Raw genomic sequence first — 56,034 nt, forward strand, 5'->3', positions numbered from 1 at the left:
TTGAACACCAAAGTGACACTAGGCCCAAAGTACAAGGTACTAATTAGGAACTTTCTTTAAAACAAAAAATGATCAAAATGTTGTATTTCATGCATGGACAAGATGAATTTAAAGTTAATTACGTGAAACTTGAACTTGACAATTTATTAAACATATAACATCCAAATTAACTTTTACACTATCTATATCTATCGATCCATCGAACATATCTATCTATCTATTATCCATATTTGGTCGAATTGTAAATGGACTGAATCTGAACCACACTTGATGGGATGGAATCCGACTTTGGATTTGTCATTTATTAGAAATCCTAAAAAGTCCTCATTCTAATCTCTTTAACATATCAATTGCTTCATAAATCAATTCATTTTTATGTGGTTTATTTCCAAATGTCTAGTAAGTGTTGGGGAAGATGGGGTCAGTGTAACTTTGGAGGAGAAGCTCTGAGGTGCGTCTGAAGACACTGTCTTTAGAACGTTATTTGCCCCCACTCAGTTTTACTGAGTTTGCTGTTGGGTTACAGGCAAATTCGTTCCCAGGATACAACAGTGTTAGACAGTTTTGTATGCCCTTAGCTTCAATCAAAATGATGTACTTTATGAATTTATTGTAAATGAATAAAAGTGCATATTTGATTCATGTTTCCTTGGTATGTTTCTGCGTAATACCCTTAAACTGGACACTTAACGAGACTCGTGTTAGTTTAGAATGTTCACAGCTAGTGGGTCGGTCTGGGGAGACCTATCCTGACAAGGCTGACATTGTGGTGCCACCAAGTCAGTTGGGGTGGCTTGTCTCAGCTACCAGGGTGAGACCCTAGGCACACACAGTGTGGGATTAATTTAATCTTTGAACTGGACCAGATTTCTAGTATTGCCCTGGACCTTGGAGTTTGATGGGCAAAACTGGAAAGTTACACCCGACCCCTAGACTCGATTATGATACTGCACTAGGTGTCGGATTGGGTTGTCTTTGATGTACCAATCAGTGAGATCCTTAACGGGGGTCAAAACCTAGGTATGTTGGGACAATCTGAGAATTCATCTGAGTGGGTGATCATAGTGACAGGATTAGCCCCTTTGTCGGACAAAGGTAATGATCGGGGATGCACTCTCATTGATGGAAACCAAGACTACCGGTAGTCGATTTCAATCGTTGAGATTTGTTTTGCAAAATATATTTTATATGAGATATAAAAGTATATATATTATGGTTTTGAAATATTTGCAAAATGGTTTTAATTCCCGGGATCCATATATGAGAGAGTGCAACACTGTTCCTTGCAGCCGAGGGGGAGGTCCTCTCTTGTCGGGCAGTGTATGATCATTATGGGCTGAGAGGTTAAGTGTAAGGCCATTGAGGATAATACCCGATGGGCTAATCTTGCATCTGCCCACAGTCTCTGGGTGTTACAAGGTAGCTTGGCCCATAGAGCCCATCTGATGGGTTTCAGGGGGTGCACTGTCCATAACAGTGTATTCGGCCAGGCCTTGTAACAAAGGCTGGGCTGAACCCATGTAGCTGATGTGTAGATCAATGTTTGCGTCCCATGCCATACAAGGAACCCCAACTGGGCAGCAGTTTGGAAGGCTTACATAACCCTAAATGGGCCTTAAGCCCATTTCAAACTGGGCTAATTTGATTAGTCTTTAAGGGGCGAATTCTGAGATAAGATCAGCTGATAGGATTGGGCCCACACCCTATCCACTCAGAGAGTCCAAGATCTAAATGAGATTTAGATTTGGAAACTTCCTAATTAGATTAGGAACTGGCTGATTTAATCTGCAGATAAGATAATGATTATCCCTTATCTTAAAGGGACTTCTAATCCAGATATGATTTGGGTTAGCAACTCCTAATGGGATTAGGAGCTGATCCCTTTAAGTCTATAAAAGGAAGAGGGGGTGGCAGCCTTTAGACACAACATCCAACAGACTCAAGTCTTGTCTTCAGAGCTGAGATCACAGACGAGAGAACTTTGCACCCTGCAAATTCTCTCTAGCCGCCTCCTTTCTGCAACCGCCGCCTATAGCAGTTCGATCTCCATTGCTTGGGAGAGATCAAGATTGGATCTTGATTCCAATCTTTTGGAGAAAAGATTGGTAGGAGTTGTATTCACAACCTGTCCAGGTGATTCTTAGGAAGAATCAAGTTCTTAGGAAGGATACTGTTGATTCTGCTCCACCCTGCACTACGCCATCTTCAGTGGGAGCAGTTTTTGGTTTCTACCTTGGGCGTGAACACCTCCATTGAGAGATATTGTTTCTCTGTATCAGGTATTATCTCTCTCTCCTCCTTTTGGTTCAGATCTGGTTCAGTTTATGGTTCAAGAATGATCCTTGAAAATATGATTTTCTAAATAGGGAATTCGATTCTCAATTGAAGGGAGAGAAAAATTTTTGAAATTCGCAATCCTGGGTGTCCATGTGATGGATTTCCTCTCCCTTCAAACAGAGCCTTGGGCGAGAATTACAACCAGCAAAGTTAAAGAGTCTCCAAAGAAACATTCTGTGAGACTGTAGCAGACCGGACTGAGAGAGAGAGAGATAGTGAATTTCGAAATTGTATTTTTGGAGTCTGATTCATGCTCCTTAAATAATTTGTGAAGAGGTATGAGGAAAAGGTAGGTGCTGGTTTAGAGAAGGCACTTTGAACAGTCACAATTTCAACCATTGTGACTGTTTAAAAAGTTGTTAACACTTGGTGACTGTTAACTTTGAATTGTGCCTCTTGATCACACCCGATCGAATCGTGATCGTTGATCTCATCAATGGTGATCAACAGTCATCAACATACCAAAACCAGAGCCGCCCATCAAGTGCGAGCAAAGTGCGCCTCTAAAGCGCCTCATTGCGCCACACACACGTGCGCACAAGCATGCGCACGCGTTGCAAGGTATCGAATCCCCATACTCTCCTCTACTAATTCTAAGGAGTGTAAATCAGCTCCTATTGAAATATTGAAAACAAAACTTATAATTTTCCAATGTGGGACAAGTTCAAAACTGGGTTTTTGTAAGAGAAAAACTTATTTTTTCAAACAAGTGTACATGTGCAATTTCTCATGTAATTGACCAATCAAACCCATAGGATTTAATCTCTTATGAGATTAAAATCCAACAATCCCCCACATTGATTGATCAATTACATAGTTCTCTCTCAATCCAAACTACTATGACACAGTTATGCATACAAAAGGTGTTTATCAACTTAAACATCTTGTTAGTATAGTTATCTTAGAGCCTTGTCAAAGTTATTGGTGGTAAGACATTAAACCAACTACTCTCAAGACTGACCGGAGACACCTATACACATAAAAATGTTCAGTCTCTACAAGAGTTTCAAATTTTGCTCAGCACTGTTATGGTCATGTGCTTCTTTCCTGGTTTCATGAACAATCCCGAGAGCAAACCCAAACCCTCATGAGAAGCGACACCACTTTTATGTTCACATAGGTGAAGTTCCACTATGTGCTCCGTTATTTGACACATTTCAGAACTTCATTAAGAGTTTATCTCAACCTCTCATCATAACGGACATCATTGTTTATGTTGTGATGGGAAATTTCTCAATGTCAGTGCTAACAGTCACATTGTTGTAACTTGTTGTTACCCATTAAACCCAATACTGATGGTTTTTCAGTTCAGGTTGGGTTACCATTACAAGTGACTAAGTGAAGGGTTTTAATCCCATCTCTTTGGTTGTCATTCTTACCAATTCTCTGGCTAAACCCTTGGTAAGAGGATCAGCCAAGTTTTTACTTGACCTCACATAGGTTATAGTGATGACTCCATCTTAAATCAGTTGCCTAACAAATTCATGTCTCAGACTTATATGTTTGGACTTACCATTGTAGGCCCTTGACAGAGTTGCCTCACTATCATAGTAAATGAAAATTAGAGGCATAGGACTAGGCCAAAGTTTTATATCCAATAATAAATTCATAATCCATTTAGCCTCTTTTCTAGCAGCCGCTAAGGCTATGAATTCAGATTCCATGGTTGAGTGAGATATACAAGTTTATCTCTTGGATGCCCAAGAGATTGCACCCCCACCAAGGACAAAAATCCATCCAGATGTGGACTTGTTATCTCCATTACCGATAATCCAACTTGCATCAGTGTACCCTTCTAGTACAACTGGATAATCACAATAAAACAAGCCAAGTTCCAAGGTTCTCTTGAGATACCCAAGAACTCTCCCAATTGCCTTATAGTGCTCTGCACCGAGATTACTTGTAAACCGATTAAGTTTACTTACTGCAAATGCAATATCAGGTCTGGTACAAAGCATAGCATACATCAAGCTCCCTACTGCACTAGCATACTCAAGTTGTGCAATTGCTCTACCAGTATTTTCTACTAGTTTTATACTAGAATCATATGGCGTGCTATATTCTTTAAAACCTAAATGCTTAAATTTCTCAAATACTTTCTCAATATAATGTGATTGGCTTACTGCATAGCCCCTACTATGCCTTTTAACTTTTATTCCCAAGATGGTATCTACTTCTCCTAAATCTTTCATCTTGAAAACAGATGATAAGTGGTTTTTAGTTTCATTTATGCCAACCATATTTGTACCCACAATAAACATATTATCCACATAAAGACACACAATTACTCCATAATTTTCAGTGAATTTTGAGTAGATGCATCTATCAGCACTATTATGTTTAAAATCAAAAGCTAGAATGCAATAATCAAATTTCTCATGTCACTGTTTAGGTGCTTGTTTCGTGGAAGAGTAAGAAACAAACAGTGGTGGCAAGATCAAGTGTTAAAACTAAATACAGGGCCATGACACAGAGTTTCAGAACTTCTTTAGATCTGTTCCCTATTAGAAGAAATTGGTGTATAGGCAAAAGAACCTATGGTGTTGTACTGTGATAACCATGCAGCAATTAATGTTGCCCATAACCCAATCCAGCATGACCGAACTAAGCACATTGAAGTGGATAGACATTTTATTAGAGAAAAAGTGAATTTTGGAAAAGTTTGTCTTCCATACATTGCTTCTGATATGTAGCTCGCTAATGTTCTCACAAAAAGGTGTTGCAAAGAATAAGTTGGAGCATGATCTGTGCAAGTTGGGAATGTGTGACATTTACTCCCAACTTGAGGGAGAGTGTTGAGTTGGGCCTAGTTGTTTTTATTCTTATTTTAAGTTATTTAGTTAAGAAGTTGTTGGGCTTTAGGCCCATTAGTTTATGTTTTTAAGTTGTAACTGTTCAATTACATTAGTAGCCACCCTACTAAGGGGATCCTTGTAATATCTCATCATTTAAGTTAAGTATAAATTATAATGAGGGGTTGGCGGCTAGGGTTTATCTAAGAATCCTGGTTGACTTCCTACTCTTTTCTCCTCCTCTTTTCTTCTCTACTGTTGAAATCTTCATCTTCCTCCTCTTTCCCTTCACAAGAAATTCAACTAAATTTGCAATCAGTGATTTCTATTGTGATAATTCATTTGTGATTCTTAAAGCATTTTTGTCAAATGTAAAGTAAATGCAAAATCAAATGATTGCACTGAATCAAGATACCCCTAACCTTAACTATTTTCTTTGAATTCAAACCATCTTCTATAATAATTTCTAATATATCAATCATTGATGAAAACATGAGAATAATGGTATAAAAAATATATGTGGGTATAATGGTATAATGGTATAAAAAAATATATCAATTTAAATTCATGGATGATGCTTGTCAATTGTCATATTAGAAAAATATATGTGGGTATAATGGTATAAAAAATTACTTAACTTCTCATTATTTTACTTTTAGATTTTATGTTGGTTCTGTGCCATGGGTGTCATTATTTTACCCCTTACTCATTACCAAAAACAATAAATTCACCCCTACAATTCAGTTTGGAAGGAGTACAAATACAAATTTGTAGAGTGAAAAACCTTGCAGTTTGTATGCATTTGCATTGTACATATTTGTATTTATACTCCTTTTAAATTGAGTCTACTATTTTATTTGAATAGGGAAAATTTGAAAAAATAAATAAATCTTTTCACTACCATATAATTTTTTTTCAAATTTTAGCAGGGGAAATTGTCCACATTATGATAGACATAGATCCGCCTATATGTTATTGCTTTACCTTTTCATGAATAAGTTTTTAAGGAGGGTGTGTGTTCTTCAATGGCCAAACTTGAATTTGAATAGATTACTGTACGTAGGCTTGAATATTTTATTTTTAATTATTTTATCAACTAAAAGACAAAGTAATATAAGGTTGTTCAATTCAGCAACTTTAGTATATGTTTAGCATTGATGCAACAGATACAACAACATTTTCTTAGAAAATAGTGTTTTTTTTTTGTTTGGAATCATTCACTACTGAAAAATTCATCTATAGAGGTGGCCATAACTACCTCTAAAAGAGTAAAAAAATGCCTCTAAACGCTATAGGAGGTGGCCAGGTAAGTGCCTCTAAAAGCCCTGTCGCTAAATGTTTTAGAGGTGCTTGGTTGAGCATTAGAGGTGGATTATAAATTCCCCTCTAAATTGGACTTTTAGAGGCACATACAACCTTTATTGCACTGACGCTAAAAGTCTTGTATAGATGCAGTTAAAAGTGCCTTTAAAAGTTCAATTTAGAGGCGCATTTGAACACCTCTAAAGGATTTTGCGGCAATTTATGTGCCTCTAAAAGAAATCTAAGAAAAGGAAAATTATGTATGCTTTAATATTTAGAGGCACTTTTGGCCGCCTCTAAAAGGTTCCAATTTTTTTAAGTGCAATATATTGTGAATATTACTACATAAAAATTCCAATTGATACACCTATATGAAAATATATTCAATCAAAATCAAACCAAAAAATCAAACTGAAAATTTTGGTTTTAGTTTCTGTTTTCATATTTGGAAGTTCAGTTTCAGTTTTCAGGTTTGGTGTATTCAGTTTTAATTTTCAGGTTTGGCTAATCAGACTTTATTATTTATAATATATTAATATATTGATGAACTGAGTAGCCTTTATTGTTTCTGCTTGAATAAAAATGGTTTAGAACTTTGAATACATTGACCTTCAACTTTGAATCCGATTAAATCCAATTCATTTGCAGTCATATGAGCCTACATTAAACTGTAAGGATTGTTTAAATTCATCTGCAATATCATAATAAAGGTCAGTGATTCAGCCTACACCATATAGCCCTCCCTATAATAGCATGGCCCTTGATCATTGAGGTCGCTTCTCTCTTAGTCCCCTTTTCTACTATTTTCTCCTCCAAAATCCTAGCATCTTGTGCTCTAGTCTTTTATTTTCTTATTTCTTCTTTTGGGTTGGGAAGGGTGTAATTTTAGTCCTGCATTACGTCTCCCCTCATGTATATGTAGAATGATCTAGTATAAGTAACTTATTGCATAATTCACTAAAACATAAAAAAGAAAATATTTTCTCATCAACATTGATCTTGTTTCAAGGTGTCCAATCATCCCTAGGTGCCCATTAGGGATGTCAATGTTACTTGATTGTCCAAGTCCAAATCCAAAACCTGATCTGATTAAGCCAGATTCAAATCTCAAATATAAGTTCCTTTTTCTCTGAAAAAGGTAAGGTATTATTTATTGAAAAATGTATACAAGGTGTATACAAAGGGAGGCTCGAGGCCTCAAACTAAAAAAGACCAAAACCAAAACTCCATAAAAGGGCATAAACCCACTCCAACATAGAATCAGGACTAGGCCCTAAAACAACCACCCAGACTAAGAGAATGAACGACCAAAACCAGAACTAGAGTACACACAACTCCTCAAGACAACATCAAGCACACTGAGTAAGTGAGTAGCCAAAAACTCAACGGTATACACTGAAAACATTTCAACCAAAAAAATGACTAGCCAGTAGTTAATGATCTTCCTCTACCTCTTCTACCCCTACCCCTAGTACTACAAGCTCCTCTGCCGCTGGGGTTCACCACCACCTCGTCATAGAAGTCCTAAATCTTTTTGGCACTTCTACAACCTGAACCCGGTAGATAGTATAAGCTATTAGAGGATTGATCTGATGAAACACCACCCATGTCCAATTATAAGATCCATTTATAATTGAATCAGAATTGGGTCCAGCCCAATCCAATCAAGACCCAATTCTGATAATATCATTGTGTATACACATATATTTATATAAAATTGATAATGCTCACTAGCAAGCCAGATTTAGTAGGTGTATGTTTTTTTTTTTTTTTATTCATTAACTCATCAAAAGAAGATTTGCAATAGAAAGACAAACATGCTTATCTTCCAAGAGCAACAAAGAATCTCAAGAAAAGAAAAAAAGAAAGAAAACACACTATAGTTACAGCTTAGCCCAAAAAAGTAAATCCTTTTCTGCCCCTTGTTTAGCTAAACCGCCAGGTAGGAAATTAGCCAATCTTTTAACCCAAAGTATCTTAACTTCCATCTCCCGCACCAGCCACTTGAATTTCCTCCTCTCATTATTGTACTTCCACAAGCCATTGTGATCTTTAATCAGTCACCCTATCACCACCTTTGAATCCTCTTCAATTAAGAGTTTCCTGATGTTCAACTCCTTAGCTTTCTGTACTCATTCCATAACTGCAAAGATCTCAGCTCTAAGGGAGTCACCCACTCTAATTGGGCCTAAGAACATAGCAGAAATGACCCTATTTTCATACCTAAAAACACCCCCAATCCCCGATTGTCCCGGGTTTTCCCTGCTACTCCCATTAAAGTTTAGTTTCATGAGTCCACTAGGTGGAAGGGTCCAAGCCACACTCATTACTGACTTAGTCTGTGTGCAATTTGCAATTTCATCCCACTTCCTCGACATGTCATCCACAATGTAATCTGTGAAAAATTCCAAAGATTTCAGCTACTGTACCGCCCTAATATGAATGATAACCCTCATATCTGCTGCTCCTCTCTGAGCTTCTGAGAATATCCTGGAGTTTCTTTCTTCCCAAAGTGTCCAACATACTGCAGCCCTTAGTCCTCTCCACATTGTCATTCCCCTTTTTATCCGCCACCTGAAAAGAGAAAGGGAAAAAAGGCCTTGCAAGTCTGATGGGGTATTCCAACTACATACAAATAGGGACAAAGCCCATTCCCAAATTGACTTCACAAAATGACAAGACACCAGTAGGTGAAAACCAGTCTCCCCATCCGCTTTACAAAGAACACACTACTGAGGTGACAAACAAGTATTGGGTCTCTTCTTTTGGAGTAGATCACCAGTGTTGATTCTTTCTAGATAGGCTTCCCAACAAAAACTACAAACCCTAGGAGGTATTTCTCTGCACCAAACCTCATCAACAAGAAAATGAGGGAAGGTAGGACTGGTGGACTGACTTAAGACTTTGAAGAAAGAAGCACAAGAAATAATGTCGTTGGGAGAAGGTGTCAAAATTCTAGAATCTGACCTAATGGGGTCTAAGACAACGTTATCAAGAATTGCAATAAGGCTCAAAATATTGTCAAAGTCTGAGTCCCTCAAATCCCTTCTTAGACCCAAGTTCCACCCAATCCCAGAAGTGAAAGAGGACAAGGTGGTAAAAGACGAGATTGGCTCATTTTTCATATCAGAAAGAGCAAACAAAGAAGGAAACTGATCCTTTAGAGGGGCACTCCCCACCCAGGTTTGTCCCTAGAATTTTATGGAGTTACCGGAATTCAAATCATACCTAATATTAGGGGAGAAAACTGGTAGCAGGTCATGAATGGCTTTCCAAGGAGAATTGCTTATAGTCCTAGGTCTGATTCCAGCGTTCCATCCATTATGCTCCAGCCCATGAATACTTACCACTATTCTAGCCCATATCTTCTCCTTCTCCAAGGGGAATCCCCACAACCACTTTCTCAACAGAGTCATATTCCTTATCCTAATATTCCCAAGCCCCAAACCACTACATGTCTTACTCCTACAAACTATCTCCCAGCTAACTCTATGATCCCTCTTTTCCTCTCCCGGTTCCCACAGGAAATCTCTCATTAACTTCTCCAATCTATTAGTAACCTTCATTGGGATTTTAAACACCGACAGGAAAAAGATAGGTAAATTAGCAAGCGTGGCCATAATAAGAGTAATTCTCCCACCAAGAGAAAGGGAGTTCTTTTTCCAAGACACCGGTCTTTTTTCAAACCTTTCCACCACCGGGTTCCAAAAGCTCTATCTCATAAGATTATCACTTAAAGGCAACCCTAAGTAGTTCAAAGGCCACCCTGAGACTTCACACTTCAGCACTCTCCTTGATCTCCCCCTCCTCCAAATTCACCCCCACAACACAGCTTTTCCCAAGGTTAACCTTCAAGTTGGATATTTGCTCAAACAGTTGTATCACTGACTTCAAATTCCTGATAAAGCTCACATTACCACCTTCACAAAACATAATTGTGTCGTCAGCAAACTGCAAGTGAGTAAGGGGGGTTTCCACCCTCCCAACTATCTAGCCTCTAATAAGCCCCCTAGAATCTACTCTGTGAATCAGTTTCCCCAAAACCTCCGCAATTAGAATGAACAAGAAAGGAGAAAGGGGGTCTCATTGTCTTATACCACTACTGGTTGGAAATAAATCTACCACTGTCCCATTTACTAGCACTGAGTAATGACAATTATAGACACAACCCATAATCCACTTACACCACCTATCCCCGAACCCAGATTTAGTCAAAACTTTCCTAAAAAATTCCCAGTCCACCAAGTCATAAGCCTTTTCCAAATGCAACTTATAGACCACTCCCTTCTTCTTATTGAAGTAGGGATATCCATCACATGGATGCCCAAAAGTTGCGGAATGGACTGGGCGAATTTCAAAAATTTCTCCCATCTTGTGCAGGGAATCAAATTCCCTATTTTAGAAAAACATGTTTTTCAATGATCAATCTTGAACCATTAACCAAACCAGATCTGAACCAAAAGGAGTAAGAGGGAGGATGTATTTGAGACAGAGAAACAGTACCTCCCAATGGAGGTGTTCACGCCCAAGGAAGGATCCAAAATCTGCTCCCACTAAATATAACACAGTGTAGGATGGAGCAGAATCAGCAATGTTCTTCCAAAAGAACTTGACCCTTCGCAAGAATCAACAGGATGACTTGTGAATACAGCTCCAATCAATCTTTTCCCCAAAAGACTGGTATCAAGATCAAATCTTTATTACTCCTGTAGAGAGTAGGAGATCGAACTACTGGAGGCGGCGACTATAGGAATGAGGCGGCAAGAGAGTATTCATAGGGTGCAAAATTCTCTCTTCTTGTGATTTCAGCTTTGAAGACAAGAGTATGTTGGTTGCATGTCAAAAGGCTGCCGCCCCCTCCTTTTATAGACTTAAAGGGATCAGCTCCTAATCCCATTAGGAGTTACTGATCCAAATCATATTTGGATTAGAAGTCCCTTTGAGTGATAAGGGATAACCCTCATCTTATCTGCATATCAGATCTGCCACCCCATCTTCCTTTTATAAACTTAAAGGGGTCAGCTCCTAATCACATTAGGAGTTGCTAACCCAAATCATATATGGATTAGAAGTCCCTTTAAGATAAGGGATAACCCTTATCTTATCTGCAGATTAGATCAGCCATCTCCTAATCTAATTAGGAAGTTTCCAGATCTAAACTTTATTTAGATCTTGGACTCTCTAAGTGCATAGGGTCTGGGCCCAATCCTATCAGCTGATCCATCTCATAATTCACCCCTTTTAATTGATTGATCAAATCAGCCCAGTTCAAAATGGGCTTAAGGGCCATTTAAGGTTATGTACTCACTTAGCCTTCCAAACTGCTGTCTAGTTGGGCTTCCTTGTATGGCGTGGGACCCAAACATTGATCTATACATCTACCACATGGGTTCGGCCCAACCTTTATTACAAGGCCTGGCCGAATACACTATTATGGATAGTGCACCCCCTGAAACCCATTAGATGGGCTCTATGGGCCCAACACTTACCCTAAGTGGTCCCTGGGCCAAACCACCTTGTAACACCCAGGGACTGTGTGCAGATGCAAGATTAGCCCATCAGGTATTATCCTCAATGGTCTTACACTTAACCTCTCAGCCCATAATGATCATACACTGCCTGACAAGAGAGGATCTCTCCCTCGGCTGCAAGGAACAATGTTGCACTCCTTGCCTACATGGATCCCAGGAATTAAAACCCTTTTGCAAATCATTTCAAAACCATAATAAATATACTTTTATATCTCATATAAAATATATTTTGTAAAACAAATCTCAACGAATGAAATCGGCTGCCGGCAGTCTTGGTTTCCATCATTTGAGAGTGCATCCCCGATCATTACCTTTGTCCGACAAAGGGGTTGATCCTGTCACTATGATCACCCACTCAAATGAATTCTCAAACTGTCCCAACATACCCAGGTTTTGACCCTCGCTAAGGATCTCATTGATTGGTATATCAAAGACAGCCCAATCCGACACCTGGTGCAGTATCATAATTGAGTTTAGGGGTCGGGTGTAACTTTCCAGTTTTGCCCATCAATCTCCAAGGTCTAGCAATACTGGAAATCTGGCCTAGTTCATAGATTCAATTAATCCTACATTGTATGTGCCTAGGGTCTCACCCTGGCAGCTAAGACATGCCACCTCAACTGACTTGGTGGCACTACAGCTTCAGCCTTGTCAGGATAGGTCTCCCCAAACCGACCCACTGGCTGTGAACATTCTAAACTAACACGAATCTCATTAAGTGTCCAGTTTAAGGGTATTACACAGAAACCTACCAAGGGAACATTAATCAAATATGCACTTTTATTCATTTACAATAAACTCATAAAGTACATCATTCTGATTGAAGCTAAGGGCATACAAAACTGTCTAACAACTCCCATTTGCACTTAGTCCAATCAGGTACAATCCTGAGACCCAGACTTTCCATGTGTTTCATAAACACTTTCTGTGTCAGTGGCTAAGTCAATGGGTCTACCACATTCTTCGCAGATGCTACCTCTTAACATCATCCTCCCGTAGGTCCAACGTTGTCATACAATAATGGAATGGGTGATGTGTGCTGAATTCCAAATTCAGGAATGGACACCTTCATTGATAAGGCAGCCTCACTTACGGCAATGTGTTCAGCTTGGGTTGTGGATTATTAATTTGCTACTTAGGACCCCTGTTTGCTGACATTCAAAAAATAACACACGATCTTATCGTGAAAACATATCTATATGTAGACTTTCTATCATCTGGATCCAACTAGAAATCGGCATATGTATACCCTTGGATCTGTAGTGAATTACCATCGAATATTAGACAAAACTCTTTTGTCCTTCGAAGGTACTTAAGTATGTTTTTCACAATAGTCCAGTGCTTTTGCCCTAGGTTTGCCTGAAATCTGCTTACTACACTCACTGCCTGAGCAATGTCAGGACAAGTGCACAGCATGGCATACATGATGCTTCCAATGGCAGAGGCATAGGGAACGTCTTTCATGCCATCAATCTCCTCAGAAGTCTTGGGAGACATCTTCTTGGAGAGAGTGACTTCGTGCCTGAAAGGAACATTTCCTTTCTTGGAGTTCTTCATGCTGTATCTTTTAACTATTTTGTCAATGTAAGTGGATTGGGATAATCCTATTATCCGCTTCGATCTATCTCTATAGAGTCGAAGACCCAGTATATAGGAGGCTTCTCCAAGATCTTTCATGGAGAATTGCTGTGAAAACCATACTTTCACCATAGTTAACATTCCTATATCATTCCCAATGAGTAGAACGTCATCTACATACAGAACCAAATAGGTAACCTTATCTCCACTGTACCTCCTTTAGACACAGGGTTCATCCGGATTCTGCTCGAAGTCAAACGATTTGACAGTAGAGTCAAAACGGATGTTCCAACTTTTAGAAGCTTGCTTAAGTCCATAAATAGATCTATTAAGTTTACATACCATATTTTCCTGACCTACAACAATAAAGCCTTTCGGCTGCTGCATATAGATATTTTCAATAAGATCTCCATTCAGGAATGCAGTTTTGACATCCATCTGCCAAACCTCATGATCATGGTGTGCTGCTACAGCTAGCGGGATCCTAATGAATTTAAGCATGGCCATAGGCAAAAAGGTTTCCTCATAATCGATGCCCTCTTTCTAAGTGTACCCTTTTGCCACTAGACGAGCTTTTGAAGGTCTCAACCCTACCATCAGGGCCCTTCTTCCTCTTGTAAATCCATTTGCAACAGATTGCTTTTACACCGGAGGGCGGATCTACTAGAGTCAAGACTCCATTGGTCTTCATTGAGTCCATTTCTGCTCTCATGGCCTCCATCCACTTCTGGGAATCTATGTCAAACATATCTTCCGCATAAGTTACGAGATCCTCCTCACTAGTCAAGGTTTCCACCAAACAACTATCCTGGTCATAACCATAACAGATTGGTGGCCTGCATACCCGAGTGGATCTTCTAAGTTGGTCACTACCAGAAACTTGTGGAACATCTCCCACTGCTCCTAAGCTCTCATCATCAAGAACAACTTCCTGACGATGGGTGTCCAAGATGAAATCGGTTTCCAAGAATTGTGCATTTCAACTGCAGAACACTTTCTACTCACGTGGGTCATAGAATAGGTAACCTATAGAGCCTTTTGGGTAGCCTACAAATAGGCAACGACTGGTCTTGTTAGACGGTTTTGTATGCCCTTAGCTTCAATCAAAATGATGTACTTTATGAGTTTATTGTAAATGAATAAAAGTGCATATTTGATTCATGTTCCCTTAGTATGTTTATGTGTAATAGCCTTAAACTGGACACTTAATGAGGCTCATGTTAGTTTAGAATGTTCACAGCCAGTGGGTCGGTCTGGGGAGATCTATCCTAACAAGGTTGACACTGTGGTGCCACCAAGTCGGTTGGGGTGGCTTGTCTCAGCTACCAGGGTGAGACCCTAGGCACATACAGTGTGGGATTAATTGAATCTTTGAACTGTACCAGATTTCCAGTATTGCCCTGGACCTTGGAGATTGATGGGCAAAACTGGAAAGTTACACCTGACCCCTAGACTCGATTATGATACTGCACTAGGTGTCGGATTGGGCTGTCTTTGATGTACCAATCAGTGAGATCCTTAGTGGGGGTCAAAACCTGGGTATATTGGGACAGTCTGAGAATTCATCTGAGTGGGTGATCATAGTGACAGGATCAGCCCCTTGGTCGAACAAAGGTAATGATCAGGGATGCATTCTAACTGATGGAAATCAAGACTGCCGACAGCCGATTTCAATCATTGAGATTTGTGTTGCAAAATATATTTTATATGAGATATAAAAGTATATAAAATATGGTTTCGAAATGATTTGCAAAAAGGTTTTAATTCCCAGGATCCATACAAGACAGAATGCAACACTGTTCCTTGCAGCCGAGGGAGAGGTTGTCTTTGATGTACCAATCAGTGAGATCCTTAGCGGGGGTCAAAACGTAGGTATGTTGGGACAGTCTGAGAATTCATCTGAGTGGGTGATCATAGTGACAGGATTAGCCCCTTTGTCGGACAAAGGTAATGATCGGGGATGCACTCTCACTGATGGAAACCGAGACTGTCGGTAGTCGATTTCAATCGTTGAGATTTGTTTTGTAAAATATATTTTATATGAGATATAAAAGTATATATATTATGGTTTCGAAATGATATGCAAAAGGTTTTAATTCCCGTGATCCATATAAGCAGAGAGTGCAACACTGTTCCTTGCAACCGAGGGAGAGGTTCTCTATTGTCGAGCAGTGTATGATCATTATGGGCTGAGAGGTTAAGTGTAAGACCAGTAAGGATAGTACCTAATGGGCTAATCTTGCATCTGCCCACAGTCCCTGGGTGTTACAAGGTAGCTTGGCCCAGAGACCACTTAGGGTAAGTGTTGGGCCCATAGAGCCCATCTGATGGGTTTCAGGGGGTGCACTGTCTATAACAGTGTATTCGGCCAGGCCTTGTAACAAAGGCTGGGTTGAACCCATGTGTCTGATGTGTAGATCAATGTTTGGGTCCCACGCCATACAAGGAAGCCCAACTGGGCAACAGTTTGGAAGGCTAAATGAATACATAACCTTAAATGAGCCTTAAGCCCATTTCGAACTAGGCTAATTTGATTATTCACTTAAGGGGCGAATTCTGAGATGGATCAGCTGATAGGATTGGGCCCACACCCTATCCACTTAGAGAGTCCAAGATTTAAATAAGATTTAGATATAGAAACTTCCTAATTAGATTAGGAGATGGATGATCTAATCTACAGATAAGCTAAGGGTTATCCCTTATCTTAAAGGGAATTCTAATCCAGATATGATTTGGGTTAACAACTCATAATGGGATAAGGAGTTGATCCCTTTAAGTCTATAAAAGGAAGAAGGGGCGGCAGCCTTTAGACACAACAGACAACCACAAGCAATAGTCTTGTCTTCAGAGTTGAAATCACAGAAGAGAGAATTCTGCACCCTGCAAATACTCTCTTGCTGCCTCCTTCCTGCAGCCGCCGCCTACAGCAGTTCGATCTCCATTCCTTGGGAGAAATCAAGATTGGATCTTGATTCTAATCTTTTGGAGAAAAGATTGGTGGGAGATGTATTCACAAGTCATCCAGGTGATTCTTCAGAAGGATCAAGTTCTTTTGGAAGAACATGCTGATTCTACTCCACCCTGCACTGTGCCATCTTCAGTGGGAGCAGATTTTGGATCCTTCCTTGGGCGTGAACACCTCCATTGGGAGATACTACTTCACTGTATCAGGTATTATCTCTCCCTACTCCTTTTGGTTCAGATCTGGTTCAGTTTATGGTTCAAGAATGATCTTTGAAAATATGATTTTCTAAATAGGGAATTCGATTCCCAGTTGAAGGGAGAGAAAAATTTTTGAAATTCGCCCCGTTATTCCATAATTTTTGGGCATCCATATGATGGATTTCCTATCCCTTCAGTGGTATCAGAGCCAGGTTCAAATCTTAAACGATTCTGTTTCAGATCTGAACATGCGCAAATAGGGAGAAGGCATTCTACCCAATTTGCGCAGATATGGGTTTTAGGAAATTTGTTCCCAAAATTGATGGGCAAATAATCTAAAATTAATTTTATATAAATCTGATTATTGTTTAGAATAGTTCTATATGATTTTCTTGATTTATGGGTTGTTCGTACAAGAGGAGATCGAATTCTTGGTTTGCGCAGGGAGAACTGCAAGATTTGCAGTTTCTTGAATTTATTTATTACATTTGGTTTGTAAAAATTTTTTTTTTTTATTTTTAGACTCATTGTATAGGCATTCGATCTGATGTAATTATTAATAGAAATAGGATTTCTATTTAATTTTATTTTGGATCGAAAATGGTGGCACAGAAAGGGAGATTTCGCAAATGGGACATTCGCTATCTGCGATTTACAGTTTGTGAAACTGCAATTTGTGATCTAACCTCTGTTTTGCAGGATGGAGTGTGCGAACAACCCTGATTAATAGATTCTTGATTTTCTTTTATTAGTTATTTTATTTTAGATTATTTTTCTTGAATTAAGGATTTAATTAAAGATCAAACCCTAGACCCATTCGAACCAAGATTGGTTCAAACTGTTTTGACCAAATCTAGGGTTTAATCAAGGCTGAAAGTCAGCCCTATTTTTCCTACCAATGGGCATGAGGATTGATATTTAATTAAATGGTTAATTCGGCCCAACCTGTAAAGGCCCAGTTTTAAATAGTTAAAACTGCTAAAAGTCCACTCCAAAGGATAAAGTTATATGGGCCGAACTGGGTAATCCTAATTCAGCCCATATACCTAGATAATATTAATGGTTAATATTATGGATTTTCATTAGGCTTCCAATGGGCCTTACAGATAATTAATTGATTGGATCAATTTATCCCTACATGAGATGTATGAATGTGTGATGTGTTGCGTACATGGGCCATAATTGCTTGGCCCATGCTCATTCGACAGTGGCTCTTGCACACACCATGGCTGAATGCACATGGTACCTCAGTGGTGGGCCCACACCCCATCAAGAGGTTATGTGCGGAATCCTAGCCGATTTAAAGCCCACCGAAATCTGGCTTTATGAAAGTCAGTGGGAGCCACGTTGGTTTAACCTAAATCAAACTAGGTGTAATTAACTATTCCCTCCACCTAATATGAGTGCAAGTGATAGGGAGATTCATATGATGAACTCTCTAAAGACCTTCCATCATTAGCATGAGGATGGGTCCTTCAGTAATGAGGAAACACACCAGAAAATAGGTTATCCATTTGCTGTTGGGCTTGTCTAAGTGTTTCATAAGATGATAGGGGCATCATAGACCGATGTGGAAGGGGCTTCACCAGAAAATGGGAATTCTCTCACGATACCCTGGCGTTCACGAATATGATGGGTAAATACTCATTGGATAGAAATGTTTACCTGAAAATGGTTATGAACCTAGTCTGATAGTGGCCAAAGGGAAAACTCATATGATGAGTGGATATGATTCCTCACAGAAAGGTGGTGGGGTTATGCAGCTGAAACAGTTGGCTCCATGCACCCTATGTGATTTCCCACAATTCCAGAGACAACCCGTAGTCTCCGTCACTAAGAAAGGAGGGAAATCTCAGAGATGAATAAATGGAAATGGATCGTAGATTAAAATCCATATCTATGAAATGAACATGAATCAAATTAGGTTGTGGACTGAAATTTGCTTTTTTATCAGAAAATGGCAAACGGATCTTTTGCAAAACTTCTTGATGACAATAAGCTTAAGGGCCCAAACTATACCGACTGGTACAAAAACCTTATATTGGTTCTAACTTCTGAAAAGTTGGACAAAGTGGCAAAGAATCCTGCCCCAGAGCATTCGGGTGACAGGGCTTCTGAGGCCCGAATGAGAGACTATCAGGAATGGGAGGAGAAAAACTCCCTTGCCCGGTGTTACATCATTACCTCATTGGACAACCCAATACAGAGGCAGTTCGATCAGATCAAACTTGCCAAGGACATATTGGAGAGCCTGAGGACGATGTATGAAGAGTAGAATCGTTCTACTCGGCTAAAGGTCTTGAAGCAGTTCATGACCAATCAAATGTCCAAGGGCCAACAAGTTCACGACCATTGTCTTCGGATGATAGGTTACATCAATGAACTGGAGGCTCTTGGATCCAGGCTGGACCTCGCAACCCAGATAGATGCTATCCTTAATTCTTTGCCTCCTTCCTTTAATCCGTTCATCATGAACTACAACATGAACAAGCTGAATGTCAGCTTGCAAGAGCTCAGCAATATGTTGCAAAGAGCTGAAGAACTGATTAAAAAGGATGAGCCTGTAGCTATGCTTGTTGCAGCTAGCAAAATGGGCAAGAGAAAGAGGAAGGCAAAGAAGCCTAAGAAGAAAGCCACCAAGGCAGAAGAAAGACAAAGCATCGGATGCCTGTCACTTCTGCAAGAAGATCGGCCACTGGGAACGGAATTGTCCTGCCTACCTGGAATCCAAGAAAGTTAATTTTGAAACTTGTGTTATAGAAACCAATTTATTGGTAGTTTCTACGTCCTAGTGTATTGACTCTGGGGCTTCAACTCATGTGTGTAACTCACTGCAGGGGTTCAAGGTAAGCAGAATGCTGAGTGAAGGAGAAGTCACTCTCTACTTGGGGACTACTGCAACTGTTGTAGCCGCGGCAATAGGAACCGTGGAGTTAATTTTTAGAGAAGGAAAAATTATACTCAAAGATTGTCTTTATGTACAAAACTTAAGAAGAAATTTGATTTCTGTTTCAAAATTGTGTGCAAATGGTTATTCTGTCTTCTTTGGTAATACGATTACTATTAAAAGAAAGAATAGATTCATCGCATACGGGGAACTGGAGAACGGTCTCTATGTTCTACATCATTCTCTAGAAACTAACATAACCGAAACTACGTCAGCTGAAATCCCCAAGAAGATAGCGCGTGATACAGTTAATCCCACGTGTCTATGGCATTACTGACTTGGCCACATCGGTGTTGACCGAATCACAAGGTTGGTAACGGATAGTCCTTTGGATTTTCTGACTGTAGAAAATCTTCCCACCTGTGAGCTTTGCCTACAAGGCAAAATGACGAAACGGCCATTTAACGGTATACCTGAAAGATGTACAAGCACACTTGACCTAATATATACTGATGTATGTGGTCCCCTGAGTGTTAAGACACGGAATAAATACGTGTATTTCATCACCTTCACAAATGATTTCTCACGATATGGTTACGTGTACCTAATGAGATACAAGTCTGAATCCTTTGAAAAGTTCAAAGAGTTTAGACAAGAGGTCGAGAAATAGTTAGGGAGAGAAATTAAAGCCATTCAATCAGATCGAGGTGGCAAATATCTCTCTAACGAATTCAGGGACTACTTAAAGGACAATGTGATAGTATCACAATTAGCTCCTCCTACTACACCACAACTTAATGGTGTTTCAGAGAGGAGGATTAGGACCTTATTGGATTTGGTCCGATCACTTCTCATACACTCAGATTTACCCACATCATTTTGGGGTTACGCATTAGAGACTGCGATTTACATGCTAAATCGGGTTCCAACCAAATCGGTTTCAAACACTCCATATGAACTTTGAACCGGAAAAATACCAAGTATCAGGCACTTGAAGATTTGGGGGTGTCCAGCACACATTAAAAGAACGAGTGCAAACAAGTTGGAATCCAAAACAAGCCGGTGCCTATTTGTAGGCTACCCAAAAGGCTCTGTAAGTTACCTATTCTATGACCCAAGTAAGCAGAAAGTGTTCTGTAGTCGAAATGCCAAATTCTTGGAGACCGATTTCATCCTGGACACCCATCGTCAGGAAATTGTTCTTGATGGTGAGAACTCGGGAGTAGTGGGAGATGTCCCATAAATTTCAGGTAGTGACCAACCTAGAAGATCCACTCGCATATCCAGGCCACTAGTTTGTTATGGTTATGACCAGGATATTTACCTGGTGGAAACCTTGACTAGTGAGAAGGATCCTGTGACTTACGCGGAAGCTATGTTGGACATAGATTCCTAGAAGTGGGTGGAGGCCATGAGAGCAGAAATGGACTCAATGGAGACCAATGGAGTCTAGACTCTAGTAGATCCACCCTCCAGGGTAAAAGCAATCGTTTGCAAATGGATTTACAAGAGGAAGATGGGCCCCGATGGTAGGGTTGAGACCTTCAAAGTTCGTCTGGTGGCAAAAAGGCACACTTAGAATGAGGGCATCGATTATGAAGAAACCATTTCGCCTGTTGCCATGCTTAAATCTATTAGGATCCTACTAGCTGTAGCAGCATACCATGATTATGAGATTTGGTAGATGGATGTCAAAACAGCTTTCCTGAATGGAGATCTTACTGAACATATCTATATGCAGCAATCGAGAAGGCTTCATAGCTACGGGTCAGGAAAACATGGTATGTAAACTCAATAGATCCATTTATGGACTTAAGCAAACTTTTAGAAGTTGGAACATCCGTTTTGACTCTGTTGTCAAATCGTTTGACTTCGAGCAGAATCCGGATGAACCCTGTGTTTATAGGAAGTACAGTGGAGATAAGGTTACCTTCTTGATTCTGTATATAGATGACATTCTACTCATTGGGAATGATGTAAGAATGTTAACTACGGTGAAAGTATGACTTTCACAGCAATTCTCTATGAAAGATCTTGGAGAAGCCTCCTATATACTGGGTCTTCGACTCTATAGAGATAGATCGAAGCGGATAATAGGATTATCCCAATCTGCCTATATTGACAAAATAGTCAAAATATACAACATGGAAAACTCCAAGAAAGGAAATGTTCCTTTCAGGCACGGAGTCACTCTTTCCAAAAAGATGTCTCCCAAGACTTCTGAGGAGATTGATGGCATGAAAGACGTTCCCTACGCCTTTGCCGTAAGGAGCATCATGTATGCCATGTTGTGCACTCGTCCTGACATTGCTTAGGCAGTGAGTGTAGTAAGCAGATTTCAGGCCAACTTAGGGCAGGAGCACTAGACTGTTGTAAAAATCATACTTAAGTACCTTCGAAGAACAAAAGAGTTTTGTCTAATATTCGATGGTAATTCACTAAAGATCCAAGGGTATACTGATGTCGATTTCCAGTCGGATCCAGATGATATAAAGTCTACATCTGGATATGTTTTCACGATAGGATCGTGTGCTGTTTCTTGAATGTCAGCAAACAGGGATCCTGAGTAACAAATTAATAGTCCACATACCAAGCCGAGCGCATTGTCGTAAGTGATGCTGCCTTATGAATGAAAGTGTTCATTCCTGAATTTGGAATTTAACACATCACCCATTCCACTGTTGTATGACAAAACTGGACCTACGGGAGGATGACATTAAGAGGTAGCATCAGCGGAAAATGTGGTAGACCCATTGACAAAGCCACTGTCATAGAAAGTGTTTGAGAAACACGTAGAAAGCATGGGACTCCGGCTAGTACCTGATTGGACCTAAGTGCAAATGGGAGCTGTTAGACAGTTTTGTGTGCCCTTAGCTTCAATCAAAATGATGTACTTTATGAGTTTATCGTAAATGAATAAAAGTCCATATTTGATTCATGTTCCTTTGGTATGTTTCTGTTTAATATCCTTAAACTGGACACTTAATGAGACTCGTGTTAGTTTAGAATGTTCACAACTAGTGGGTCGGTCTGGGGAGACCTATCTTGACAAGGCTGACACTGTGGTGCCACCAAGTCGGTTGGGGTGGCTTGTCTCAGTTGCCAGGGTGAGACCCTAGGCAATTACAGTATTGCCCTAGACCTTGGTGATTGATGGGCAAAATTGAAAAGTTACACCCGACCCCAAGACTCGATTATGATACTGCACTAGGTGTTGAATTTGGCTGTCTTTGTTATACCAATCAGTGAGATCTTTATCGGGGGTCAAAACCTGGGTATGTTGGGACAGTCTGAGAATTCATCTGAGTGGGTGATCATAGTGACAGGATCAGCCCCTTTGTCGGACAAAGGTAATGATCGGGGATGCACTCTCACTAATGAAACCAAGACTGCCGGTAGCCGATTTCGATCGTTGAAATTTAATTTGCAAAATATATTTTATATGATCCTGTCACTATGATCACCCATTTAGATGAATTCTCAGACTGTCCCAACATACCCAGGTTTTGACCCCCACTAAGGATCTCACTGATTGGTACATCAAAGACAACCCAATCCGACACCTAGTGCAGTATCATAATCGAGTTTAGGGGTCGGGTGTAACTTTCCAGTTTTGCCCATTAATCTCTAAGGTCCAGGGCAATACTGGAAATCTGGTCCAGTTCAAAGATTCAATTAATCTTACACTGTATGTTCGTAGGGTCTCACCCCGGTAGCTGAGACAAGCCACCCCAACCGACTTGGTGGCACTACAGTGTCAGCCTTGTTAGGATATGTCTCCCTAGACCGACCCACTAGTTGTGAACAATCTAAACTAACACGAGTCTCATTAAGTGTCCAGTTTAAGGGTATTACACAGAAACATACCAAGGGAACATGAATCAAATATGCACTTTTATTCATTTACAATAAACTCATAAAGTACATGATTTTGATTGAAGCTAAGGGCCTACAAAACTGTCTAACAGCTCCCATTTGCACTTATGTCCAATCAGGTACTAGCCGGAGTCCCATGCTTTCCACGTGTTTCTCAAACACTTTCTGTGATAGTGGCTTTGTCAATGGGTCTGCTACATTTTCCGTTGACGCTACTTTCTGAATCAGGACATCTCCTCTACCAACAATCTCCCTTATTACATAGTACTTCCTCTCGATGTGCTTCGACTTCGAGTGGGCTCGTGGCTCCTTAGCCTGAGCAATAGTTCCATTATTGTCACACAACAATGGGATGGATGATGTGCGGGATGGAACTACTCCTAACTCATGAACAAACTTCTTCATCCACACGGCTTCTTTGGTAGCCTCATTTGTGGCAATGTACTCGGCCTCGGTCGTGGAGTCTGTAGTGGACCCCTGTTTGCTGTTTTTCCAACAAACAGCACATGATCCTATCGTGAAAACATATCCAGATGTAGACTTTCTATCATCTGGATCCGACTGGAAATCGACATTTGTATACCTTTGGATCTATAGTGAATTACCATCGAATACTACACAAAACTCTTTTGTCTTTCGAAGGTATTTAAGTATGCTTTTCACAGCAGTTCAGTGCTCCTGCCTTGGGTTGGCCTGAAATCTGCTTACTACACTCACTGCCTGAGCAATGTTAGGACGAGTGCACAGCATGGCATACTTCTGAGGCTTCTTTGCCTTTCTCTTTCTCTTGCCTGTCTTGCTAGTTTCAACAAGCATAGCTATAGGCTCTTCCTTTCTAATCAGTTCTTCAGCTCTTTGCAACATTTTGCTGAGCTCTTGAAAATTGACATTTAGCTTGTTCATGTTATAGTTCATAATGAATAGATTAAAGAAAGGAGGCAAAAGATTAAGGATAGCATCTATCTAGGTCACAAGGTCCAGCCCGGATCCAAGAGCCTCCAGTTCATTGATATAGCCCATCATCCGAAGACAATGGTCGTGAACTTGTTGGCCCTTGGTCATTTGTGCGGTCATTAACTATTTCAAGACCTTTTGTCGAGTAGAACGATTCTGCTCTTCATACATCGTCCTCAGACTGTCCAATATGTCCTTGGCAAATTCGATCATGATCGAATTGCCTCTCTATCGGATTGTCCAAGGAGGCAATGATGTAACAACAGGCAATGGAGTTTTTCTCCTCCCATTCCTAATAGTCTCTCCTTCGGGCCTCAGAAGCCCTATCGCCCGGACGCTCCAAGGCAGGATTCTTTGCCACTTTGTCTATCTTTTCAGAAGTAGGACCAGTATAAGGTTCCTGTACCAGTCAACATAGTTTGGGCTCTTAATCTTGTTGTCATCATGAAACTTTGCAAATGATCCATTTGCCATTTTCTGATAAAAGAGCAAACATCAGTCCACAACCTTATTTGATTCATGTTCATTATATAGAGTGCCGAGGTGGTGCTGACTTGATTGGCTAGGAGGTTCCCGATCAACCGGCAAGCTACGGAACAGGGGTAGTTAGTCTTTCCCTCCTGCTAGGGGATGAGGCCTGGCTTCTGGAGGGGTTCTAAGCATGGGAAGCTTCCCCACAGTGAAGGTGCCCACCCTGAGGAGAGGGCTTGATGTGCTTAACAGAAGGATGCCGAGGTGGGAGCTGTGGCTGGTTCTGAGGCAGTTGAGGGAACTGCTGTTAGTAGTGGTATTGAGAACTGTGGTGTAGTACTTGTTGCTGATGGAGTAGGTGTTGCTGAAACTGTTGCATTTGGGCTTGCATGGCCCGCATGCATTGCATTAAGTCATCAAGCTGATTCGGGCTGGTCGCAAGAGGGACAATGGCTAGTTCAGCGAAAGTTGTCTCAATAGAGGGGGGAAGGGGAACATTCACAGGCGCCACTGTTCGTGGCGCATTGAGGCTAGGGATTCCGTCCGCCGAGAGGGGGACAGTGAACTGTCCGATGCATACAATGGCGGGCTAAGGGTGTTCCCTTACAGAATTCAGGTCGGCGTTACGTCTGTCACTGCCGGAGGAAGCCATGAATGCTAAGTTTTCTTTGAAAAAAGGTTAGGGGAGGCCTTTTGAAGTCTTCCCACAGACGGCGCCAAATGATGATGCACGATCCGGTCGGTCATAGCTTCCCGTAACCTTGCCTCTAACGGAGCTGAAGATGCCTGAAACGAGGAAGAAATATGAGATTTTCGGGGAGGAACCCGGTGAGAATACTCCGAAACTCAAGTTAATATTCTTGAGAAGGCAAGGAAAATAAGAGACTTTAAGACCAGAAAGCACAAATATCGCATACCTCTTTCTCTGGGGGAAGAAGGCCTTTTATAACCACCTGGTGCACACACTCCCAAGTTTCTGCCAAGTCAGGTATAACCGCCTCTATGGGGGGCAAACATAACCGCCATTGTCCTCTCTATCAGGGCTGTCTCTGCCACAATTGAGATGGCAGTAGCAGGTGGCCGTTACGGCGTGATTGCCATCTATCAGATCCAGAAAAGTCAAGCGTGCTACCTCAGAGTACGGACCTATTAGGTACGGTTTCACAGTTGCGCAACCTGGAGCCGAGGTGCCGGAGTGGTGCGCGAGGTGAAGTCTTGAGTTCAAATGAGAGTATGGCCTACTGTCCCGAGGTACCGGGATACGACCCTGACTGACCCGAGGTGGGCTAGTTCGGGCGCCCCTCGTGGGCTTGTTAGCTTTGGGATTCTTAGGAAGAGCTCGGGTTTCGCCTCCCAAGAAGTGTGGGTTCCTTTTCTTTCCTTTTAGGGAGCTCATGCCTCTTCTTGGAGAGCTCGGGGAGCTCAGGCCTCTTCTTGGGGTATGGTCGTGCTATGTCACAGTGTCGAGTTGGCGTTCCTACTAGGTCACCCCGGTTTCTTCCACATGACGCACAGGCAATGTGTCAGGCCAAATCTACCTCCATCAATTACCTTTGTCCGACAAAGGGGCTGATCTTGTCACTATGATCATCCACTCAGATGGGTTCATGAACCATCTCAACATACCTAGGTTTTGACCCCCTATAAGGGTCTCACTGATTGATATGTCAAAGATGGCCTAATTCGCCACCCAGTGCGGTACCATAATCAAGTCTAGGGGTCAGGTGTAACATTCCAGTTTTACCCACTAATCGCCAAGGTTTAGGGCAATACTAGAATTCTGGTCCGATTCAAGGTCTCAAGTTGATCCCACACTGCATGTACCTCAGGTCTCACCCTGGTGGCAGAGACAAGCCACTCCAACCAACTTGGTGGCACATCAGTGTCAGCCTTATCAGGACAGGTCTCCCCAGACCGACCCACTGGCTGTGAACGTTCTAAACCAACACAAGTCTCATAAGTATATGATTTTAAGGGTATTACACAGAAACACACCACATAGCATGAATCAAATATGCACTTTATTCATTTACAATAAATGTCATAAGTACATCAAACTGATTGGAGCTAAGGGCATACAAAATTGTCTAACAGCTCCCACTTGCACTTAGGTTCAATTTGGAATAAGCCGAAGTCTCATACTTTCCACGTGTTTCTCAAACACTTTTTGTGTGAATGGCTTAGTCAATGGGTCTGCAACATTCTCCGCCGAAGCTACCTTCTGAATCAGAATGTCCCCTCTACCAACAATCTTCCGCAGTACGTGGTACTTTTTCTCTATGTGCTTGGACTTCGAGTGGGCTCGTGGCTCCTTAGCCTGAGCAATGGCCCCATTATTGTCGCACAGCAACAGGATGGGTGATGTGCTAGATGGAACTACTCCCAACTCTTTGATGAACTTCTTCATCCACACGGCTTACTTGGTAGCCTCACTTGCGACAATGTATTCGGCTTCGGTTGTGGAATCCACCGTGGACCCCTATTTGCTGCTTTTCCAACAAACAGCACACGATCTTATCGTGAATACGTAACCAGATGTAGACTTTGTATCATCTAGGTCTGACTGGAAATCGGCATCAGTATACCCTTGGATCTATAGTGAGGTACCGTCGAATATTAGACAAAACTCTTTTGTCCTTCGAATGTACTTAAGTATGCATTTCACAGTGGTCCAATGCTCCTACCCTGGGTTGGCCTGAAATCTACTTACTACACTCACCGCATGAGCAATATCGGGGTGAATGCACATCATGTCATAGATGATGCTCCCCACGGCTGAGGCATAGGGAACATTCTTCATGTCCTCGATCTCCTCATATGTCTTGGGAGACATCTTGTTGGAGAGAGTAACTCTGTGCCTGAAAGGAACGTTTCCCTTCTTTGAGTTCTCCATGCTGTACCTTTTGATAATTCTGTCAATGTAAGCAGATTGGGATAATTCTATTATCCGCTTCCATCTATCTCTATAGAGTCGAAGACCTAGTATATAAGACGCTTCTCCAAGATCTTTCATGGAGAATTGCTGTGAAAGCCATATTTTGGCCGATGTCAAAATTCCCACATCATTCCCAATGAGTAGGATATCATCCACATACAGAACCAAGAACGTAACATTATCCCCACTAGACTTCCTGTATACACAGGGCTCATCCGGGTTCTACTCGAAATCAAACGTTTTGACAACAGAGTCAAACCGGATGTTCCAACTCTTACAAGCTTACTTAGGTCCACATATGGATCTATTAAGTTTACATACCATGTGTTCCTGACCAGCAACAATGAAGCCTTGCGGTTGCTGCATGTAGATATCTTCAGTAAAATCTCCATTCAGGAACGCGGTTTTGATATCCATTTGCCAAATCTCGTAGTCATTGTATGTTGCTACAGCTACTAAGATCCTAATGGATTTAAGCATGGCCATCGGCGAAAAGTTTTCCTCATAATTGATGCCCTCTTTTTTAGTATACCCTTTCGCCACCAAGCAAGCCTTGTAGGTCTCAACATTGCCATCGGGGCCCTTCTTCCTCTTATAGATCCATTTGCAATCAATTGCTTTTACCCCGGTGGGCGGATCTACTAGAGTCCAAACTCCATTGGCCTCCATTGAATCCATCTCAGCTCTCATGGCATCTACCCACTTCTGGGAATCTATGTCCAACATAGCTTCCGCGTAAGTCACAGGACCCTCCTCATTAGTCAAGGCTTCCACTAGGTAATTATCCTAGTCATAACCATAACGGACTGGTGGCCTAGATACCCGGGTAGATCTTCTAGGTTGGTCACTACCTGGAACATGTGGAACATCTCCCACTACTCTTAAGCTCTCCTCATCAAGAACAATTTCCTGACGATGATTGTTTAGGATATAATCCTCCAAAAAATGGGCATTCCGACTACATAACACCTTCTGTTCCTCTAGGTCATAGAATAGATAGCCCATAGAGCTATTAGGGTAGCTTACAAATAGGCAACGACTGGTTAGAGTTTCCAATTTATCCGAGTTTGTTCTTTTAACGTGTGTCGCACAACCCCAAATCTTCAAGTGTTTGACACTTGGTTTCTTTCCGCTCCAAAGTTCATATGGAGTGTTCGGATCCAATTTGGTTGGAACCTTATTCAGCATGTAAATTGCAGTCTCTAATGCGTACCCCCAAAAGGATGTGGGTAACTCCGAGTGTGCAAGAAGTAACCGAACCATATCAAGTAAAGTCATATTCCTCCTCTCTGAAACACCGTTAAGTTGTGGTGTAGCAGGAGGAGCTAACTGTGATACTATCTTGTTGACCTTTAGGTAGTCCCTGAATTCGTCAAAGAGATACTCGCCACCTCGATCAGATCGAAGGGTCTTAATTTCTCTCCCCAATTGTTTCTTGACCTCTTGTCTAAACTCCTTAAAATTTTCAAAGGATTCAGACTTATGTCTCATTAGGTACACATAACTATACCGCGAATAATCATCGGTGAAGGTGATGAAGTGTACATGTTGGTTACAACTCTTAACATTCAGGGGCCCATGTACATCATTATGTATGAGGTCAAGCGTGTCTGTACATCTTTCAGGCTTGCCACAGAATGGCCATTTTGTCATCTTACCACAAAGGCAAGGCTCACAGGTGGGAAGATTTTCTACAGTTAGAAAATCCAAAGAACCATCATTTACCAACCTTGTGATTCAGTCAATACCGATATGGCCAAGACGGTAATGCCACAGGCACGTGGGACTAACGGTATCACGAGTTCCCTTGGGAATGTTAACCGACGTAGTTTCGACTATGTTGGTTTCTAGAGAATGATGCAGAACATAGAAACCGTTCTCCAGTTCCCCGTATGCGATGAATTTGTTGTTTCTTTTAATAGTAATCGTATTACTAAAAAAAACAAAATATCCATCAGCACACAATTTTGAGACAGAAATCAAATTTCTTCTTAAATTTTGTACATAAAGACAAGCTTTAAGTACAAGAGATCATTCTCTAAAAAACAATTCTACGGTTCCGATGATCGCAGCTGCAACACTTGCAGAAGTTCCCAAGAAGAGCGTCACCTCTCCATCACTCAGTCTTCTGCTTATTCTGAAACCCTGCAATGTGTTACATGCATGAGTCGAAGCCCCGGAGTCAATACACCAGGAAGCAGAAGTAACCAACAAATTGGTTTCTATGACACGGAATTCGGGATTACCTTTCTTGGATTCTAGGTAGGCAGAACAGTTCCCTCTCTAGTGGCCGGTCTGGTGACAATGGTGACAAACATAGGATACCCTGACATTCTTTTGTCTTTTGGATTAGTTGCTATTTTCCTGGGGATTTTTCTTAGACCTCCTTTTCTTGCCACGCTTGCTAGCTTCCATAAGCATGGCCACGGGCTCATCCTTACGAATCAGTTCCTCAGCCCGTTGCAACATATTGCTGAGCTCTTGTAAGCTTACGTTCAACTTATTCATGTTATAATTCATGATAAACTGATTATAGGACGGAGGTAAAGAATTCAGAATGGCGTCTACCTTGGTGATGTGGTCTAGCCTGGACCCTAGGGCTTCCAGCTCGTTTATGTATCCCACCATCCGAAGACAATGGTCATGCACTTGCTAACCCTTGGTCATTTGAGCGGTCATGAACTGCTTCAAGACCTTCTACTGAATAGAACGATTCTGCTCTTCATACATAGTTTTCAGACTATCCAATATGTCCTTGGCCAATTCGATCTGATCGAACTGCCTATGTATTGGGTTGTCCAGAGAAGCTATGATATAGTAGCGGGCCAGGGAGTTCTTTTCCTCCCACTCAAGGTAGTCCCTTCTGCGGGCCTCAGAAGCCTGATCACCCGGACGCTCTGGGGCGGGGCTTTTGGTAACTTTATCCAATTTTTCAGAAGTCAATACCAGCATAAGGTTACGGTACCAGTCAGCGTAATTAGGGCCTTTAAGTTTGTTGTCATCAAGAAGCTTGGTGAATTGTCCGTTAGCCATTTTCTAGTAAAATAGCAAGACGTCAGTCCATAACCTAATTTGATTCATGTCATCTACATAGATATGGCTTTTAATCTATCCCATTTCCATTTATTCATCACCGGGATTTCCCTCCTATCTCAGTGACGAAGACGACGACAATTATGCCTTTTGGAAATGTGGGAAACCATATAGGGTGCATGGAGCCAACTGTTTCAACTGCATAACTCCACAACCTTTCTATGAATGATCATATCCACTCATCACATGAGCTTTCCCTTTGGCCTCTATCAGACAAGGTTCATAGTCGTTTACAGATAAATCTTTCTGTCCAGTAAGTGCTCACCCATCATGTTCGACCACGCCAAGGTACCGTGAGAGAATTTTCATTTTCTGGTGAAACCCCTCTCACATCGGTCTATGACATCCCTATCATATGAAACAATCCAATAGATCCAGCAACAAATCGGTAGGCCCATTTTTTGGTGCTTCCCCTCATCGCTTAAAGGACCCATCTTCATGCTAATGACGAAAGGCCTTTAGAGAGTCCATCATATGGATCTCCCTATCACATGCACTCATATTTTAAGAGGGAACAAGTTATGCCCTAGTTTTAGGTTAAACCTGGTGTCCTTTTTGGTGGCCCAATTTGGTTAGGATTTTCGCACGTGTCCTTTTTAGGGATGTGGAGCCCACCACGAAGGAAAGGTCATCTAATGACCATAACGGACACCATGGTAATGATGTGCATTCAGCCATGGTGTGCGCAAGAGCCACTATCGTATGTGCATGGGCCAAGTGCTTATGGCCCATGAACGTAGTACATCACACATTCATACATCACATGCAAGAAGAATTGATCCAATCAATTAAGTATTTGTAAAGTCCATTTCAAAGCCCATTTAAAGTCCATAATATTAACATTTAATATCATCTAGGTATATGGGATGAATGGTAGTTAGCAGTTCGACCCATATAACTTTCATGCAAATGGTGGGCTTTTGCAGTTTTAACAATTTAAAACTGGGCCTTTACAGGTTAGGCCAAATTAATACTTGCAATTAAACATCAATCCCTAACCCAAAAGTAGGAAAAAGCAGGACTGAAATCAACCCCCATCAAACCCTAGATTCGGTCCAACTGATTTGGTCCAAATCTTGTTCGAATTGGTCTGGGTTTGATTTTTTTAATTCAAAAATTAATTAAAGATTAATGATCTGAAATTAAATATTGATAAAAAAAAACACAAATCAGTCAAGTAGGGCAGTTCGCACACTCCATCCTGCAAAACAGAGTTTAGTTCACAGTTTGCAGTTTCACAAACTACAAATCGTAGATAGTGATTTTCATATATGTGAATTCTCCTTCCAGCGCTGCCAACTTCGATCCAAAAAATACAAAAATAGAAAAACCTAATTTTCTATTAATTATTACATCAGATCGAATCCTATACATTCAGTCTAAAAAATAAACAATAATAATTTACAGACCAAATGTAAAGAATAAAGAAGAATCTGCAAATCGCAGATATCCACGTGCCAAGAATAAAAGATTTTGATCTCCATTGTACGAACAACCCATAAATCAAGAAAATTACAAAGAACCATTCCATATAAAATTCAGATTTATATAAAATTTAATTCCAGATCATTCGCCCATATTTTTGAGAACAATTTCCCAAAAAAAAATCTGCACAAATAGGGTAGAACGCCTTCTGCCCATTTGCGCAAGTTTAGATCTGAACAATTTTGATTCAAGATTTGAACATGGCTTTGATACCACTGAAGGAAAGGAAAGATCCATCGTATGGACGCCCGGATAAAGCGAAATAGAATGGGCGAATTTCAAAAATTTCTTTCCTTCCTATAACTGGGAATCGCATTCCCTATTTTAGAAAACTAATTTTCAAAGACCAATCTTGAATCAAGAACCGAATCAGATCTGAACAAAACAGTAGGAGAGGGAAATACCTGATACAGAGAATTAGTATCCCCCAACGAATGTGTTCACGACAGAAAAGTCACCAAAGACTGCTCCTTCTGACGATGGCACAGTGTAGAACGGAGCAGAATCAGCAACGTTCTTCACAAGAACTGGATCATTCGCAAGAACCCACTAGACGACAGGTGAGCACAACTTCTTTCAATTCTTTCACAAAGAACTAAAACCAAGAACGCTTCTTGATGACTCCCACATGAGTGGAGATGAACTGCTAATTGCGGCGGCAGCAAGAAGGAGGCAGCAGAGAGAAATTGGCATAGTCTCACTGTATACTGATCTCTCTCTTCTGTGTTGTATCTGTATCTCAGATGAATGTGTTTAGAGGCTACCACCCCCTCCTCCTTTTATAACCCTAAAGGAATCATGTCCTAATCCTATTAGGAGAAGTTGATCCCTTTAAGTGATAAGGTAGAGTCCTTATCTAATCTACAGATCACGATCAGCTGTCCTAATTTGATTAAGAGTTTCCAATTTTGAATCATATTCAAATCTGGACTCTTATTGAGTGAATATTGGGCTTTTGGCCCATTAAATGTATGTGCTCACTTAAGCCTTCCAAATTGCTGCCTAATTGGGCTTTCTTTGTATGGCGTGGGACCCAAACGTTGATCTACACATCAGCCACAAGGGTTCGGCCCAACCTCTATTACAAGGCCTAGCCAAATTCACTAGAAAGCCCAATGAACCCTTTAAGCCCATCATATGGACTCTATGGGCCCAACACTTACACTAAGTGGTCCTTGGGTCAAGCCACCTTGTAACACCCAAGGACTGTGGGCAGATGCAAGATTAGCCCATCAGGTTTAACCCTCAATGGCCTTACACTTAACATCTCAGCCCATAATGATCAAACACTGCCCGACAAGGGAGAACCTCTCCCCCGACTGTAAGGTACAGTGTTGCACTCTCCTCTTACACGGACCCCGAGGATTAAAACCTTTTTGCAAACAATTTTGGAATCCTATAATATATATTATATCGCATAAATATAATTTGTAAAACAAAATTTTAACGATTGAAATCAATTGTCAAAAATTTTGGTTTTCATCAGAAAGAGTGCATTTCCCCGATCATTACCTTTGTCCGACAAAGGGGCTGATCCTGTCACTATGATCACCCACTCAGATGGGTTCATGAACCATCTCAACATACCCAAGTTTTGACCCCCTCTAAGGGTCTCACTGATTGGTATATCAAAGATGGCCTAATCCGCCACCCAGTGCGGTATCATAATCAAGTCTAGAGGTCAGGTGTAATATTCCAGTTTTGCCCACTAATTGCCAAGGCCTAGGGCAATACTGAAATTCTGGTCCGGTTTAAGGTCTCAAACTGATCTCACACTACATGTACCTCGGGTCTCACCCTGGTGGCAGAGACAAGCCACCCCAACCAATTTGGCGGCACATCAGTGTTAGCCTTATCAGGACAGGTCTCCCCAGACCGACCCATTGGCTGTGAACATTCTAAACCAACACAAGTCTCATAAGTGTCTGGTTTTAAGGATATTACACAGAAACACACCACATAGCATGAATCAAATATGCACTTTATTCATTTACAATAAATGTCATAAGTACATCAAACTGATCGGAGATAAGTGCATACAAAATTGTCTAACATAATCAAGATATGATACTTCTGAACTAAATGAAAATGATATAGAATAATACCTGATTTGCAAAGAGGTTCTCCTTTTTTCTATTCTTAAACAACGCTAATTGAAATTCCTCCTGCATGTGCAGCATGAAATAATGATAACTAGAGTGTTGGGTAAACAAAAATACAAACAAATATAGTTTTGAACCTGTTCATTTATAAAGCCGGAATACTACCAAGACATGTGAATACAAAGAGGCATTACTGCAAATTCCAGAAGTCAAATGGAATACCAGACGCTATTCATTGCCATGTTCACAAATTATGATAATACAAAGACATTGTATGTATTATATTTGTGCTTACTAATATGAATATCAACACAAGTAATTCATTAATTTATTTGCTTTTGGTCATTGTTAATGATTTCTTCAATTTTGGCATTTTTATTGTGGGAAATGCCAAAACATAAAACATTAAAAGCAAAAAAATGAAAAATTAAAAGCTACGAACAAGAGTGAAGAGAAAATAACTCAAAACAGAAAACGGAAAACACAATATTGACCATGGAGAGAAAGCTTTCAATTTGTAACTGCTATCATGTGCCATAAAAACTTTTTGACAGTAACTTCCAGAGATGAAGAGAATGTTTTTAGACCCAAAAGGATGGTTCACACTTCCTAGCAGCATTTCAGTAATTCAGCCCGCTCTTTTAACCTATTTGTACCCAAAACCTGATAGAACCTTCAAAATCAAACAACCTAGTTGATATAATTTGCTTATACATAATGGATTCAATCCTGCCAAGTTGAATCATGAATGGAATCAGGTGGGGCATGATATTTCACATAGTATCATGATGATGTTGAAAAGGTGAAGATGATATACCCAATGTAATGCACATTTGTCTTTTACAGTTTAAAACAGAACTGCCAAACTACCATACACATCAAAGTTCTAACCGGGTATTTTATAGTTTAAAGCAGAGTACCCAACTTATCTCCTACTACACCACCCCCGTCCATACACACACACACACAAAAGAGAGCCTAGTTTTCTCATGTTAAACTATTTTCTTTTCTTTTTTTTTTTATAAGCCCCTCATGTTAATCTATTTGTCCAAAGATGGAATACTTTTCGTTTTTTTTTTTTAAGTATTTACTTCTTGTTTTCTTATCAGGGATAAAATTCCCCCGTACAGCCATTGACCACACACGAGCTGCACCTCTATATTCTGCACATTTTTGGTGGAATGCATTTTACTTTATTTCTTCAAAAATATAGTCAACATTAAGGATGTCAGTGGATTGGATTTTAATCCATTCCAATCCAACTCATAACTAGTAACCTCGGATGCAGATATCCATTATAGATTTAATAGATTGAAAGTAAAAAAAAAAAAAAAATCTTTTTTCTAGTTGGATTTTGATTATATCCCAGTCCAGTGACTCCAATCCATTAAAAAACCAATCCAAACTCCCTTGCTCCGTTATATTTGGAATGAATGGTTTCCAGCTAGATATCATGGCCAACATGGTATATGTTATATCATGACTCCAGCTAGATATCATGGTAGTAATTGGCAAGTAGTAATCAGTTCATATGGACATGGTTTTTCTACAAGACATACTTTAACAATCCTTTTTTTTTTTTGATAAGGACATACTTTAACAATCTTTAATCATTAATTATTACCTAGAAGTTAATGTTCAAACAATTTATAGATAATGGATTGGATTGTTTCAGGTATCAAATGGAACATGCTTGGCTTTTCTATATTCTTCAAAAAACAAAAAGAAGGCTTACTAGCAGCCTGTGCATTTGAATAGATAAACCATCTTCGTGAATGCTTATCTTCAACAACAGAAATAAAAAGTGTAATTCGACAACACCAACTTTGATTGATGGTTATATTGACTATAATCACCTCTTTGTCATGGAATTCATTACTAGTTGCTTGCTCGAAACTTTTCAGCAAAATAAAGAAAGAGACGTAAAAAACATTTTGAATGCAGAAATCTTACCTCAAATCACCACTGCGACAATTCTGACTGGAGGTTTATCTTCAAATCACTGTTTTATCTTATAGCCCCTTGTCTACCTTGATCGGCTACCACAAATTTTCAAAACCTAATGTTAGAAGAAAGAGAAAACCCTATAGAAAATAATGATAAAACCCTATAACAACTAACCAATAGAATAATAGAGAGAAAAACAGAAAAGCCTAACATGTGTATCATCAAATTGAATAAAACCATTAGAACAAAGAGAATAGTAGGTGAGTAGTAGAAGTCCAATGGAGAAATTGATTTCTGATCTTTCGGGTTCAACTCGAACTCAAAGTCATTGAAACCTAGTCGAAGTTGGAGTCGTGAGCCTTCACGTTCTACTTGGGGTTGAAAACTAATGGAGGGAAAATTGGGAAACAAAATGGAGGGAATAGAATAAAACGTAAAATGTGGGAAAAGGCAACTTTCTAATTGATTTTATTAGCAAGAGTTAATTTAGGTGATTGGTTTTGATTTTCTCCAAAATCAGATTTTTGCCATAAAACGTTGATTTGGTCAGCAAACCACTGACCCAGGTGGTTGAACCGTTTAAACCGTTCAATGGTTTTAACCATTTTTTATTTTTTAAAATTCTTTTTAATTTTTTTTGTCAGAACAAGCCACTTATTCGGTTGAATGGTCGAACCATTAAACCCAAGAACCGGACCCCTAACCGGTTCGTTGTCTGGGTCAATTTAAAAAACTTGCTAATCAGTGTATTTGCACCGCCATTGACTCGGACGGTCAGACCGTTTGGCTTGGGAGCCATCTAGGCAACTAATTCCATTTTACTCCTAACACATTCTTTGGCCAAAAACCGTTCACTTGGTCAATGACTCATCAACTCAGGCGATTGAACCGTTGACCCATTCATCATAAGCAATGGTTTTTAGCTATTTTTATATTTTATTTACTTTTTATTTTTTATTTTTTAAATTTGGGGTGGGCCATTTTTTCAAACTAGACAATTGAACAAATGACCCATAAACTAGTGGAAAAGTGGCTCTAGTTTCAGGTGTGTTTTTAAAACATTGAAACTAGTGTTTAAAAACCAACCCAAAGGCGGAACCATTTTTTGCCTCTAGGTCACGAGCCACTGATTTTGACTGATTGGGTTGAACGGTTTAGATCGTGCCACATCAACATCTATATATATTTAAAGTATATATATATTTATATTCTTATATAGGCCTATGAATGGTACCCAAAAATCCGAGGCCCAACCTAACATCTGGTCCAATTATCTCAAATTCAGATGATGTATTTATGTAATCATATCAAATTCTGATATTACAATTTTACATCCGATTAATAATTGGACCGGATTCGGATTTGGCCCCTTTCAATCCTATAAAAATCCGCATCTGATTATATTATATTATTTATTAATGTTAATATATAAATTTTATATAATTATATTTAAAATTATAAAAATATAGTCTATATATTATATTATATATGAATTTATATATATAATAAATTTAGTATGTTATATTTATATTAATTTATTATATATAAATTGAAAAATAATTTTTTTTAATTTTTCTAATATTTTAAAAAAGTTATAGCAAAGTTGGATTAAATCCGAATTCAATCTAAGTTCGTTAAGATTCAAATTCAATTCAAAGTCTTAAATTTGATCGAATTCAGACGTAAGTTCTCAATAATTGGATCACACACACACAAGTACATATTTTATGGCCTCCCGAACCACGATCCAATCACCGAGTCAAACCATTTGGGTTGGATGGTTTTTGACAAAATCAATAGTTTTTGGCACTTTTTTGGGTTCTAATCTAACCAGAGCTAGAATCTTAATCGGGTGATGGTCCAAATGATTCAATTGTTCGAGTCAACGACAGGCTCAAAACATTGATTGAAACTAATTAAAAAATATATTTTATATAATAAAAAATATATAATATATATTTTTCTTTATTCTTCTTCTCTTTTTTTTTTCAAATTATCATATAGTGATATCCTTTAGTTTTTTTTTGGGTTTTGTGGTCACTTATCATAAATAAATCAGCTTTGTTGTTAAATAAAATAAAATAAAAAAAACTTCTTTCCCAACTTATCAATTGGGCTTTTGGCTTTATACAAGAGTTGGTCTTGAGGCTCAATGATTGGGTCAAGCTCGAGCCTAAATATGTTTTATTAATATAGAGACAAAGTCTGAATCAAACCCATCTCGTGAGCAGGGCTAATGGAGGGTAAGTTCAACTACCTAAATCAAAAAGGAATTTATTTTTGTAAAAATAGTAGGACAAGGTGCCTTTGGCCCCTTGGTAATGCGAAATGTTATTCAAATTTGAAAAACAAATAAAAAGATCACCCCAATCCAATTATTGAGTGGAACGTTATGACCTAATCTAGAAGTTGGTATAAAAGTTAAAAAATGAATAAAAAACTAGTTTTATGAAATCAAGACTAGTTTATTAGTTTTGGAGTTGCCCGATTATGGAAGATGTTTTTAGTAGCTCAATTTTTAAAGCCTAACCAACAAATTAGCTAGTATATTGCCTCAAAATTTTTTTATCATGTTGGCTAATTGTTACGGGCTCTCTAAATAATGTTCTATTGATATTTTAACATTGAAATATTTGTATGTTTAAGGTTAATTAATTAAAGGTATTATGTATCAATGTTTTAAACCATTGTTTGATGCAAACAACGATTGAACCATGCAACCTAGAACTTATCACGATTTTAGATCCAAGGCATAATGTTACGGGAAAAACCATTGAGATGGAAAATAAATTGTCGACTCAATTGTTTAAACCATTGAAATGTTCAAATAAAACATTGGTTCATGGATTAATTGTAAAACAAATTAATAAAATTAGGGAAAATATATGTGGAAAGAAACGGTATATATAAGGACTTTGGCCACTCAAAACCCCTCTTTCATTTAATAACCTACTAATTGTTTACCACATTTATTATATGATACTGGTTGATTTGATTGAAAGTTGTTTCACTATTTATATATATATATATATATAATAAAAGTTCAAGAACCCTAAAAGCATTGTTTTTTTTTTGTTTTTACATTTTTCGATATTTTTTATGGCTGCCATATTAATCATTCTTTACCTTAGTTGTTGATGTTTTAAATATCACTATGACTGATTTTTCTGAGTGTTGCTAAAGTAGAAAACAACTAGCAACAGTTGATATACAATTAGCAACCGTTGGATAAGACCTGTTGTCCATACATTGGTTTAACAACAAATCTAATCAATTGTTGTTAAAAGAATACTTTAGGCAACAATTGGAATAGTAATTTGCGACAGTTGTGTAAAATCTGTTGCCAGTTCCTAATTTAACAACAATGTTAACCAATTGTTGCTAAAATTTGGCTTTTGGCAATAATAGTTGTAACTGTGATCAATCGACCGTTGCAAAAATCCAATTTTCTTGTAGTGGATTTTGAGTTGGTCTATTAACATAAATATGTAAAATCCAATTTACTCATGGACGAATGGGGGGATTTTGTTGAAATTAAACCATACTAAATCAAATAGTGCTTTGCAATTTCTTAACATGAATTCATGTTATTGGAATTCTAAAGTAGCAGCCAAGGGAAGTTGAAATAACATGAATTCATGAAGGAAATGAGCCATCCTCCATGGACCTGTCTCAAAATTTGTTGCCCAACAAATCACTATTCTAGAATCCCCTTCAAAAGCAGCAAACTAGAGAGGAGATGTTAAGCAAATATGAGACCCTCAAGCTTAAAGTAAAAGTCTAAATCAGAAATCTATCAGCTCTCAAGATACCCCCCCCACCCCTACCCCAATTTCCAGCCTTAGCTTCTCCATAGTTTCTTAGAGTTCCATCAAACTGCAAAATGACAATAGTGAGAGGCCTAGAGAGCATAAGAAGGGAGAGGGCTGAAGAATTAGGGGGGGGACTTTAATTAAGATTTTTACTCAGAACACTGTAGTTGATTCCAGAGAACATTTTAGCTAAAAGCACCCAAGAGTTTAACAAAGAAAGGATATGAATCAGCCAAGAATGTACTTTTATTTTCAAAGATAAATTTATTGCATTCTTCCCACTATGGTTCTGGGTTAAAATTTTCTTTTGATTGGATGTTTTAGTTGTTCCCTGTCATGCATCATCCAATATTTACCTGATTTGTTTTCCAATTTATCTTTATTCTGTAGGATCGCTCCAGAAGTGTTGCAACCAGGAAGTGGATAATTTTTTTAGCTTATAATCAATAAGCTCAAATTTAGGATAACCACAGCAAACACTTCAGGATCTTAGAGAAATATCCTATAAAAAATATACCCACCAATGCTTATAATCAATAAAAAAATACCCACCAATACTTAGTAAGTGTCCTCTAAGATTATATACAAGTTTTAAACAAATTTAGATCCATCCAAGCCTTAGACTCTTTCAAGTAAATAAACCAAACAAGTTTTAAACAAATTTAGATCCTTTCGCTATATAATAGCTCTAACTAAAATTCTCTCAAGTATTGTCAATTAATCATGCCTCTCTCTCTCTCTCTCTCTCTCTCTCTCTCCCCTTTTTATTTTTGACCTTATAACTATTGACCCCTTAGAACTAGTTTAAGCTAGTGTTAACCCCTTACACCTTGCTATATTCAAACTTAACCCAATGACCACTAGCCGCCTCTCTCCTTCCTGATATAAAATCTCAGTCAACTAAGGGCTGCATTAATATACTTATTTCTAATGTGTTTGTTTTTTTTTTTCAGTTAAATAGAGTTTTTCCTTTTGACAATCTAGAAAAAAAATAAACCTAATAACCCTCATTGCAGAGAAGTCTGAACACTACCTTTATAACCCTCATTCCAAAGATTGAAGGTGTTGTGAATATTAAGGATTTTAGGCCAATTAGTCTATTGCATAGCTTCTATAAAATCCTAGCTAAAGTCCTTGTTGAAAGATTGAAAACAGTTCTTGGTAGGGTTATCTCAAATAACCAAAGTGCTTTTATTCCAGGTAGACAGATGCTAGATTCAGTTCTTATTGCCAATGAGCTCATTCATTCCAAGAAAAAAAAAAGTTTATCTGGGCTTGATTTGTAAACTTGATATTGATAGGCCTACGATCATATTAACTGGAGATGTGTAGACCTTGTGCTTCTTCAGATGAATTTTGGGTAGAAATGGAGGAATTGGATGAAAGTATGTATCACTTCCCCAAAGTTCTTAGTCTTGGTAAACGGGCAATCTGTAGGTTTCTTTGATAGTTCCAAGGGTCTTAGGCAGGGAGACCTTCTATCTCCTCTTTTATTTATACGTGTAATGGAGATCCTCACTCTTTTCTGTAAGAAGGCTGTTGAGTCAAGGAATTGGAAAGGTTTTGCAATGGTGCCCGGGGGAGAGAAGGTGAACATTCTTTAATTTGCAGATGATACAGTATGTTTTATGGATGCTTCCCCTGCTCAGGTGGAGCTAATTCTTGGGATTCACTCTTGGTTTGAAGTGATTATAGGTTTGAAAGTTAATTGCAATAAGAACCAAATTATCCCAGTTGGACGTGTTTCCAATTTAGTTGAGTGTGTTGGTATTCTAGCTTGTCAGATTGAATCTCTCCCGATTAAATATTTGGGACTCCCGCTCGGGGTGAGTGGTGGTTCCTTCGCTATTTGGGACCCAGTTATTGAGAGATTGGAAAGGAAGTTGGCTTCTTAGAAGGCAAAATATCTTTCTTTTGGAGGGAGGGTGACTTTGATTAAGAGTACTCTCTCCAATTTGCCTACCTACTTCCTATCTCTTTTCTCTATTCTAAGAAGGTGGCAAATCAAATTGAAAAGCTTCAATGGAATTTCCTTTGGAGAGGTTGGGAGGAGGAGAAAAAAGTGCACTTGGTGAGTTGGGAACAAGTCTGTCTCCCCAAATCTGAAGGGGGGGTCAGGTATAAGGAAGCTGAAATATTTTAACTCTGCCCTCCTATGTAAATGGATTTGGAGATTTACCATAGAATCTGATGCTTGGCGTAGATCTCTCATAGCTAGCAAATATGGTGTGAACTGGGGAAATTGGAGATCTAGGGACCCCCCTCCTAACTGGGGTAACTCTCTGTGGAAGGGGGTAATGAAGCACCTTCCAGAGTTGGCAAGGAGGATCGCAGTCAAGGCTGGTAATGGTAATAATATCAAATTCTGGAAGGACCATTGGTGCCTAGATGTTCCTCTTGTTGAATCCTTCCCTCTCATCTTCCAATGTGCTTCAGACCAAGAGGCCTCAGTTGCTGACTGCTATAGTATTTCTGGTGGTTCTGTTCTTTGGACTCCCTCTTTCCGAAGAAATCTCTTTGATTGGGAGGTGGATGAGGCAGTGAATCTTTTGACCAGTCTCCAACATCAAGAGATGGACTTTAGTATAGAGGATAAGTGGCATTGGAAGTGGAATCCTGAAGGGATATTCTTTGTTAAATCTTTGGCGGCTAGGCTTGGTAGGAGGGGTGTTCCTGATTTTCCAGTTCAACAAGTGTGGAATCCTATTAGTCTGACTAAAGCCAGTTTCCTTGTTTGGACTATGGCTCCTAACAAATGCCTTTCCAAGGAAAACCTTGTAAGGAGGGGAATTCAGATTTTGGACCAGTCTTGCAGCTTATGTGGGTGCAGTGCTGAATCTATTGATCACTTATGTTTACATTGCCCGTTCACGGCTCAGTTGTGGAACCACCTCCTCAAGTCCTTGAAGGTTTGTTGGGTGATGCCGAGGTCGGAAAAAGAGCTGTTATGCTGCTGGCATATTGTGGGCTGGAGCAAGAAAAAGAAGACTTTATGGGAAGTGATTCCAAGTGCTGTAATGTGGTGTATCTGGACCGAGAGGAATAGAAGGGTGTTCAGCAACAAGTTTCTAAGTCTGGAGGACCTAACCCAGAAGTTAGTTGGCAAACTGATTTCTTGGTTGTCTGTGGCGGCAGATTTTAGAAACTGTAATGTTTCAGATGTACTTTTTTTCCTTGTCTTGATGGCTTGTGTAATCGCTGTTTAGATCAGTCAGGCTGTTTTGCGACTGATCTCAGCCTCCAGTGTGTATTTCATTCTCAATAAATATTACTTTACCTTTTCCAAAAAAAAATGAACCTAATTAGTCTATCAAAACTGCTAAAACAAGATAATTTGTCTACACAAGTAATAAGCTTCTTGCTTTGAGGAAGATGGCCAATTATCTGATTATGTTAAATAGAAAATGGAATTAAATTCAAATCGTATTTAAAGTCAGTTCTGTACTTAATTATTTCAACATGAAAGGAAACATTTTGAACAAAGTGAGCGGTGAGCTTACTATGCATAGACATACTTTAATTTGCAGCAGAGAGAATAATGATACAGAAGAGAAAGAGATCTTATTTAAGTAAGGTGCCTTTTTATTGGACAAGGGCAAGCCGACTGTTGTTCATAAATAACATTTCTTGGAACAAGGCAAAGAGCAAGAATAAGGAAGTCCAAGGGAGAAAAAAAAAGAAAACTGCAATGCTTTTTAAACAACATGGGATTGAATCAACAGAAAAAACGAAGTATAAAGATGCTAAAATTGATTTACCATAAAGTCAGATTTCTCATAACTTTTCTCCTCTTGCCTCTTCTCCACTTTCAGGAGGTACGCAGCAGACCTGAAATTGCTCCAGGCAAATACTTTTTACATAAAAAGAAATTACTAGCGTCGCAAAAAGGCCATCTGCCTGGCCTCCTAACTAAAAAAACCCAATGGTTTAAGGGAAACCATACAGAATTGCCTGACCAAAAATATATGATTGATTAAAATTCATATATAGCCTCAGACATGTAAATCTATACAACAAGATAAATGTATGCACAATAAATTCATAGTCAGTTATTGTGTTGAACATGATTGATAGTTAGAAAATCTTATCGTGGAACAGTTTTTTTTTTCTGTAAAATAGACGATTAAACCATGAAACTCAAATGCTGCAACCATTATCTACAAATATCAATTAAATATCATGCACCAGAAAAATTAATACTAATCAACCGAAAACTCCAAACACTTATTACCAGTAGCCACAACAAACTTTCCGTCAAGTCAACTCTCCATTGCCTTCACTTTCTCCATCGCCGCCTTAATCTAATCTTGCACCAGCTCAATCCACTTCAAATACACCTCCAACTCCAACACTTGTTGTTTCCTCCACTTCTCATCCACCACCTCCCCCTTGGAGAAGCTCATCACCCCCCCCCCCACAAATTCAGGGGCAACGGATTCAACGCCACCCCTCCAAGGCCTCCGGACCCTCCCCCATTTGAGTGTTTGTTGATTGCACAATACAACAGCTCCTTAAACAGCGGCGAAAGGAAACTCCTCACCGTCTTTTCAACAATATTCGACATGTCAGAGTTGGCCCTACAATTCAACAGATTCTCCTTTGCACCTCTCTTCCTTCGTTTCCGAGGCCTCGAATCCTTCTTTTCCGAGTCATTCGCATCAGCATCATTATCAACACCACTGTTATTAACCTCGTTAGGGTTTCTATTGCTATTATTCTTGTGGTTGGGAAGGTTTGTTTCTTCGTCATCCAATCCAGCTTCGTCAACCAGGTCTGATGCCTTAGGGTTGAGTCCGGTCACCGGCGATTGAGAAAGCACTTCTTGGTTCAGTCAATCACAAGAAGAAGATGGGAGAGAGGTTGGATGTCGTGGTATGCTGCAATGGCAGATTAGTTACAGCAACAGCAAGAGAGAGGGCGGAGATGGCCGACAATGGTGTGGAACAGAGAAAAGGGGGTGAGAGAGATTAACAGGGGATAGAGAACAAATAACCAACCAGATGGGCTTAAGGATACTCATGCCAATTTGAACAGGTGCGTCGCCATCTGCTCCCATTCGAGTTCCAGTACAGGTAAATCAACGCAGGTCTGCTCCCATTCGAGTTCTAGTACAGGGGGGTGTTCTCTGAATGCAAAACCCTATTACCCTATTACCCTATTACTGGATGCAATAACCTGTTACCCAACCAAGTAATGCAATAGGTGGGTGTTCAGTTCAACAGGGCATGAGAGAAGAGAAAGAGAGAAGAAAGGAAATGAAGAAATGGGAGAGAAAAAAAGAAAGTGAAAAGAAAAGAGGAGGAGAAAAGTCGCACGCGATGTTGTTTGAGCGGCAATCTAAAATCTGCGACCACAGCCAAGAGTGAAATGACAAAAATAAAAGTAGGAGGCATTAGTGCCTCTCATGTTATTCAAATTAGAAGATGATAAAAATTCTAGTAGTGGTTGCTAATAGGTTGGACGTTTTCTGGATTAACAATAATATTTTTTATTTGGTATCAATGCTCTTGTAAACGTTTTCGGTATTAGTGGTGTTACATCATTGCCACTTCATATCTTTATTGGCAATAATAAGTTGCAGCTCCGAGGAATACCAAATTTGGTGTTTTCTCAAATCATGTCTTCTTGATTTCCAAGACATGGTTTGGAGCACAATTTTTTATAAAAAATTGGTTCCAAACAAACACCCATTTGTTAGAGTACCTTTTTTTTTTTATGTGGTGCCATTTATGGAGCAACGACAATGATGTCAAACAGACATTTTAACCATTTTTAAATGGCTATTATCCTTGTAGTGTTGTTTGGTAAACACTGTTATACTAGCAATATGCAACTACTAGCAATATGCAACTTTATTTCTATCTAGCATTGTTCATGTTTGACGGAGATTTAAAACTTCAAGAATCTCTCCTCCCTCCCTTGTATTTTTGAGTTTTGTCTTCTTCTCTTCTCTCTTTTGAATGCATGGGGATACTACTTGTTCCACATTGTTTGGGAAAGGAATTGAGTTGGAGTATATTTATAAAGTTGCTTTCTCTATGGGTAGAGACCTATAGGAGGAAAGCAATATATTCCCATGCATGTGAGGGGGGTGGGGGTGCTTTTTGTACGTGTGCGCTGAACCGAGCTGGGGCAAGGTGTGGGCACGTGTACATGTACGTGTAGTGTATACGTGTGCTACATTGAATCATTTTGGTTTTGACCGAATCGAACAATTTGACTTTTTAATTTTAAATTTGTTTTTAAATATTTTCTTTTCTGTTTCGTGTTTCTTCTTCTTATGTATATTTGAACAGATGCATTGTTCTGAAGAGGCCTCTGTTTGAAATGACACTTCTATGTGTCAATTCGGGTGATTGAGAACACTCTATAAAAGAAGTGTTGGTTAATCCAGAAACACATACTAGTGCACTCGACATAGTCTTTTCTTCTCTATAATCATTCTTCTTTGAGCATCATTCCTTGTGGTTTGTAGAGGCCTGGTAAGTGAGTGCATGCCTACTAGTGGCATGCGGTTTGTTTTATCTTGGCAGCTGATTTACAATCACTTGACTATACTGTAGGGGGTAAATGCGGTTTTAAGGAGAGTGACCAAGTGGCACGACTCAGCCCTCCTCTTTGCAAGTTCTCGATTTCACAGTTATGCAGTGCTACAAATTCGCAAGTTCTCAATTTGGAAAGCAATTACCGATATGTTCTAATATGCCTTATTTACTATTTTCCAACAATTCATATGATGGAAAGCTGATTTAATACATACAACGATGGACTTGAACGTAGGTCCTTGCATCAAACACTACAAGTATGTAGTTAAGGGTGTCAATGGACCGGTGTTGGATTGGATAGATTGGATGGACCAACAAGATTATATTGGATTGGACCAATTTGGTCCAAAATATTTATTAGATTGGATTGGACCTAGCCCATCCATAACAAACTTATATTGGATTGGATTGGATTAAGCCAATATCTAGTCCATTAATTTGAAATAAGAATATCTGTGTCAATGGACTGAATTTGGATTAAAACCAATCTAAATCAAAACAAATTTGAACAAATATTGAATTGGATTGGTCCAAATTAGTCCAACATATTCGTTAGATTGGATTGAACCTAATCTATTTATAATAAACTCACATTCGACCTGATCGGATTGAACCAAATATAGTCATCTTTTACTTGGTGTTTATTCCTCTTACTCCTCCTCTCTCTCGATGCAGAAATTTAGGTACCCTTTGGAGGCATGTGGCCACACGCTGGCTACCCATTGCCCCGTAAAATTCTAGCATCTAATAAACAATAGTGTACCCAACTCCTGCAAGTAGCTAAGTAGGCCATTGTTTGCTATAATTAAGTGCACCTCCCAATAAAACGTGCATCTTCCACAATTGGATGATAGTGGTCTGATATGGCGTATGTTAGATTCAAATCCAACGTGACGTGGGCTTTCAGCTCCGTGTACATGCAAGTCAATGGGCCCCATCAGTGATCAAACCATGTCATCAGTAAGGAAACACAAACAATGTGCAGTGGCCACACTTCACTTCACGGGGGGCAAGTGCGTGGACTTCAGTGTCCTTGCCTCACTTTAACTCCAAAGTTAGAGTTTCAACAATGTCTCTTAGTCAAAAAAGGATCCGCCATTAACGAATAAAGAGTAGAAAAGCGCTTGGTTGGTCAGAGATTTAGTAGGAGAGGAGCCAATACATTGAAGATTTAACAACTTACCCGACTTTCTTCTTTCCCCAAACAAAGAAAAAGAAAGAAAGTAAATCAAATAACAACAAGGAGAGACTAGAAGCAAAATTCAAAACCCATCATCGTCATCTGCCTTCCGGATGTAAAGGGAAGAGCTCCAGAGTTTTATCTCCCTCCTCTCCTCCACACAACCTGCTGCTATCCTCACCAAAGAATTCCACCCCCCAGCTTCGGTGTTTCCGTTTGTAGTGACTATCTTCCTCTCTTTCTACTTCCCTCTGCATTGTTACCACCACCAAGAACAATAAAAACTATATATATTAATATTATAAGTTCAGAAGTACAGAAAAGAAAAGAAAAAAAAAAAAAGATAGGGAACAGAAGCAGTCTAGCTAGGAGACTAAAATTAAAAATGCAGTAGTACTGCTGATGAGTGCTGACACCTACACCGGGATCCAAGGTAACAGTGGTAGTGGGCGGAGCTATCCTTGGAGAATGGGTGAGACCCAAACTGTTGCGTTTCTGTTTCTGTCTCTCCCTGGCTTTGTGGTTTTGGAACCAATAGAAAACGTTCTTCCCTTCGATCTTTCCAAACTTGCCAAGCTGAGCAGTGATTTGTTCTATCTGGTGCGCGTTGGGAGTTCGCATTCCACCACGGTAGAGCATCTCTAGGATCCCTATCTGTTCCTGTGTTGGGTTCCACCTCGTTCCACCGGAAGGAGTCTCCACCTTCAAATAATTTCAATTTCCCAGTAATTATGTATTGATGTTATAGGTTTTAGAAGAACTAGTAGTAGTGAAGTATAGTGATGACTTGTGTTTGTTACCTGAACAGGTTGTCGCTTCTCATCCGTGGATCCTGCAGGCTTCTTAGGGCTACTTTCAGGCTTGATGAAACTTTTGAGATCAAGATTGGAGACACTGTCACCGTTTGTAAGCTTGGGTACAAGCGGCCGTAGGCGCTTGCAGCCAAGTGTGAGGGATGGTTCGTGCTCCCAAAGCCCACGTGCAAGCTGATGGACCTTCATGTTCAAGCTTCCCATGGGGGAGTAGGAGACGCTGAGACTGAGTGGTGATTATATATAGGAATATTCAGATGAGAGAGAGAGAGAGAGAGAGTGCGTGTGTGCGTTCTGCGTTGTGGTAGGGGGTTAGAAAATGGGGAGTGATGAAGTGGTGCCTGAGAACAAAGACCAAATGATGAGGTGAGGTTGACTTGAAATGAAGAGAGAGAGAGAGAGAGAGAGAGAGAGAGAGAGAGAGAGAAGTAATTGGGTTTGGGTTTGGGTGGGTGTTGATTGTTGAGACGGGGATACTAGTGTAATGTGGGTTGGCCCGTCAAATCGGGTCGTTTTTCTTGCTTTAATGATAAGGGGGTCCTTGCTTTTCGGTGGCCTGTTTGGGTTCTCTACTTCTCTTCTTCACTTTTTATCTAAAGACTAAAGTGGAGGAGGGGGAATGAAAAAGATTCCTCCAATCCCAAAACTTGAAAAATGGAACTCTTTCTTTTAAAACATACGGACTCTGAATGCCGTCTTTAAGTGGTAGGAGAATGTTGGAGCCAAAAACCGAATCTATCTGAAACCAATCCACATTTCTTTTTCTTTGGGAACTGTCTTGCTTACTGTAGCCCCCCAAATACAAATAGTATAAAACCACCGAACCCACCTTTTCTAACCACATTTCATTTCAAATTTCTCAATTTATAATTATATTATACATTATACCTACTTCCTCTTTTTCCCTTCACTATAGGAGCTAGGTATTCAATTATATATCCATCTCTAAAGAGGTACACATACTTGATATTTTCCCATGTAACCAAATATGGAATACTTTACTATGATTTCTCACCGCAAGAGTCAAAGATTGTCCTACTTTTTCCATCAAATTCAAAATCAAAATAAAAATTTCTTGTGGGCTGACCCAACACAATTTTTTAGCCCATATCCCTCGTGTGTAAAGTGTAATCTATTTAGGCTCGGTTTATTTTTCGGTATATTGTGTGTGTGGTAGGGGGTTGGTTCCCATTTACCAACAATCCTGCACACATTGGTAATGGTGGGTAAGTGTGTTCCCCTAAAATGACCTTACCTGTGTAAGTATTACCTGGGAAATATCATTCGATTAAATGCATTTATCCACCAAAAAAATAAATGGAGCCCCGGGGTAAATCATTTTGGTAGATTGAATATTAAACATTAAATTAACGTGATTCAAACTCCAAAACCATCCTTCATCTTAAGGTCCGTTTATATCGGAATGAAAACCCTTCGGTATTTGAATCAGAATGGTCTATTCCCATAGTTTGTTTGAATGTTTTGTGTGGATGCTTGAATGCTTGTAAGTATGATTAATTTCGAGTCCAGTGCCTCCTAAAGTGATCAAAACTAGGTGTCATTGGCAGTCTCTAGACCCAGGATGGCTAGAGTGGTGATTTGGGACTCTAAAGATCTCCTGGTAGTGACTTGTTTTGGAAGAAACTGTTATGTTCTTTGAGAGAAATCACCCTTAAAAACTAGCTGTTAGAGAGAGGGAACCCAAGGACATATATACCCCACAACAGCATCCCATACTACCGATGTGTGATAGCTCATATTAACATCCCATACTACTAATGTGTGACAAATGGATCGTAATAGAATCTCAAGACATTTTCAGCTTTTTAAGCAAGGCTATTGCTTTGTAAATGGGTCTTTGACTTTTAATTAAAATTGTCTATAGAAAAGCAATTTTGGAATCAATCGGATTGTCAATCATTGGTGTTAATTTTAGAAAAGAATGGGGAGGATTGGCCAAAGGACTCCTTTTGTTTTGATGAAAGACATTCCTCTAGAGGAATGGATATAATGAAGTAGCTCATGAAGCAGAAGTGCATGCGGTTTTGCCCAGGATGCTGAAGTTTTTGTTGATCCGCCAGATTGGTTGGAGTGTTGCTTAGAAGCTGATAAGATTAATAGTAGTAGATGTCCAATTTATTCTAGTTCTAGTGATATATAGGTTAGTGTGGTTTTGTGTGTTCATGTTGATTGCTCCTTTTCTCTTTGTTGATTTTGTTTAAACTACTCTTGTTCGGTTTTAATTAATAGCAGTTTTCATCCAAAGAAAAAAACAAAAAAACAAAACCATAGTATTGAAAAATATTATCATAGCAAACCGGAAGAAAACATAAACAATAAATGGCTTTGTTAATTTGTTTTCATAAAAAGAGCAACTTTGATCGATACTCATGCAATACTTGGAAATAAGCATTATTTTTCATGAAAGAAAGAACTCTGACGTAAAATGACTAGGGACCAGATGCTTTTTTTTTTTACTGGAAAAACAAAAAACTTTTCTAAAAGAGTAAGATAATGTGTTATCATGTTTCCATGTGACAGAAAGAGAGCCATTACTTCATTTTCCTTTTGGAAATCACAATCCAAATCCAGATAATATAATGACCTGTATACACGCCTCAAGTTGGAAGATCCCTTTTTCTTCTCATACGGGCAAAAGGCCTCCACACGTGTACTACAGTGGTGTCTTATGGTTTTCAACCCAAATCAATTATCAAATATAATACCACTTATTTACTATAGCCAATAAGTGCAGCAATCAATGTTGTTTCTCAACTATAGTTGTAAACGTGTAGGGGAATTAATGTAGACCTGAATGTTGACTACTCTTCTGATCATTAGCTCCGTCGTTTCTGGCGTAAGGTAGCTGATCCCGAAACCCCATCAATCACGACTGGATCAAAATCATCAAATCCTCCAGTACTCGTCCCAGACACCATCACTGCACCCTAGTTGTTTAGCAAGCTAGTCATCACCTTTCATCTCCATATAATTTATGTTCAGCTCCAGCTCCAGAATTACAAAGCCAATGAAATGACTCAAGCTGCCTGTGCCTGCCACCCCTTGATCAAACAGTACGAAGCATGTGGTGGGGGTGGTTTCAGACCTTCAGTCTCTGATAAAAGCACTGGTGGTTCATTCAGAAGTAGTAAGACTAAAGACCCCATTTAGGCATTTATTCTTTAGTGGATTTTGATTTCTTACTTCTTAGGCTCTTAGCTTGCTGATTGTTTAAGTTTCACTTCACCCAACCCAACTCACTAACTAAATTCCCAGTAATTAGGATGATAGATCACTTCTTCTTCTCGTGTTGTTTGTAACTGCTGAAGCTTGTTGTGTCGGTCAAAGATAAAAGAAAGGGTGCATGATAGGAGTGGATCCCACACAGTGGAACAAGCGGTGCAAATCCATCATTAGCTAGGGAAGACAAGGCATTCATTTGCACGTGTCCATGGGCCTTAATAAAAGAAAATTTTAAAGCATACAACGACAAAACAAACTGTGGCTTTAACATTTTCTCTTCCAGATACTTTTTCTTTCTTTTCAAAGCATTGGCAGATTTGAGGGAGAGAGAGACTGAGCTGAGACAGCAAAAGAAGAGAGAGAGAGAGAGAGAGAGAGAGAGAGGTCATCTTCTACCTTTTTCTCTACGACTTTATACTATTCTCTCGTTTTCTTTTCATTCAAGTTCAACTTGGGAACCTTTATAACTCGGAAATTGATCGAAAAAGGATGGGGTGTGTGACACTGTTATGAACTGCCAAACAAAGCGGATGTATGGGAATTACATATATAATACCTATTCTTGGTTGTGGGCTTGTGGGTGGGTGGGTTACCTTTTCTTTTTATTATTTGTAACTGCAGGTTTGATGGGTGAGGTGTGATTCAAAGTTCAAACCCCACGCTTGTCAGCTTATGTGGGGGCTCAATGAATTCCCCCTTGTCTTTGCGACTTGGCGTCATCCCTCCTGCGGCCTCTCACACTTGGAAATTAGGCCCCTCTTGTCTAGTACTTTGTACTCACCTAGCTTATTACGCAACGGTAAATGTCTTTTTCAATCTGAATTGTCCACCTAATAAAACTGACGCCTCTCTCTCTCTCTCTCTCTAGATCTGTCTGCAAAACAACACAACACTGCAAGAAAAGAAAGAAACCATGAAAAAGTAATATCTCCAGCCCACCAATGCAATTAAGTGGGTAGTTAATTAAGATGGTATGATTGGAGTAATTAATTTGGATTATGAGTGGCTGGGGGGGGGGGTACATGCATGGACGACCGTCTAGAAAACTTTTCTTGTGTCTTTTTTAGACTTTTTGATTAATGTTAGAGGGATATAGAGGTTATGGAATGGCGATTTCGCTTTTCCTGGAAAAGTAAAGAGAGAGGGGGGGGATATTGGGGGTCACAAAGCATGATCGCATTCGATCGCATGGGTGAATACATGTCATATCGTGTAAAGAAAAGTGGGTACATATGTGCACGTAAAGGGATTTGTTGGGCGTAATGGATGGCAGTCCAACCACAATCGTGAAGTGATGCCACTAAGGGCTCATTCCCACTTTTTTTTTTTTCTTTTAATATAACCCCTTGTGTTGTTTTGCACAACCTTGGAGTTAACATTTTGACTCTCCTTATCTTCTTCTTCTTCTAATTTTTTCTCTCCTCTCTTCATCACTTTTCTTTCTTTGTGATAAAGTTCCACCATAATATCACACTAGAGAGAGAGAGAGGGGTAGGACATTGGATACCCCGACCATCTGAAACATGAAGTCATGATTAATGGTCTAAACCTCTCCTCCCTCCTTTCACCGCTGAGTCTGAGTTTATTGCGGACTCGTACAAGTACAACCATCTTTGATTAGCGGTAAAAGCTAAGATCAAATATAATACAACATTTTGGGACTCCAATAAGTACAATATTGGCCAAGCCCTATCCAGGAAGCAATGCAAATCATTTGAATGGTCCAAGTTAACTTCTGAAATTGGTCTATAATTAAGAGGCTTAGCCCTCCTGGTTTTGCTGTAGCCAAGGCTAAATGAGGCTCGGCCATTTTTACATGGTCACTCTTGATTGCGAACCATCACCCTGGACCACTGCTATTTTTCCATGAAAAGGATGCCCTTCACTCGAAACACTGCAATGTTTTGAAATATGGCAAATTTAAGAGTGTTTGATAACATAGTTGCTGGTTTTGTGTTTGAAAACAAAGACAACCCTCACATCAGCAAAAAACAATACTAATTAACTTTGGGATTTAGGGTTAAGATTAAAGGATTTAGAGTTTAGATCTGAAAATAAAGAGAGCGTCCAACCATGACCATGGTAAGAGCCAAGTATTATGTCCCATTTGACCTAGGGTCTGTGGACCTGTGTTAACAACTGTAGAGGATTGGAAGCCGTTACAGCATGTACAAAAATAATTAATTAATTAATATATTAAACTTAGTATGAGATCTATATATCCCATCCATTCTATTATTTGATTGTTGAGAGGGGAGAATTTAAGTGCAAATGAGGCCCGCTTTCTTGTCCTTATTATATTTGTTTGTTATTTAAAAGATATTCTCAAGAGAGAAAATGTAAGTCTTGAATAATCACTTCACTTTCACCCAACTACGTACAATTAAAACCCGGCAGTTAGATGTGCTTTTTATTCACCAGTGGTTGGCACATTCTACAGTGATTTACATTTTGGTTGGCCAGTGATTTGATGACCAGAATTCTGAATTGCTCATCACCTGAGCTGGTCTATATCTAATGACGCGCAATGATAATTCCATTAATTGCCTATATTATATTATTGAGCTAAAATTCCAAACTGACCTACATCTTGTCCGCCCAGTGATTTGAATGAAATGATTTGCAATAACCCATGACTAGTTAAAAATGCCTTGTGACTGATATTCTTCTGTCGAAGTTGATTGATCTTCAGAGAAAAGGGAGGAGGTTGAGGAAGCTCAATTAAGGATTCATCAACAGGATTGGTCTGGTTAAATAATAGCTGTATTAGGGAGAGACCGTGCCACTGGTGAATGGATTCAATTTCATGATGAAAATTAACCATAGATTACCGAGCTATAAGTGAGATAATTTTAGGCACCCAATTCAAATAATAATAATCCAGATATCTCCAAATCAAAGAACGCCATGAATCGTGCGTGCTTTGTGGAGCCCCTGCATGTGGAAAACTGTTGTGGTCGTCAGTAGACTGTCTACCAATTAAGCTAAGACTGAACCTGTCATAAGCAACTGTCGACTGATCCGGTAGCTGGGAATCATGTTGGGTTTCCGACAGCTTTTAGGGAGGGAGTTGAAGTCAGACCGGATTGGGGGGAGCGTGCGCTGGATTGTAGTCATCTTGAAGAGAAGAAGACTAGAAGAGTGGAAGAACGACGGGAATAATAGAGTGGAATGACATAATTAGGAAGCTAAAATTTGAGATTCTACGTAATGAAGAGCATAAATCCCCCTCTTGCTCCATTGCATAAGATTATTTTTATTTTTTTTCTTTAGGCCGGCCAGTTTAATTTGGAAGGAAGAATATACATAAAGTGCAAAACCTTGTATTTTGTATGTAATTATATTTTACATATTTATATTTGTACTGTTTCCCAACTCAGCCTTAAGAACTTTAATTACCTACTTTCTATTTCTCTTATTTTTAATTTTTTGAAACTAAAAAAACCTTGATATTGAATTATCCGATGCAATATTAACTTCTCTCATTTTTATGGGTAAAAAACAAATCCATTATCTATTCTAAATCAAACGATTACAAACATGTCTTCCAACCATTATGGTGGATTATACAGCCAAATACATTGAGAATTCCAAGTTTTGACCTTTTGAGCTCCAATATGAGCAACTTAAATAATAAGGCCTGTTAATTCTTTTAATTGGTTGTAAGTTTTTCTTTTAGTGGGAAAGGTGACCAACATTGCTTTTTTGTAGCCTCATGGTAAACTAACTTTCTATGTTCACTTACTTGAATAATATTTTCTCAAGGATCTCCATCTTCGTAACTTACCACCAAACAAATGGATCCTAAGTTCTATGAATATGACAAAATATTACATTCTCAAAGTTTTGCAAAATTCCCCTAATCATATATGAGATAACACTACTAGCACAAGAGATGCTTAGTCTTCTGACCATTGCAAGCTGAAATTGAATTCAGGAAATCTGAATACACATCACAACCCTTCTTCACTATCTACTAGACTAAAAAAA

The 56,034-nt window shown here is 39.5% G+C and overlaps 1 protein-coding gene and 1 long non-coding RNA gene across 2 annotated transcripts; both read right to left on the reverse strand.

Annotated features, from left to right (window-relative positions):
- Positions 1–43,761: 43,761 nt before the first annotated feature.
- On the reverse strand, positions 43,762–45,621 carry LOC148877211 (uncharacterized). The gene is made up of 2 exons (XR_016096019.1): positions 44,496–45,621; positions 43,762–44,092 (listed from the first exon to the last, which is right to left on the reverse strand). It is a non-coding gene; the product is annotated as an uncharacterized LOC148877211 (long non-coding RNA).
- Positions 45,622–47,911: 2,290 nt separating this feature from the next.
- On the reverse strand, positions 47,912–49,299 carry LOC148877212 (WUSCHEL-related homeobox 4-like). Its single transcript, XM_088965191.1, has 3 exons — positions 48,790–49,299; positions 48,410–48,691; positions 47,912–48,240 (listed from the first exon to the last, which is right to left on the reverse strand). The coding sequence occupies exons 1-3, from the start codon at positions 49,003–49,005 to the stop codon at positions 48,088–48,090; spliced, it is 651 nt and encodes a 216-aa protein (XP_088821317.1). The 5' UTR covers positions 49,006–49,299; the 3' UTR covers positions 47,912–48,087.
- Between the last annotated feature and the right edge of the window lie 6,735 nt (positions 49,300–56,034).

This window comes from Nelumbo lutea, chromosome 1 (genome assembly GCF_056320005.1).
Source record: "Nelumbo lutea isolate HS-2025 chromosome 1, American lotus-T2T, whole genome shotgun sequence".
NCBI lineage: Eukaryota > Viridiplantae > Streptophyta > Magnoliopsida > Proteales > Nelumbonaceae > Nelumbo > Nelumbo lutea.

Coding starts and splice junctions, on each gene's coding strand:
- LOC148877212 (XM_088965191.1), bottom strand. CDS start 49,005: ATGGGAAGCTTGAACATGAAGGTCCATCAGCTTGCACGTGGGCTTTGG. Junction 48,692..48,789: donor AGAAGCGACAACCTGTTCAG/GTAACAAACACA, acceptor AATTATTTGAAG/GTGGAGACTCCTTCCGGTGG. Junction 48,241..48,409: donor CTGTTACCTTGGATCCCGGT/GTAGGTGTCAGC, acceptor GTAACAATGCAG/AGGGAAGTAGAAAGAGAGGA.